Consider the following 72089-nt stretch of genomic DNA (forward strand, 5'->3'; position numbering starts at 1 on the left):
GTAATTGTGTTGTATACCTACAATGTACCAATAAAAGAATTTAATACAAAAAAATAAAAATAAATAAATAAAAAGAATCACAGCAGACTTCTCAATGCAAACCCTCAAGGCAGGAAGAGCTTGGAGTGATGTATTTCAAGCCCTAAAGGAAAACAGCCTCCGACCCAGATTGATGTACCCTGCAAAACTATCTTTCAAAATTGATGGAGAAATAAGATACTTTCATGACAAAGAGCACCTCAGGAGCTTCATGAATACCAAACCGGCACTCCACAAAATTTTAGACAATACCCTAGGAAAAGACAATGAGGATCACAACCCCAGGAAACCCAGCAGAATGAGTCCATTGGGCATGACAAATTAAAAGCAAAAGGGGAGAATCCAACAAAAAGAAAAAGTCATGACAAGGCTTTTAAAACTTTTAACTTCATGTCCCTAATGAGTGTATAATTCAATCTTCTTATTGTACTGATTAGTATTTTTTCTGATTCTAGAGTTGCACACCATTCCTTGTGCTATACTGGCTGTTTATCATCCTCTTACGTCTACATTTTAATTGGGTTGTCTATTAATGAGCTCTAAGAATTCTTTATATATTCTAGTCATAGATTATATGTATTGCAAATATGGTCTGTTTAAGGACTACTTTTCATTTTAATGATGTCATTTAAAGTTCTAAATTTTTGATGGAATCTCATTTATCAATTTTTTTCTTTTATACATCATGTTTTTTGTATCCTAAGTAGCTCTTGCCTACCCTGAATTCATAAATATTTTCCTTTATAATTTCTTCTTAAAGTTTTATACTTTTAGGCTTTCATATTTAGGTTCATAGATCCCTTCAAGTTATTTTCATGTATGGAAAAAAGGGTTGAGGTTAATTTTTTATATACGGATACCAGGTGTTCTAGTGCCGCTTGCTGAAAACACTATCTCTTCCTTGGCTCTTGAATTGAGTTTATATTCTATAAAATGCTAATGTTAAATAATCTTTCAAAACTCAGTGGACCATATATGTGTGGTTCTATTTCTAGATTCTCTGTTTTATGTCTTTCCTTATACAACACTGCCTTGATTACTGTAGCTTTAGAAGAAGTCTTAAAATTAGGTACTAAACGTCTTCCAACACTGTTTTTGTTTTTTTTGTTTTTTTAACTTTTCTAGGTCCTTTGTACTCCTACATAACTTTTAAATTTCAATATCCAATTCTTCATTTATAGCAAGTATACACAGACCTGAATTTTTATATATACCTTGTGTTTCCTAATCCTGCAAAATTCAAGTACAAGTTCTAGGGGCTCCTAGAGATTTCTTAGTGTTTTCTCTGTAGATGATCATTTCATCTACATATAAAGATTTTGCTTCTGCCATGGCAATCCTATCCTAGTTGTGTCATTTTATTGCCAGACTATTTTGGTGGGGACTAGGTTTCAAAGTTTAATGGACAGATAAAGAGTAAGCATATCTGCCCTTGTTCCCCACCTTAAGGAGAAAGCATTTATATATACCATTTATATAAGGCATTCTCGCTGGAAGTATGGAGTACATGTCTTTAACCTGTTGAGAAGTTTCTGTTCTACTTCCAGTCTCCTGATAGCTTTTATCATGAACAGCTGTAGAATTTAGTCCAATATTTTTTCTCCAACTAGTGACAGGATCATATGACTTTTGCCTTTCCTCTGTTAAAATGATGACTTTTGGGGGGTGGATCTTCCAATGCTGAACCAACACTGCCATCCCTATAACAAAACCACTTTCTACATCCTGCCAGATCTGACTTCCAATAGTTTGTTTTGTTAAACAAATTTCTATCTATGTTCATACTTTTTTCTTCTATTATCTTTATCCAGTTTTAGGATTAGCACAATGTTGAGTTCCCAAAATGAGGGGAGAAGTGTTCCTTCTTTTTTCTGCTTTAATTGTTTGATATAATTTATCAGTTAAAATGTTTATGAGCCTGCTGTTGTCATATAGGTAGGTTTTCAAGCTAGGAATATACTTTCTTTAATAGGTGCTATTCAAATTTTATATTTCCTCCAGAGTTAGTTTCATTAATTTGTCTTCCAAGGTACTTCTTAGAAGTTGTCAAATTTATTTCAAAAAAGATTTTTGTAATATGCTTTCTATATCCTTTTAAATTCTGTAAAATCTGTGGTAATGTCTCCTAGATCTTAATATTGTAATTTTAAAAATGTGTAACTGATATTGTGCAACAGGAAGCAAAGGTCTAAAAGAGCAGGGGAATTGGGAGGGGTAGGGGAAGGGAAAAAAGAGAAAGGAAAAAATATGAGAAGAGGGAAAAAATGGAAACAAGGTCTTTGCAAATAGGAAAGGGTGGAGGGGGTAAAGGGAGGGCAAGGGAAGGGGAAAAAAATAAGAACCAAGATACTCATGTAAAGGTACAAGATCCCAGTGATGAATGTAACTGTATCTTATACCTAAAATGTACAAATAAAGTTAATGGGGGGAAAAAAAAAAAGAATTAACCTCAAGAGGCTCCTACTAGACAAATAAGGAACAAGTTGAGCACCAATTGAAAAAAAAGACAGAAACATAGTGAATATGTTTGAGTTTATGAGTTTATAATAATATATTTTGAAAATTCATCGATTATTTCTTTAAAATGTTAAGGACCCAGCTCATTATTTTGATAACCAGGAAATAAAAGGGAAATTTTAAGTTGTATGTATTTATGGTGCGTGACGTGTTCTGAAATACATATACATTGTAAAATGGCTAAAGCAAGCTAATTAGTGTATGAATCACCTCACATACGTATCATTAATTTGTGGTGAGAACATTTAAAATCTACTCTTTCAGCATTTTCAGGTATGCAATATATTATTACTGAGTAGATCTTTTGAATTCACTCTTCCTGTCCAACTAAAATTTTCTGTCTTTTGACTAACATCACCCCAGCCACTTCCACTTGGGATCCTGGTCACCTCCAGTCTCCACTTCTATAATTTTGACATTTTTAGATTCCAAATGTAAGTGAGAGCATGCAATATTTGTCTTTTTATCCTTGGCTTATTTCATTTAGCATAGTATCCTCCAGGTTCATTCATGTTGTTGCAAATCACAGGACTTCCTTACCTTTTCAGCCTGAGTAGTATAGCATTGTGTGTACACAGTATACCACATTTTTTTATCCATTCATTTCTTTTTATGGAACCTGGATTATTCTTTAGTGCCTGTTTTAAATAGTATTCAGTGAATAACTGCATAGTTTTCCATTGCCTGCTGGAACTATAATTTGTATCACAATCCCCATTATTGGAAATTTCAGTGATGAAATGTTTTGTCATCATATTGCTGTTGTGAACAACTTCATAATAGTCTTGGACACTGTTTAGTCCCTAACTGATAATTAACTTACTATGGTACCAATATATCTGATTATATTTGCTTTTTCTTTCTGCAAAAGTCAATAGTATGAATGTAGATAATACAGAGTATAACAATTAATCTTGTCAATAGGATTGGCTAGAAGATAGTATAACACTTTTCTAGGTGTGTCTGAGTGGATTGTGGAGGTGCGAGCTTAGAGCTATATCTAGTTTCTGGCCCCTTCCTCTCTTCCCCTGCCCTCTTCTTCCTCAGTGTCATGAGTTGAGCAGCTTTCTTCTGCCATGATGTTTCTGCTTTGAAGTCAGATGACCATGAACCAAACCTGTGAAACAGTGAGCCAAACACAAACCTTTCCTCCTTTAATTTGCTGGTGTTAAAAGTATGTTGTCCTCGTGACAATAAGCTGATTAATACACAAAAGTTTCATTATTGGATTCTTTCATAACTGAGATTATGCTAAGGAAGGTGTAACAAAAGACTACTGTAGGAAATAAAAGAATATTGATAAGAATGACTGAAATTCTCAATTTTGGTGTCTAAACTGGGTAGAAAAGTATATGAAGACAAGAAGAAAGTAATGGATAGAGAAGTAGAGGGAACCAGAGATCAAAAGTCCTTCGTTATATTTCTCTCAATTGCAAAGAAGAGGAAACATAGCTCAAGCTAACTTTATAAGAAAATATATTGGCTCACAAAGCCCAGCAACCAGGTGGGCTTCAGGATCAGCTTAGCTAGTATCTCCAGCTCCATTTGGCTGGGATTCCCTTCTCTGTACTGTGTGTGTGACTTTGGCTCCAGGAAGGCTTCTCCTAAGGTGATAAAAAGAGAAAATAGATTTATCTAGTGAAGCTCCTCAATCTTACTTCTCATTGGCACAAATTGGACCATCCATTCCTAAATCTACCCATGCCATCATAGGAATGTCATCACTGATTAACTTATTGTGTGCGTGGGTGGAAGGAGTGAAGAGGATAGAATTACCTTTGGATAAAGCCTGGCCACATTGGAACTGGGAGTAGGGGAAGCCCTGAGACATGTGAGCTTCACAAGAGGAGCAAGTTAATTAAAACTGCAGTGCTCTTAGGAAGACCAGCAGTGTCCAGCAAGGACACCAAGAAACAAACATGGAATAACAGATTATGATGAGTGTTATCAGGGAAAGCACTGAGTGGGGAGATGATACAGATCAGAGTAGGAGTTAGGGACTGGATTTGTGTGACTTAAATTGAATCCTAAAAGGTGAGTGGGATTTAGCCAGGTGATGGATGCATGAAAGAGCATTCTAAGTAGCAGAAACCACATGTACAAAGTTTGGGAAGGGCTCAGACTGTTGGACGAACTGAAAGGAGATCAAAGTTGCTAAAGTATGGTAAAGTAGGAGGTACAGTGTGACAGAAGACAAGTGAAAAATCACGCATCTGCAATGGGAAGTCAAGTAACATGACATGCTACTTTGGGAGCTTGGGTTGAAGACAGCCAAGTGGAAACATAGGAAAACTAGTTAGAAAGCTGCAGTCAACCAACCAGGTGGGAGTGATGGCTGCCAGGATGAAGGCAGTACAAGTAGGAATGAAGAGAAATGGATGGAGTCGAGAGATCTTCGGGAGTCATATTCCATATGACTTGGTGATTGGTTGGATGTTGAGGCGAGGGAGAGAGAAGATTCAAGGGTGACTACTAGATATCTGGCTTGAGCGGCTAGATTGCTGATGATACACTTTACTGGTATGAAAAAGAAGTGGGTGGGAGGGCTGGAGAGTGGGTTCACAAGGAAATTGATATGGACATGCTGAGCTCTAGAGGAGATAGAAAGTAATTAGTTGTGTAATTAATACTCAGGAGAGACAGATCAGGGCCTAGATTAGTTGAAGTGATGATATCAGACATAGTGGGTTCAAGAACTAAAATGTGGTTGAGTTAGCGTCCTGGAGGCAGCCAAAAAGTCAAAACAGACTATCCACATGACCTTCCTGTGGCCATCTGAATCATCCATGATGCTGGCAAAAGTTGGGATGCAAAAGACAGCTATCCAGGGGAGGAAGTCTCAATGAATGCAGGAGAATGTCCAGGAAGTGGGAGCTGACATGGACAGGAGAATAATACTGGGTGATACAGAGGAACGGCACTGGCATCAAAGGGCCGGGGCTTCCAAACAACCTCAGGGTAGAGTGCTGGTTCAGAGTGAACCCCTAGGGCCAAACTGCTGCACCTGAATTAGAATCTGGGCTTTCCTACTTAACTAGCTGTGTTACCTAAAGCAAGTTTCTAACCTGAGCCTCTCTGGTCCCTTTGTAAAACAGGGATGGAACAACACTATCTCATTGAGTTGTGGTGAAGCTGAAATACGTCAACCACTGAAGGTCTCTGGGGCTTATTTAGATATTAGCTCTGAATTATTGGTCAAATGAATAGAGAGGAAGAGTAACAACCTGGAGGCGGTAGGGAGGAGTAGAGGACAACAACCCTACTTCCCCACTGAGAGGCACCTGGCTGTGAGCAAACAAGCAGGCTCCAAAGGAAGAAGGAACTTCCAGAGAAAGCCATTTCCATAGACCAGGTGGGCAGGGGAAAGGTTAAGTGAAGCAATGGAAGTACTCTGGAGGTTGGCTAATGGGGAGCAGGGCTTCAAAGAGGCTGATGAACCAAGTTTGTGGAGGAAACAGGAGTCTGAAGAGGTTGGCTTGAGACAGAAGCAACATCCCTGGGCATTAGGAAGAGATGATCAACACAATCAGCAATGTGAGGGAGGCTAGGTAAAGGCAAATCCTAACACTGGAAAGAGGATCTAGTGGAGGACGATGATCTTGTCATCTCATAGAATTCATCTGTAGGTTTCTCTTTTTCGACAGACAGCAAGACAAGGTCCAGGAAAAGGGGTGTAGACCAGCAACCACTGAAGAGGCACACACAGCACTGGGCAAGGAACAATAGTTGGGTAATTCAGCATGATAGGGTGGGCAGTGTTGGGGTAGACTTTGCCCTTTATAAGATACAGGTCTGTTTGGATAGGCAGTTACTTAGGGCAGGCAACAAAATCCATCTTTCACACCCTAGAATCCAACAGAGACCAAGAGTAAAGCTGGAAAGTGCCAAGACTGGGAAAGGTATACTTTAGTAGCCATCACCTTTCTTTCAGTCCTCTCTATTATAGACTAGTAAGTAGAAAGAACACTGAACCAGCACCCCAGAGGTCTAGTTGAAAGGCTTCTGCTATTCCACCTCTATGTTCATTGGATTGTAGGCTTCTGGACAAGTTCTTTGTATGAGCCTTATCTAGAAAATAAGTATAACATCTTTAGCTGTATACTTCACATAAGGTTTCAATGAGAAAAACTCTAGAGATTTTGAAAACTAGTACAACATATAGATGAGGACTGTGATTTTAACTTCTCTTCTTCATCCTCTTCTGGTGTCAGAAACATATTCCCAGTTATCAGAACCTAATTCAGTTCTTTGATCAATTACCTGCTCTCAGGTTTGCTGCTGCTTTCGTCTAGTACACACAGCCATCATTCAATGTCTTTCCCTAGAAGAGCCATAATGGGCCATGTAAGGCTTGGGCTGATGGAAAGAGGTAGATTTGGGGCAGCAAGTACACTGTCCATGCTTCTCAGATGATGATAGGAGGGCAGCCCCATCTCATGCTTGTACAGATCATAAGCTGGGACTGGCCAGCTTATGAAAAAGGGAAAGCCCTGCACTGATGGAACTAAAATACCTGGATCATCATCCAAGTGCTCTATACAATTGCCTGGTGGGTGCGAATGAGCCCCTAGCATCTAATTGCCTTATCAGGAGTCTTTTCTAGTTCCAATGACCTAGATCAGTGCTGTGACTAGACACACAATGCAAGCCACAAATTCATGTGTCATTTAAATTTTTCTGGGAGTTGCTTTAGAAAAGTAAAAGGAAATGGGTGAAGTTAATTTAATAATGTAATTTATTGAACCTATCCAAAATATTATCATTTCAAGATGTAGCCAATATAAAAAAATTGAGATCTTTTGGAGTTTTTTCACAGAAGTCTTCAATATCTGATGTATATTTCAAACTAACTATATATCTCAATTCAGACTAGCCACATTTAGAAGGCTCCACAAACACATGCAGCTAGTGGCTACTGTCTTGAACAATGCACCCCAAGAGTTCCTCATCTGGTTACCATTGAGACCAGGGCATAGAAGAAGGCTGAAGGATATTGCACCAAGCAGTCCAACTGGCCCTTCTCACTCAGGAAACAGGAAGAAGCTACCTCTTGTTTCTCCTGCTTGTGTGTCCCTGCCCTGCTCCAGTTCTGCTTTCCTTTTCAGTTCCACCTGCCCCATGTCCACTGTGTCCACCTCTTCTGGCTGGCTGCTGGCCTCACTCACTGGACACCTAAACAGCTGGCCCCTATGTCTGCCTTTTACCTTTGTCTTTCAGTCCTGTTTGTCTCCTTCCTGCCTGTTCTCTGCTCCTCTTCCTTGTTTCTCTATCCTCATCCGCACACCTCCCTTTCCGGTTTGCTCCCCTCTCTTCTCTAAATGGTTCCTTTGACCCTGACCCGGTTCCTTCCACCAGCCACCTGAGCCTTGTAACACTCAGGTCCTCACTCCTCCTCTCCAGACCTCAAACCCAGAGACATCCCAACTTAACCTGATGCTCCCCACTGCCTCAGGATCAGATGACTCTGCCACTCAGATTCCTGGTTACCCCCAAAACGTCTGGCCACATGAGCCCCAAAAGCTTGTTGATAAGAGGGTTAACATGGCCAGCCCAGTAGATGAAGCACCTCCTGTAGACAGGGTTTCTCCCTAGTGCTTCTCATGCATACTGACCCTGGCTAGCTCTCTGCTGTCCAGATTGAGCCCTTTCTAATAACACAGTTCTTGTTATCGCCTGGATTGGCTGGCCAGCCTCCACGGACCCTGGCATTGATACTTGCCCTTTATGCTTTACTGTGTTCCAGGAAAGAAAGCCCAGCAACTGCTAGAAGGAAGTTATATAAAAACATCTAAACAAGACCCAGGGCTTTCTCCGCAGAGTGACCATGACCATTTCCACCCAAATCTCATTCTGTCCCAATATATACAGAATGTTAAAAATGCCAACCACTACTTCCACCTACACTTGAGATTCTGACTCTGGAAGGAAGAAACAGGTTACCAGTGGATTCTGAACAAAGTTATATCAAAGTCTCCCTCTCCACCAATTCATGTTCTGAATTTAAGAATCTTGAGTTGTCTATATCCCATTGGAAAGGATAAAAGAATGAGTTTATTAGGACACCTCAACCTTGAGCTACAAAGTCTTCTGAATGTCACCAGAAGGAAAATGGTGGAGAAAAAAGGGGAAAGAATTCCCATAAAGACTCTCCAGCTCTCCCCTCCTTCTCAAGTAAAAAGTGGGACAGGTCTATTCCTGAGAAAATCAGAGGAGTCATTAAGAAACAGGCCTCTGAGAACTTCTTGCTTTCTCTTTCATCCATAACCATCCTTGTGCTATTTGGGTCTCAGACACCTCAGGTTCCCTCACACAAAGATCTTGTGCACGCAAGCAAAGTATACATGTGGAGAAGACCAACAGACCAACAAGCCAGCTGTTATTGGCAAGAGGCAATAATGGTCAGGTTATGTACATTTGCCCATGTCTAAAGAACTACAGAAAACAGGAAAAGGAAGCTGCCCTCCAGCACATCCTGGGCTCCAATATCCTGGACAGCCACATTGTGTTTTGATGATTTCTCTTCCTCCTTTCCTCCACCTTTTTAGTATAACAACGAAGATGCCAGAAAAATTCATAACCAGTTTTTTTCTTTACAGTAGTTTGATATAATTTATTAATCAGGACACTCCATCCCAAAATAGAATTTGACTAGCTTTACAAGATGTACATAATACAACAGGAAAAAGAAAACAAAGCCAGATGAGATGAAGTCAGGTGCACCTGTAAGTCCAAAGAGCCTGTTTTCTCTTTTTAGAATTAGACCTTAAGTCTTAGAGCCTCCTGGAGGCCAGATAATAATTCATTTAAATTTTACTTTATTTTAATTTGCCAAAATTAAAGGGAATCAAAATCAATCACAAATGTTTAGTTTCCATAAGAATTAGTTCACCTAGAAATAGCAACTGTTTTTTGTTTGCCCGAGACACACCAGAAGGGGTTAGCATGAACTTAGCCTGGCAATTCTCATGTCTCCCAACTATTTCAGGGAAACTGCAGGAGCAGGCATGATTTGGGGACCTCAGGTGTGGTGCTGAACAGATGCTGTCCACATAGGAGTCCTCTCTTGCCCTGGCCTCTTGGGTTTTCTAAGAAGCTTCTCACCCCCACCTCCAGGGGGTGCCTTTTAGACCTCCTGCTGGTCTCTGCGACCTCCAAACAGGCTGAAGGTATGCTACAGAAGCAGTGTTTGAGGTGGAGCACAGAAGCCTGCTTCCCCTGTGTGTGTGGCCTTTGTCACTTGCCACCAAAGTTGGGCTTCCTGAGCCCCCATGACTCAAGATTTTAGCTATCAGCCCTGCCTGCAGCTCCTCTCCCTTTTGGGCTCAGACAAGCCCATAATGCCACTCCAGGACCATCTTAGAACCTTGTTTTCCTAGTCTCCCTTCCTGTTGCCTGCAACTCTTTAGGTGACACAATGATGAGGTACTTTCCTTCAATGAAAATGTGAACAATGTGACTGTAAAAGTCAAGTATTATTGTATAATGGCAGCCATGATCAGAATCATCATTACATGTAAAGATAATCTAACAGTGTCCTGGGTAGGACATCACTGTCAGTGTGAATCCCTAGTCCACTTATTCAGTGTGTATAGGTAAAATTATTTAATTGGAGTCTGCCCTTCACTATTCCAAGACTCTTGATTTAATCAAGTGGCTCTTAAAGATGCTGTCAGCTTTGAGGGTGGGAGAACTGGTCATACACCAAGAAGAACCAGGGCTTCTTGAGCTCCTGGCTTCCTTCTCAAGATGGGCTCTTGACAGAGACCAGCTGAGAGATATGACTCAGGGAAAGAAGGACCGGAGGTCATCTACCAGCTGGAGGAAGGAACAATGAAGCAAGGAAGGGGCAGGTCTTCTCCCACCTAAAATATATTCCTAGAGGTAATTCCAGTTGACAAAAAATCAGTGAGGCAGAAAATGATGCTAAAGGCATGCTAACAGTACTGCTGATGTTGAGGGTGTAAAGAGACAGCCATGGGCTGAAGGAGGATCTCTACCATCCCCAGCTTCAGGGCTCAGTTCCAATTTCAGCTGTCCTGCAAAGCCTGCCTGCTCCCCTACAGGCAGCGCTGACCCCTTAGCAAACTGGGGAAGGGGTATGAAACGGCTAAGGGCCAAGGGAGGATGAGATCCAAACTGAGATAAGTGGATGTTCCACAGGATTCATTTTGGCTTCAGGTACTGCCTCCAGTGAGAGCTCCTCAGCCATCTGGGGAACCCCAGCTCAACGGCACATGCCCTCCAGGGAGAATGTGTCTGTGGGACCAAGCCAGAGGCAGAACTGAAGTGAGACTGAATGTGTAAGGCTCCCTGGAGATGTGTGAAGGAGGCTTGTGTGTGAGCCACTGTGTACGTAAATGCACATGCTGAATGCATGAGGGAAGAGGCAGAAGATGGCTCCAGAGGGGCCCCGTGAGTCAACCAAGCAAGGCTGGCCCAGCAGGCAGCTGGGCTCCTGAAAGTCCTGGGCGGGAGACAGATCCAGAAGGCATCAACATCTATACGGTGATTAAAAAACAAAAGAGCAAGGCATGCCTTTGATAGCAGTCTGAAGCAAAACGACAAAGGACACCTGTCACACACACTTCCACTCTAGCCATCACTGCATTCATTTCAAATGCACCCCCACCACAAAGGGAGGTAGTCCTCTCCACAAAGTGATGAAACATGAACTCTTCTCGGTGGCCTGCAGGCACAAATATATCCCCACTGGGGCCCAGAACATAATGAGGCAGGAAGAGGGGAAACCTAGGGGTCCTGACTCTTCACGTTTAGCATGGTGGACAGGGGGTGAGAGGTCAGTTGCTTTACTCTGTTTTGGGGAAGGAGGATATGGAGGAACAGTCAGGCTGAGGCAGGCATGATCATAAGCTGAGTGTTGGGGCCCAGGCCTAAGAAAACACTGAGCATCTAAAGCAGCCTTGCTCCACACTTCCCTCCCTCTACCTTTGGGTCTGTTGCTTCCTGATGAGTATGTAGAAAATGGGGTCTCTTGGTCTCTACAGAGGATAGAGGGTACCAAAGGAAATGCAGCTGCTGTGGAGATGATCTCACTGTTAGCAGCTCACATAAAACACCCCCTGCCCAGGGCAACATTTGCTGCTTCCATTGTCCATTACCAGAGTCTGATCCATGGCCACATGGCCTAAGAATCTATCTATTCATCATTCTGCAGACTAAATCTACTTCTCAAGAACAAGATGTGTAAAACCAGATGTCAATTTACTCAAGCAGCAAAGACCTGCTGGAGGATGCCTAGGAGCCCCAGCAAGGTGGCAACAGTGTCACCTGGAAGGATGCTTCTTTCAAAGGAAAAGTCAGGTAGACAGAGAGGGAGGGAACACTTGCATTCAGAGTTTGCTCCTGGTTTGTGCTGCCCTTGCTGTCATGGCTGAATCCACAGCTAAGGCTTTTGAGAAAGAAGTGATAATCAGCATCAAAATTATCCACTGAAAACAGGAGATGCCAGCAGTCACAAGAACGGGGGAAGAGTGACACTTAGTGGGGAGAAGGCTAACATCTCACTTGCATACTTAGCTGAGGTTGGCTTCCATAGTGAAGGCTCCAAAAAACTCACGACTACTCTGAGAACTCAGGGTTCAGCCACAAGGGAGGCAATAGCCAAAAGATGTTAGGAGTGAAAGTGGGTAGTGGTCTAGATTTCCTTTGAGGGGCATATTCCTCCCCATTTTGGTGCTTCTCAAGTTCTGTCCTGTTCTTTGACAATGAATATAATCCCTTTCTTACTAATTACCATGCAGACATAGTTAAATCTCTAGGCCTAACCTCTCCCATAACTTCAGGCCCAGATACATAAATACACAGATGTCTATTAGATGCCTCAGGTTCAAAATTTCTCAAAGTAAACTTACAATCTTCTGCCCTCCTGCACTATCTGTGCTTCCTCCTCCTGTCCCCAATTCTGAATGACACATGCTCTACCCAGTCACCCCAGGCTTTCCCTTTTGTGGAGTCTGACTCTGAAACACTGCAACTGCATCCCCTCCTCTTCAGTGTGGCCACTGCTCTACTTCAGACCCTCGCCTTTTATCTGGAACATCACAATGTCCAGCAGTGGTCCTAAATGCAGCACATCCAAGTGCCAACTGGTAATTAGATTTTCACCTTACACATCTAAATATGTCACCCTGAGCATGATGTCCAAGCTTCACTCATACCTGACCCAGCCCCAGTCCCCCTCCAATATCAAACTCAACCCCAAAAGTGTTAAGAAGCTTATGGTTCCCACCTCCCCTCTGAATTCATGCTATTTCACACACAGTGCTTTTCACTGACTCCCTTCTCTGCTTTGGGACCCTTCCTGTTGGCCCTCACGGTACTCTACATATCATTTTATTGCAGTCACTGACATCTGCTAGTTTCAATCCTGGGCTCATCCCATGGCCCCTACCTCTCAGTGATAAGGTGAGTCAGGAAAGGTCAACTGGGACAAGGTTGAAAGTGACCTTAAGTAGACTGGTTCTTGGGAAGGAGGTTCTGGAGTAGGGGAAGGGATTAAGGAATGGCTTCCTTCTGTGGTAACAGCAAGACCCTACCCATATCCTCGCATGTGAATATAAAGTTCCTATCTTCAAGGTTCCAGCACATCCATTATTTGCTAGATATCACCCAAGGCCATGAAATAACCAGAGTATGAATGTCACCCCAATGTCATAGGTGGGTGTTGGGAAAGGGGTTTTCTTTTAAAATCCCATGAAAAGCAAAGTCCCTGGCCAACATTTGTAAACACTCTCAAGAAGCAATCCTGGAAGCCTCCTGTGTGTGTGCAGCCATCTCAATGGCCAGCACTGGATCAGCCTGGGGACAAGAGGGCTCAGGATAAAAAGGTGTCATGCACCTAGCTAGAGTGTGGAACTGTATTGAAATCTCTCTCCGTAGAGGACCACACAGCAACTCCTTTTACCTCAGTCTGGGTACTGGGATCAGGAATAAGAGGGGCCAAAACACAGAGATGAGTAAGCACAGGAGGGGAACCAAGTATAATGACACACAGGAATGACCCCTGGGAAAAGAAACTCTTAACCCCACTTCCTTAGCCAAAGCACTATCTCATTGGGAGACACATCACTTTGGCTACATATTTTCCCCAGTCTCAACCCACCTACATCTCTCAACCATATTACTACAAAAACGGAAACTCACCTCCAGCACTTTGATAATAGCTCAGCCTCACTCAAGGCACTATAACCAATTCAGAATATCCCAAGTCCTTTCATCTTTAGGGGTTCTTGGCTTCCATATTTGACAAAAGGATAATTTATTGAGTATCACATTTTGAGATCCTGGTACCTGAGTTACTTGTCCTAACATGAAAGGGAACTCAGTGGCACACTGAAAGCATTTCAGACCCTGGAAACACATGGATATGGCTGAATTCTGCCTCTCTCATTTTCAGATGTGTGACCAATGCAAGTAACTTAACTTTCTACAGCTCAGTTTGCTCCTGGGAAATGAGTAGGAATTTGACAGGTATCTCCTGTCATGAGGATTAAATGAGATAACACATATAAACTGCTTACCACATAGCCTGCCAAAAAGCAAATGCTCAATAAATACTGAGTTTTTTTGCTATTATTAATGATGATTTTTATAATGATGTCACTGTTGTTCCTACTCATTGCTAAGCTCATGGTGGACTACTCTCTTGGCCACTGATTTTCAGTTATGCCCCTCTCTCACCAGTCTCAAGGTTCTCCTGTGAGGATGTGCCCTGCCTGCAAAGTGCCATGTGTGAGAATCACTGCCAGGGGGATGGGCAGTGTAAAGGCACAGCAGGGTCTGAAATCACTACTCCAGGCCACTGATTTAACTCTAATCCCCTAAGCCATCAGTCTGGCTCAAATACTAAAAAAGCTCTAATGCAACAGCAGATATACGGATAGCTTGAGGATTGGGGGGGCGGGATTTAACAGGAAAAAAAACAAACTACACTTGAAAAGCAAAGTGCCTTCAAATCTGGATCCTTAGTATTTGTAATTCACTTCCAAATTACCTGGATTTTACCAAAACTTCTCTGGATATACGCCAAGCTTAAAAACGGGAAGATTTCTTTCTAGTTTAGGTCTTAAGATCTTAGGAGATATAAATATACATATATCACTCTTTTCTTGGGGGAGGGGTCTCCTATGATGCTTTGCCAACTGTATGGGTTCTCCGGTGGGCACTGAAGTGAGAGCTGTTGTTGAAGTCTTTGCCACACTCTGTACACTTATAGGGTTTCTCCCCAGTGTGGATTCTCTGGTGAATAATAAGACTGGAGCTCTGGTTAAAACATTTCCCACACTCTCTGCACTTATAGGGCTTCTCTCCCGTGTGAATTCTCTGGTGAGTGATGAGGTTAGAACGGTCCCGGAAGAACTTTCCACACTCTGGGCATTTGTAGGGCTTCTCTCCTGTGTGTACCCTCTGGTGGGTGATGAGCTTGGAACGCTCACTGAAGCATTTCCCACAGTCTACACACTTATACGGCTTTTCCCCAGTGTGGGTTCGCTGGTGGTTGGCCAGGGTGGAACTCTTACTGAAGCTTTTCCCACAATCAGCACACTCATAAGGTTTCTCTCCTGTGTGGATTCTTTGGTGACTAATGAGGGCGGAGCTCTTTGAGAAGCACCTTCTACATTCAGAGCACTGATACAGTTTCTCCCCTGCGTTGGTGCTGTGGGATATAGGAAAGCTCACGTTCATCCCAACACTGTGAGATGGCTCAGCTGTTCCCTCTGTGAAATCCATCCAGTGTGCACTAACCGATGGGCTGTGGCCAATGCTCTCCCCAGTCTCACTACACTGGTCAGGATTTCCTCCCAAATGGACTCTTTGATGTTTCAGAAGGTTTGAGCTCTGATTGAAGCTTTTCCAACATTCCCCACATTTATAGGGCTTTTCTCCCGTGTGAATTCTCTGGTGGGTGATGAGATTGGAGTGATCACTAAACCTTTTTCCACATTCAAGGCATCTGTAGGGCTTCTCTCCAGTGTGGATTCTCTGATGCGTATTGAGGTTAGAGCGGTCACTAAAGCTTTTTCCACATTCAAGGCATGTGTAGGGCTTCTCACCTGTGTGGATCCGCTGATGGGCAATGAAGTGGGAGCTCCTATTGAAGCTTTTCACACATATGTCACACTTGTAGGGTTTCTCTGCAAGGTACAAGCCTTGATGATCAATGAGCTTTTCTAAGTCCTCCTCAGAAGAACACTCTTCCCACTGTTCTTGTGGAGGATTACCCCATATCCCTTCACCTTCATTTTCATTTTCACTGTCTTCCCCCCAGTCATGCAGAGAGTAAACAGCCTCTGAAGTATATTTTGGTAAGGCTCCAGGTAAATCCTCAAAAATGTCCTGTTCTGAAACCTGCTCTTCATCCTTATGCCTCAACTCAAAACCTAAAAGAATGGACAGAAATGCAGTTTTTGTTCATTCATTAGTTACCATTTATTTACGTACCTGTATTATGTATCTGTGTCCTATGACTGTGGCCAAAATGAATCTATATCTTAAATCTCACATCTTATAAATGTGACTAATGTGAAACTGACTAAGTTTTGGGGCATACATGCATTTCTAAACCCAAACAGCTCAGTAACACAGTTTAGGACATGGTAGCCCCAAAGGAGCCATGAGGCCCAGCCCAAGCAGCCAGCCAATCAGTCTCCCCAGCCAATCAGTATTAAATAATGACTACCTCCTTCCTTCTTCTGGTACATTCAGTAGATTCTATGTCATACAAGATTGAATCAATTCCCTAATAGACCAGATGTTCCCAATAAAAGCTAGACTATATCATATGAGTAATAACCTAAAGACAATAATCTCAGCAAAACAAATCCTTTTCCTATTCAATCCCATTCTCTCTTTTAGCCCAGAGTCAAAAGATACTGAGCCTGGCTGCCCACCTTTTCACATGCCTATGGATTTTGTAGACATGTCGAGACTCCAGGCTTACCAGTGTCTGGAGTTTTAGGACATGGGGTTGGAGGTTTAATGGCATCTTCATCTGCCATCTCACTCCAGGGCTCCTGGTCATCTGTCTCAGTACTGTTCTGCCCAGACCTAGGAAGACCTGTTGCCTCCCTGACAGTCTCCATGGCTCTGACTGAAGTCCGAGCCCTCATGAGTGAGTCCAGCTCCTCATAGAAGGGGCATGTCCCTGGTGGGTGGCTGCTCTTGGCCTTCCGGTAGCTTCGAAGGAGGTTTTTGAATCTGTAGCGACATTGCTCCAGTGTTCGCAGGAAACCCAGTGCACACAGCCGCTCTGCAATGGCCCGATATACCTGGCTGTTCTGGTGACAGGTACGAAGCTTTTCAGAGAATGGGGATTCACTGAGAATTGCCAGGAAAGCCTTGGTTTCCTCGTAGCCCCAGTGCACACCTGCTGTCAGGAGTGAAGAGTTGAGGTGTAAGACTTGAGATTTGCCTGGGTCATCAGGGGTCAGGGTCACCTATCCTTCTAAACACCTGGAACACAGGCATCCCAGAAACTGTCCAAGTGGCTGGGCACATACCTTTCCTTCTCAGGGATGGACTAGAAAAGCCAGCCAGAGCATCTGCCCCACCCCTTCTAAGAGATTCTGTTAACATTTTAAGTCTCGCTGAAGGGGAGGATTTACATGGCCATACTTGTCAGTTCTATTAGTGACCCAAATTCCTTGGCTTGAGCTATCTGGTAATTGGAATCCACAAGATTTTCCCTATATCCAAGCAATACATATCCTCTACCTTCTTTATGAACTCTCCTTTAACAAACCATGAAAGCTGAAAATCCCTAAAGACCAACGATATGAGTGGATTTCAAATAATCATGGGCAGAGTCCAACTAAGGATGCCCTTTCCTCTTATGGAGGAATGAAAAGGAGACAACCTAGCCTCAGTTCTTCTTCAGGTAAGTGATGCCACCCAGGGAGGCAACATGGGGCAGGAAAACCACATGAAACTGGTAGGCATGAGACACGGGTTCTGTTCCCACCTATGTACCCTTAAACAAGATGCTTCATTTCTTGGGCTCCACAGTCTACCTTTACAATGACCAGGTATTTCCCACACACTGACTGTTCAAGTCTACACTCCCATGTTTTCTGCTCTATCTGTTCAGTATTTTACTGTCTTTTTTTTTTTTTTGGTACCAGGGATCGAACTCTTGACCTTGTGCTTGCGAGGCAGATGGCAGAACCACTGAGCTAAATCCCCAGCCCACTGTCTTTCTTTATCTAAATTTACTATCTATGAAGTTACAGGCTGATGTGCTCACATATTAAGAGAAACACGTAATCATAAGCATTAGAAGTTCACTCATGTGACACCTACAATCATCCTCAAAGGTCCCTGAAGCATTTAGAAATACTTGCTTTTATACTTGACAAGGAGACCCAGTCACAAAGAAGATGTGAATTCAAAGATGACCCCAGGAACTTAATGCTTTACTCTAGTGGCATCAATCCAGGGACCAGCAGCCTGCCTGGTAGAGGGACTGGATCTGCACCTGGTTAAACCCCCTTGTTCTTACCAATACGACTCTGGAGAAGCGCTGGGCCCCCTGCAATCCTGGCCCCCTGGGCAGACTCATCAGTAGCCAGGCCAGCATTACTATAGTCTTCTGTTGTTTCCTCAGGCTCCCAGCCCCCTTCCTCCTGCTCATCCATCTCAGCATCACTATCCCCCAGCCTGGGGAGTGTCACAGCCTCTCCTGAGCCACTTGTGGCTCTGATGGCCGTCCGAGCCCTCACCAAGGCCTCCAGCTCCTCGTAGAAGGGGCATGTCCCTGGTGGGTGACTGCTCTTGGCTTTCCGGTAATTCCGGAGGAGGTTTTTGACCCTGTAGCGACATTGTTCCAGTGTCCGCAGGAAGCCCCGTGCCCTTAACCGTTCCGAAATAGCCCGGTACACCTGGCGGTTCTGGTGACAAGTCCGAAGCTTTTCAGAGAAAGGAGACTCGCTCAAGATTGCTAGGAAAGTCTTGGTCTCCTCATAGCCCCAGTGAACACCTGACACCTTCATGTCTTCCACATCCCATTGGTATTGTTCTTCCCAGGCCCTGGAGTCCTTTAAGGCCAATGCCTGAGCTGGTTTTGTTGGTTCATTATCCAGGTTATAATCAGCAGTGCTCCTTTTCACAGAATCTATAAGGTTTACATCCCAGAATTCTGATCCTTGCTCTAGCTGGGAAGTGACACTTGGTTTCAAAACTGAAACTCCTATACAAAAGAAAGAAGACAAATGATTGAGTAGAAATGATCTATTGAGTAGCAGGTTTGTCCAAATTGTCCCTGAAATTTACATCCTTTCCTTGCAAAAGGCTGATGACAGATTCTCATGTTACTCCATTAATATGTCTGGACATTTAGGGAAAGGTAACTAGACATAATATGATCCTCACCAGAAACAGTACATGATCTATTTACTTTGCTCATTTGCTTTTTTTATTGTTATTGTTATGAAATATATCATAGGAGACAGTAACTATTACTGGTTCAGACAGACACATGACCTAAATTGACCCAAACAGACTGAGTTCCATTGTTGGGCAGCAGGGGGAGTGGGGGCAGATGACAGTATCAGGAAATTTGTGACCACCATTGCCACTAGAGTCTTTCTTGATGCTAAGTTAGCATTTCCAAGTCTGTTCCTTTAAACACTATACCCCCCAATCCAGTAGCACATGTAAAAATGGGATCTGACTGTCGAGCAAGTAGCCAACAAGCTTTTAGTATCTAACCTGACCATGCATCAAAACTGCCCAGTCTCTTCTATTTCACCCCATCCTTGTGCCTAACTCCTCACACAGTGACCCCATGGTCCCCAGGGAAATGGCTTCTTAGTTTGGCTTCCCATGCAGATATGCCTACAGAAAAAATTAGGCTGTGCTGATTATCTTAGGCTTAAGTATCTTGAGGCCTGTGATATTTATTTCTCTCTGTGGTTTAATATGTTGGTCTGGTGGACTCGGTTCACGTGAATTGCTCCTGAGAGGCAGATCTCATTTGGTATGAAGAGACCAAATTTCTGATGTAGTAAGCTGGGCCCAGCTCCTGGTCCTGGTGACTGTCCTGAGGCAGTGAAGGTGATAAACCCTGAGGAGGCGAGCTCTGGGAAACTATCTTGCTATCCTCAATCTGGACCAACTCTCTCCCTACCCTAACAGTGCTGGCTATAAAAAGAAAGTCTTTTCCCACCTCTGAAATTCCAGAGAATGCAGAGCTATAATTCTTAAGGGAGTGGCATACCACTCCTTGGAAACCACATGTATCAGAAATCAGATGTGTTCTGCTCTAGGGAAGGGCATGCTTTCCTTACCCAGACACATGCTGTTCCCACAATCATCTCCTGCAGGGTCCTTGCAGAACTCCTTCTCATCATGTTTGCCAGGGCCCAGGGCTTCCTGTGACATGCACAAGAAAAGGATCTCAAACATCACTGATCTTTGAAAACAGCCTGGAAAAGCTACAGGCCCCAGAAAAAGCAAGGGAATGTAGGGGTACCACAAGAGGGCTTAGCATCACAAGCAGCACCATGACCAAGGAGAGGCCCGGCAGACTGGGGGTGGGGCAAAGGTAACGCTCTACGCCTTACGCCATGGAGTGAGGAAGAGCTGTGGATGGCAACAGCAGAATAGTATTAATATCAAGAAGGGAAGAACAAATAGCAGCTTACCTGAGACTCAGCTGTCACCTCCCAATCTCCAACACTACCCATCTTTGGAAGAGTAGGGACTCGAGGAGTGAGGACAGCTGAGGAAAACAAAAAGTCTCGGAAACTCAAGCTCTGGTTCCCAAAAGCCACCTTCGAAATTCACCTTCCCAAAAGTCACACTTGGATCAGACTGAGGCTACCCCACAGCCAGTGCAGATCTTCTCTTAATTTCCCTTCTAAGGAAGACTGGGAGCCTACACAAGTGTTTCAACAAGGCTGCCACTGTTCAAAACACACTGGATTCATAAAGAGATAAATTAGGTAAAAGTCTTGTGACAGACATTAAATAATAACTCAAAAGCATAAAATATAGGCTGTTTACCTTTTAAGTAGTTATAATCTGTAGAAGAAATGAACGACTAGACTCAATAATGATGTTTACTCTTAGGAAACAGAGCTTGTAAGCCTGACTTGTGTAGCATATGCGAAATACCTACCCTGAACCCCTGTGATTACCACCCACCTTAGTCCCACCCTGAATCTGCTGCATCTGCTGCTCCAACTGGCAGCACTGGGAACTTCCTCCTCTTTTACAATGCATTTTTTACCCTCCTTCTCAGTAAATGTGTCTGTCAGATACTATCCTGTCCCTTGCCTTGAACTCTCCACATTCTTCTCCCCATGTACTCTTCCTTACCTCTCAATCCTCTCCCTTGGAGGAAAGGCTTCATTCTCTACTGTTTCCAGATTCTTGGTACTCACCACTCTCTTTTAAGAGGTGTGATGCCATCTTGGCATTTAGATGCTTAGGGAGGTCAGAGCATAAATTCTTCACCCATTGTTTCTGAGACTGTCCCTCAGGCCTGTGATCTGCCGGCTGTAGCTGGAAGCGCTGAGATTCTTGTGCTGCCTTTAAGGGTTTGGTCTCTTCTGCACACCACTCTAGTTCCTGCACACAAATGGTCAAAATTCCCAACTGTCAGTTCAATAAGGCCCACTTCAGTAGGGCAGAGGAGGTTACTTTGAGTACAACTGTGGTCCAGGGCTTAATAACCTTATAAAGGGCTTCAAGCATGATGAGGAAATCATCAGACTGACTTCAGTAAGCAGACCAGCATTTATACCCAAATGAGTACTGTCTTACTCAACGCTGGAAGACCATAAAGCATTTCAACAAGGCTCCCACTGATCAAAACATTTTCAATTCATAAAGAGAAAAATTACATAAAATTTCTGTGACCAATAAAACCAAATAATGGCTAAGCATGAGAAATAGGTTGTTTGGTTTTTAAGTACTATAATCTATAGAGGACCTAAGTGACTAGAATCAACAACAATCTTTACTTTCCGCCCCAGCTTCTCCAACTAGTCTATCCCTAAACAAAGATCCTGATTATATGGATGGTAATTGTAGACCAAAAAAACAGTACATTCAAGTAATAATGAGGAGGTAAAAATTCAGTAGAACAGACTTCTTGTTTCCAGTTTAGCAAGCATCCACTCCATCTTAACAAGTAACAACCTGGACAATCTGAAAAGTAAACAGTTCTTGAATCCATCAAGTGAGGTTACAAAGTATATTGCTGCTCTCAAAACTGGAGAAACTAAGACAGGTAGATTCAGAACATTACAACTTACCAGAGCAGAAACCTCTGAGAACTAGTGCCAGAGTTAGAAAAACTAAACTGTAATTGACAAACTGGGAAAGGCTCAGTGTGGACACTCCTGAGAGTTAAAAGGTCCAGGAGATTCAGTCAGTCACTGGGGAGGAGGGAGACATACAGATAAAAAGTAAAGGGGAAAATACATCAAGCTAACACTAATCAAAAGAAAGCAAGGGAATCTATATAAATTCCAGACACTGCAGACTTCAGAGCAAGACCAGTTATCAAGGATTGAAAGTGGCATTACTGGCACACAGAGGGAAGCCGCATAAAAAGATGGGCTCAGAAGGTTACCATCTGCCAGGCCAAAGAGAGAGGCCCGAAGAAACCAAATCTGCTGACACCCTGATCTGGGATTTCCAGCCTCCAGAACTGTGTAAAAATAAATTTCTGTTGTTTAAGTAAAATTAATTAATTAATTAATTAAAGTGGCATTATAAAATGATGGAGGAGTCAATACTCCAAGAAATAACAGTCCTTAATACACATAAAGGTTATACATACACTTAATTTTTCATGTTCCTAACAAAACAGCATCAAAATATTACACGTAGGCAAAAACTGACATAATGTAAGGAGAAAAAAATTAATTCACTATTATAATTGTAAACTTTAAAATCCCTCTATTAGAAATGGAAATACTAGGAGGCAGAAAATTAGTAAAGACACAGTTAAACTAAACATTCTATGAGGGGAATTAGACACATGAATCGAGTAAAAGAGAAGAGATTTAATTGACATATAAGAAGTACTTAATACAACAACAGCAGAATATACATTTTTCTCAACCTCACACAAAACATTATATGCCATACAATATTATGGGCCATAAAACACATCTTAACAAATTTAAAATAACAAGATCATACAATATCTGCTCTCAGACCACAGTGGAATTAAATTAGAAATCGGTAACAGAAAAATATGTAGCTGGAAAATCCCCAAGTACTCAGAGACTAAAAAACATATATCTTGGAGCTGGGGATTTGGCTCAGAGGTTCCGTCGCCTGTCTCGCAAGCACAAGGTCCCGTGTTCGATCCCCAGTACCAAAAAAAAAAAAAAAAAAGCATATCTAAATAATACATGGGTCAAAGAAGAAACCTCAAGAAAAATTTTTATATATTTTGAACTAAATAAAAATGAAAATACAACTTACAGAAAATGTGAGATAGAGCAAAAGCAGTGCCAGTGTCTAATCAGACTAATAAAGACTGAAGACACAAATCACCAATATCAGAAATGAGAGATAGCACCACTCCCAGTGCAGAGGAAGGGGCTTCTGGGCCACTGTACCACTGCCCCCGGTGCAGAGGAGTTGAGCTGCACTGGCACCAACATCACATAAACACCTGCCCCACCTCCCCAACCCCCCAGCCGAAATGGGAAGACACATAAAAAAGTCTCAAAACCAGACTTTCAGATCACCTACAGCAACCCCAAAGGGAAACAAGATGGAACACTCTGATACTCAACTACCTGGACTCCCTGAAATGGCAACAAAAGAGGATCTGGAAAAAATGAAATCAGAAATGATTTCTCAGATAACAGCAGAGATTGTGCTCATAGTGCAAGACATGATTAATAAATCTAGACAGGTGCTCAGGAACATGATGGAATCCCAACGTAGGAAACAAATGGAATCCATAAAACAGATGCAAACAGATTTCCAGATTAAAAACTCCATCAAAAGTCTAAGCAGCAGAATGACCCAATGTGAGGACAGAATTTCAGATATAGAAGATAAGATTGCAGTTAGTGACCAGGAAAAGAAAAATTGCTTTAAAATTGTAACGGACCATGAGAAATCAATTCAGCAGCTACTAGACAATGCAAAGAAGAATAACATAAGACTGATTGGAGTCAATGAAGAAGCAGGAGAGAGTGCAGATGACATAAAAAACTGTTCACAGAAGTGATGGCAGAAAACTTCCCATGCAGGGGAAAAGAACTTGACATACAGACAAGTGAGGCATATAGGACTCCAACTAGCCTTGATCAAAAAAAAATCTACACATAGGCATATAATTGTTACAATTCCAAAAACCCAACAGAAGAACAAAGTTCTATAAGCAGTTAGAGAAAAGAAACAAATCACATACAAAGGAAAGCCCATCAGAATCACAGCAGACTTCTCAACTCAAACTCTCAAAGCAAGAAGAGCTTGGAGAGATGTATTCCAACCCCTAAAGGAAAACAGCCTCCAACCCAAAATGATGTACCCTGCAAAACTAAGTTTCAAAATTGATGGAGAACTAAGATACTTTCATGATAAAGAACACCACTGGAACTTCATGAATACCAAACTAGCATTCCAAAAAATTTTAGACAATATCCTAGGAACAGACATTGAGGATCACAACCCCAGGAAGCACAGCAGAATGAATGCATCGGGCGCGACAAGAAATGAAATGTAAAGGGGGAAAATCCAACAAAAGAAAAAGTCATGAGAATGATAACTCAATATCTGTCAGTTATAACCATCAATGTTAATGGTCTCAATTCACCAATCAAAAGAAACAGACTGGCAGAATGGGCCAAGAAACAAAATCCAACAGTATGCTGCATACAAGAAACACACTTAATTCAAAATGAAACTCATACACTGAAAGTTAAAGGGTGGAAAACAATACTCCATGCGACAGGAACCCAAAAAAAGCAGGAATAGCTATCCTCTTTGCACACCAAGTGGATTTCAAACCAACACTGATTAAGAGAGACAAAGAAGGACACTACATCCTTGTAAAGGGAACAATCCAAAAGGAAGAGATGACAATCATAAATATCTATGCACCAAACACTACTGCATCCAACTATATAAAACAAATACTACGGACATGAAAAATCATATAAGCACTAAAACAATAATAGTAGGGGACCTCAATACCCCACTGTCACAAATAAATAGGTCAACTAAAAAAATAAGTAATGAAATACTAGAACTCAATCAAACACTTGAAAAAATAAACTCAATAGATGTTTAAACAGTGTTCCACTCCACAAAATTAGAATACCCATTCTTTTCAGAAAGCTGCACATGGGTTGTTCTCCAAAGTAGACCACATACTCACTCATAGAACATGTTTAAGCAAGTGCAAAGGAATTGAAGTTATCCCCTGTATATTATCAGACCACAGTGTGATGAAATTGGAGATCAATAGCAAAAGAAACTGCAAGAATTTCATAAACACATGGAAATTGAACAACACACTTCTGAATAGCCAATGGGTCACAGAGGAAATTAAAGAAGAAATCAGACAGTTCCTTCAATTAAATGACAATGACAGTACAACATATCAGAATCTATGGGACACAATGAAAGTAGTCTTACCAGGGAAATGCATAGCAGTGAATACTCATATAAGGAAAACAGAGCACATCCAATTAAACAACCTGATGCTGAACCTCAAGCTTCTAGAAAAAGAAGAGCAGGACAGACCCAAAGCTCTTACAAGGGAGGAAATTATAAAGATCCGAGCAGAAATCAATGCAATGGAGACTAAGAGAACAATACAAAAAAATCAATGAAGCCAAGAGTTGGTTCTTCGAAAGAATAAAAAAACCTGACAAACCCTTAGCCAACCTTATCAGGAAAAGGAAAGAAAAGGCCCAAATCCATGCAACTAGGAATGAAAAGGATGAAATTACAACGGACCCAGCAGAAATCCAGAGGATCATCAATACATACTTTGAGAACCTACATGCCAATAAGATGGAAAACACAGAAGAAATGGACAGATTCCGAGATACGTATGAATTACCAAAGTTGAACAAAGAAGACCTAAAAATTCTAAACGACACAATATCAATCAATAAAATTGAAAACGTAATTAAAAACTTACCAACTAAGAAAAGCTCAGGTTCTGATGGCTTCACAGCTAAATTCTAAAAGACATTTATAGAGGAACTACTGCCACTACTGTTTAAACTCTCTGATGAAATTGAAAGGGAAACAATACTCCCAAATACATTCCTGGAAGCAAGCATCAACTTGATCCCCAAAGCAGAGAAAGACCCAACCAAAAAGGAGAACTATAGGCCAATCTCAGTAATGAACATAGATACAAAAATCCTTAATAAGATACTGGCAAATAGAATGCAGAAGATCATCAAGAAGATCATACACCTTGACCAAGTGGGATTCATCCCAGGGATGCAGGGATGGTTCAACATGAGCAAATCAATCTATGTAATACACTATATCAGTAGAGCCAAGGACAAAATCCATATGATCATCTTAATAGATGTAGAAAACACATTTGACAAAATCCAACATGCATTTATGATAAAAACCCTACAAAAAATTGGAATAGAAGGTCTCTACCTCAATCTGATAAAAGCCATCTATGAAAAACCAACAGCCAATATCATTCTAAATGGTCAAAAACTGAAATCCTTCACACTAAAATCAGGAACAAGACAAGGATGTCCACTATCACCACTCTTGTTCAATATAGTTCTGGAAACATTAGCCACGGCAATTAACACAAGAGAAGAAGTAAAAGGAATAAAGTTAGGAAATGAAGAAGTCAAATTGTCATTATTTGCACATGACATGATGCTCTATATAGAAGACTCCAAGAACTCCACCAAAAGCCTTCTAGACTTAATAACCAAATTCAGTCAAGTAGCTGGTTACAAGGTCAACACACAAAAATCAATAGCTTTCCTCTACACCAATGACAGACTCACTGAGAGAGAAATAGGGCTAACAATTCCTTTCACAATAGCATCCGAAAAACTGAAATACCTAGGAATCAACCTAACAAAAGAAATCAAAGACCTCTTCTCTGAAAACTATAGCACTCTGAAAAAAGAGATTGAAGATGATATCAGAAAATGGAAAGACATCCCCTGCTCCTGGGTAGGAAGAATCAACATAGTGAAAATGGCCATACTTCCAAAACTGCCATACAGATTCAATGCAATCCCAATTGAAATCCCAGCAGCATACTTCACAAATCTGGAGAAAACAATCCAAAAATTCATTTGGAACAAGAAGAGACCCAGAATAGCAAAAGCAATTCTAGGTAACAGAAACATGGCAGGGGGTATTACAACACCAACTTGAAACTATACGACAAAGCTACTGTGATAAAAACAGCATGGTACTGGCAAAGAAACAGACCTGAGAACCAGTAGAACAGATTAGAAGATGCAGAAACAACTCCAGACACACTCAGCCACCCCATCTTTGACAAAGGAGCCAAACACCCTCACTGGAGGAAAGATAGCTTCTTTAATAAATGGTGCTGGAGAAATTGGGTTTCAACTCACCAAAGACTAAAACTGCACCTATATCTCTCACCATGCACTAAACTAAAATTGAAATAGATTAAAGATCTAAATATTAAAATAGAAATGCTGAACTGGCTGGAATAGAGGTTAGGTAGAACTCTTGAAGACATTGGTGTAGGAAAAGATTTTATGAACAAAACCTCAGTTGCCCATGAACTAGCACAAACAATCAACAAGTGGGATCTCATCTTACTAAAAAGCTTCTGCACAGCAAGAGAAATCAACAACAGTGTGAAGAGACAACCCACAATGTGGGAAAAAATCTTCACCAGCGGTCCCACAAAGGTCCATTATCTGGAATCTATAAAGAACTTAAAAAATCAGACCTCCCAAATTTAAAGACCCAATCCAAAAATGGGCATCTGAAATGAACAGACATTTCTCACACAAAGAAGTAGAAATGGCAAATAAACATGAAAAAATGTTCAACATCACTGGTCATTCGAGAGATGCAAATGAAAACAGAATGGCTGCTATCATGAAATCAAGCAATAACAAATGCTGGCAGGACTGTGTGGAAAGAGGAATACTGCTCCATTGCTGGTGGGAGTGTAGACTGATGCAACCACTGTGGAAATCAGTATGGAGATACCTCAAAGAACTAGGACTGGAAGTCCCATTTGATCCCACTATTCCCCTGCTGGGGATCTTCCCCAAAGAATTAAAAGAATCACACCACAGTGATATATGTGCACCCATGTTCACAGCAGCACAGTTTGTAATAGCTAAAACTTGGAAACAGCCTAAATGCCCATCAACTGGAGACTGCATCAAGAAAATGTGGTTTTTTTCTAAAATGGAGTACTACTCAGCCATAAAAAATGAGAAATTAGACATTTATTGCTAAATGGATGCACACTGAGGCGATACTCTTAAGTGAAATAAATAGGACACACATGTGTAAATACTGAATAGTTTCTCTAGTGTGAGAAACTGAAAGGGTAAGGACTAAAAGGTATAATAGATATCATGTGAAATAGGAAGAAAAGGGGCAAAGGGGAAGGGGTAGGGGAAAGGAAAGAAGGGAATGGAATTAATATGAGAAAATGAAAAAAAGGAAACAAAGTCTGTAAATTTGAGGGATGGAGGGGTTGAAGGGAGGGCAGGGGAAGGGGGAAAAAATTAAAACCAAGAGAGTATGTAAAGGTGCAAATTTCCAATGATAAATGTCATTATATTGTATACCTAAAATTTACCAACAAAAGGATATACAGTTAAAAAAAATACTTGGCAAAATTTTACCTGCAGAAAATATAATTAAGTCATATGCCTTGTAATATAAGATCACAAGCTACCACATATGTGCCTGAAGAAAAAAAGTTCCTTTGCTACTCTTACCCATTTGTTTTAAAAATTTGTGGGCACTCAAAAACTGGCAGAAAACTTAAAAAACAAAAATGAGGGTCACAGAAAAAAAAATTATAGTAGAACAAACTCTATTACTTTATATTTTTTTTCTTTCAATTTAGAAGCAGTTCAACATTTGGTCAGCTCAAGTGATATAATTTGAGAATATTTGCTCCAACTCAACTCTGCCATCCTTACAGATGAAGAATCCAAAAGACCTTGATTTAAGTCAATTCTCATCTCTGGTCTCAACTTTTTCATCATTCAGCTCTGAAGTCCTAAGACTTCCATTTGCTTCTTCACTGACATTTAAGACAAATGGCTGGTCTCTTTAAAAGGACTAACATGGGGAGGGGGTGTATATTAAAATAGGGCACATACTTATACTTAGTTTCCTAAATATTACTTTTTGTATCTTCAATGGATTTGTAAAGGAATCCAAAAAGGAAAGCCACAGAACTTAACCCTTCCTTGTCTCAATCTCACATGTGTATAGAGCTTTACAGTTTAAATATGCAGAAAATCTCAATCATTTTGAAGGCTATATTCTCAAACCTAACATTTCTTCCAACAAAATGTGATTAATATAGTATCACAAGAATTTCTGACTATAATCAGTACAAAGCAAATGGTTATGGTAACGTGAAGTTTACAGACAGCTGGCTCAATCCACAGTCAGCTAAGAGGACTTTCCTATATATGCTGGGATTCAAAATCTGACATAGTAAAATTATATATTACATCACTGCTCGTAAATTGTTGAAATTGTACATGCTAAATACACAATATGTTCACCCCCTTTTTCTCAGCTCTAGCATCTATATAAATTTGGACAAATTACTTACCTCTCTTTGTTAACTCACTTGAAAAAGGGCAATGATAATACTATCTAACTGGATTGCTGGGTTGATTAGATGAGGGATACATATAAAAAGCTTAGAACAGTGTCTGAGACATGAGTGCTCAAAAAAACATCAGTTAGTACTTCATTTGGTATTTTCCTTCCCATGGATGGCAGGTGAAACATCTGTCTGTGATGGAAAGAACAATGACTCTGGAACCTAAGGGTTAGCCTCTGGTTTGCTGACCAAGTGGCATGTGTGAGCCCCCTGACTTTTGGAGCCTTAATCTCAAAAATGGGGAAAATATTACTATTTCTATCTACTTACATTACTGCTATGAGCATCTGAAAAGGTCATGTATGTAAAAAGATTGTGTTATACATAAAACATAATACAGATTAACCATACTGTTCAGTATGGTACTGACAGGCACTGTGGAGCAGTGGTTAAGCAAACAAGTGGTTAAGAGTTCAGACTGCTAGAGTTCAAATCCTGGTTCTTCTATCTAGTGTCTGTGTGACCTTGAACAAATTATCTCTCTTTTCTCTGCTGTTTCCTCTTTAGTAAAATGAGGATAACAGTACCTAGCTCACAAAACTGTTTACAGGACAGAGTTAATAAGTGGAAAGTAATTCTAACAGTACCTGCTACACAGTAGTGCTTAGAAAATGTTACTCAATAATTATTGTTGTTTTTATCATGATTTGGGGTAATTATAACCTAATGACAGCTCCCCTGCCTTGCCTGACTGGTTTCTCAGAGAACAGACTATTTGCCTCACCCGCTGCTGGGCAGCTTGGGCCTCTCGATGCCAATCCTCCACCAGGGCCACTGCTTCCTCCCCACTCTCAGGATGGCGTGCCTGCACCCAGCTCTGCACTTCCTGGGGTAAGATGATCAGGAACTGCTCCAGCACCAGCAGCTCTAAGATCTGCTCTTTGAGGCGGATCTCTGGCCTCAGCCAATGACAGCAGAGAGCCCAAAGCTGGCTGAAGGCCTCATGGGGTCCAGCAGCATCCCTGTACTGGAACTGCCTAAAGCGCTGGCGGGAAGCCTCAGGACCAGGGACAGGGTCACAGTCCTTCAGGGTTTTGGGTTCTGATCCCCATGAGTCCTCTTCCAGTTTCACAATCAGGAGGTCGTCAGGCTCTGACGGGGGAGAAGCCTGGGCCTCAGATACCAGGGCCACAGCCATTGTCTGGCTTGGATGTCTCACTTCAGCTGTGCTGTCCTCATTCAATGACTTCTGGCATCTGTGGTGTGTCCTTCAAGGGGCTTCTGAGAGAGAGAGGCTGTTCCCCAAGACTGTGACTATAAAAAGACAAAGGACAGAGTGAGCAATAGGACCTAAGAGCTTCACTTTCCTCACATACACACATACACACATACACACACACACACACACACACACACGCACACACACACACGCGTACGGGTGCTTGCATGCACATACCATCCACTGCCTTTGTAAGGCACCAGGGTGCTTAGCAATGCATCTTTCCTGTAGGCAGGGAGTGAGACTACAGCCTGGCACAAAGCCAGCAACCAGCTCACTCTGGAGAAAGAAAGTACAGTGCTAAATCCTCTGGGACATGCCTAAACACCTCAGTCTAGCATCCCAGGCCTCCATGATCTGGCCTTGGAACCATGATCTGGACCTGGAGCCTTCCTTTTCCACATGTCCAAAGCCTGTCCTTCCCTCAAGTTCAGTTTTGAATATCACCCCCTCCATAAGACCTTAAATTTTGGTGTTACTCAGAATGGTCTAATTGCAAAATCTCTTTCTCATTCTACGCTCCCTGTTGGTCTTCCCACACATTTGGCATTATTCACCATCATTTTTTTAATTAGTACAAGTTCACAATACATGAAGTTTATATTAGTTTTAGGGAGTAGGTACATGTACGTGACATCTCTTGATTCTTTTTTATTCTCCTTCCCATCCCCATCTACCTCCCTCCATCTATAAATCCCCTTTCCCCACTTTCATTATTATGTTTTTATTATTAGTTCATATTTATGACATATAATGTTGACAGTCATTGTGCATATTTGGTACATGTACATGACACAACTTAAATCTCTTTACTTTCCCTTCTCCTCCCCTCTTCCCTTGCCCTTGGTCTCTTAGACCCCTTCCCACTTGTAAAACATCTATCTCCCTGTTTCCTTATATCAAATCTTTATTTTGCTCTTTATTTACTTTGCCTTACTCAAGTGATACCACGTGGTATTTAAGCTGTGTGTCTGATTTATTTCACTTAACATTATATTTTTCAGGTATATCCATTTTCCTCCAAATGTCTCGAATTTATCCTTCTTTATAGCCAAGTAGTATTTTTTGTGTACAGATACCACATTTTCTTTAGTCTGTTGATGGACATGCAGGCTGTTTCCAGGATTTGGCTATTATGAATTGTGCCACTATAAACATTAGTGGGCATGTATCGCTGTAATATGATGTCTAACTGATGACTCAAAACTCCAGCTAGAGCTGTCTCCAGACTCTTACATCCAAATACCTACACTTCCACTGAATATCCCTTCCACATATACAACACTTCCATCCAGTATCCCTTAGGTATCTGAAACTCAATGGGTCAATAACTGAATATCTATTTCTCTTGCCAAACTATTCATCTTCTAGAGATTCCCCATTCAGTGAAGGCACCATCTTCCATCAAATGGCTCACACCAGAAACCTGGCCATCCTTTTTCTCCAAGATGCCCCACAACCACTTCATCACCTTTTAGCATCTGCATCCTCACTGCCACCACCTGGGTCCAGAAAATCATTGTATCCTGCACTTGATTAGCCTGCCTTGACTCCCCTTATCCCAACCTCCAGTCCACTCTTTGCACAACAACCAGACTAGATCAAAATGTGACCACATTACTTCCCTGCTAAATACCCTTCAGTGATCTTTTCCCTCGGGATAAAATGCAAACCTTGCCCGAGTGTTCAACTTCATCTCTTTATCATGCTCCCATTAGTCCAGGAGTTCCAACTACATGCTTGTGATTCCAATATATGACTCACAGAACTCTCCCACCATGCTGTATTTTTCTTTGCAATCTCCTCCCTTCCTCAGCTAGCTAGCTCTCCACTTTTTTTCAAGAACTTCCCTGTTTCCTGAAACAAGATTCCATCCTCAGACACAAACTTCCACACCATCTTATGTTTTCTCTACCATAATCCTGACCATTCTTTATTGTCATTATCTTATCCACTACATCATAAGCTTCCAGAGGGATCTAGTACAGTGCTCAGCACACTGAGGAAGCATTCAACAAATAGTAAAGGCATGAATGATCAACTGAAGATGCTGTGTCATGAAGCAAGAATTATAACTAATCCTTTTCTATGCACAGTAGATTTTTTAAAAGAATAAATGACCTTCCTGCTCATGCCAGAAGGAATTCTTTTCTTCTCTTTATGTCCATCTCTCCATGACATGTACCATTTTCTATGTTGTATTAGAGGGATGCATCTACATGTATCCCCAAGGAGATTACAGCCTCCCTGATGGTGCCCATGATGGATTACCTGAGAAAATAAGCTCTTTGTGACAAATTAACATGACATAAAACATGCCCACTCAAATGAGGCTACTAGTTGCTTCCAAGTGGCAATAACACAGCTGAACTGTGAGTGGAGGGAGGGTAGCATTTGCATTTTAGGCCATCTGGCTGTCCTAAAGACCTTCACATACTTAGGAAGAGCCTGGGAGCACAACTCATGGCTACCAGGCAACTTCCTGATCATCCTTCAGCTACCAGCCCAAAGGTCACTTCCTCTGATAAGTGTCTTGACACACACATGTCATGCCCTGTCCCCTTCCTTGCTCTCCAAAAATTGCTTCCCTAATTCTCTCTTCCTTCATAAAATGGCTGCTACATACCTCTAAGATATATGTTATCCTACACTATTATAGTTACTTATTCTTACATCTGACAGCCTTGTTAGACTAGATTACAAGGGTCAGTACTTATCTTACTCTGTTCTGTATCCAGTCCTCAACTCAATATCTGATAGCAGGGCCATTAAAGTTTTTTGCCTTTTATTAAAGTGGTGAATCCAGACTATCAAGGGCCTAATGGGCTATGGAAAATCCACAATGTGTATTAAACAAAAGAATTCATCTTTCTCTGGGGATTTTGCTCAGTGGCACCATGCCTCCCAAGCGCAAGGTCCTGAGTTCGATCCCCAGCACACACATAAAAAAAAGAATTAATCTTTCATAATTTTCCTTTAAACTACTACTTTACTGATGGACTAGACCAGATACATTTGGTCTGATCTAGTTTACTAGTCATCCACACAGAACCCAGTATGTACTCCACTGTACCGGGAGCTACAGACTCAACAGTAGCTAGGACAGACAATCCCTGTCTTCATGAAAGCTACAGTCTTAAGAGACAATGAGTAAACAAATGAAAAACACCTGTTTTCCTGCATAAAGAGGACACAGTAATAGCATTCCCACCAGGTCCAAAGCCTGGAGTTTCAGACAAAAAGTGTCTTCCTTTGGGAAGACCCAAAAAGTCCAAAGGTTAGTTTCAAATAGAAATCAAAAAGCCCAGGGAACCTATGTCCATCTTTTCCACTCCTTTCTTAAACAACATGGATAGCAGCCTATTGTGAATAGAGAGAGGTCAACACAGTCAGCCACCATAATGGTGACTTGCACTGAGGTGGCCAAGAGAAAATGGATGAGAAAATGGCATTCCTCGGTCCTGAAGCTACCAGGAACACCCAGGCCTCACCAGGATCAGCAACCTCCAAGAGTAGGCACAGTGTTAAGTGTTCTACACTGAAATTCTCACCAAATCCTCGAGGCAAGTAGAGTATCATTAGTGTGGCATTGCATTTCACTGACCTGTAACTTTCACTAAATAAAAAAACCAGAAAGGCAAAAGAGCAAAATTTAAATATCACAGCCTGTTCTATTCACCATGTGTCTGTTCAAGAGTGAATATGTGGTGCTGATACCCATGACTGTGCTATTCCCCAGTCTGGTTTTAGTTCCCTTAAGTGTCTCTTTCCACTGAGTGTGAGTGAACTGTCTTTCATACAGTACAGTCCCTAACAACCCAACTCTTTCATCTAATGTTCACACAAGAAAACATGACTGTGCTGATTAGCTTACTGAAAGGTAAGTGTGTTGACTTCTGAAATGGCTCCTTGCCAAAAGAGCTGCAAGCTGCAATTTTTGGCTAAATGTGATTTTCATCTTCTGTGCTTACTTTAGTTATGTAATTAATAATGTAGACATATGCTCAGTTACATATAGAGAAACTGAGATTCTATGAAGATTCACTTAAGATTATACAACTAGCAAATGGTAGTTAGAATCTTGGTCAAGACCAGTTTTCTCCACTTTGTTTAACTACATCACAGAGCCTCCTCCAGATCTTCTAGTCATCCAAACTTCTGAGAACATGGCACATGAGTGGAAAGGACATTAAGGGGGCTGGGGATGTAGCTCAGTGGCACCACGCCTGCCTGGCAAGTGCAAGGTCCTAAGTTCAATCCCCAGTACTGCAAAAAAAAAAAAAAAGAATACATTAAGGCAGGAGTGAGAATATTGGGGTTCTAGTTCCACTCTTGCCACTTATCAGTTGTGTGATTTTTGGACAGCTCGGGTAGCCTTGCAACTGTCTCTTTAGACTACAGCCTACAGCCTGACCCTACTCAGTAGTCATGCTAGACTTCCTAGTTAGTATGATGTGGTATAGAACAAGAGGAAAGGGAAACTAGAATCAGTGGTTGAGTTTATATGCCTACAGGGGTCTAGAAACGCAAATGAGTATATGCATGAAGTGTAGTGGGTGGGAATTGTGAAGAGCTACAGGTCCCAGGCGGAATATACACCCAGAATATACACTAACCTTCCAATTTTTTCAAACACTAGAACTGTGGATTTTTAAATGTTGGCAACCGACTCAAATTTACTTTGAACATTATGAGATTAAAGTATGATGGCTAAAGTCATTCCCCCACGGGCTGCCACTATGGGACCTTTCAGGTTAAATGATCTCCAATGTCTCTTCCAAAATCCAGGAAGACCTAGAAATGATACAGATCCCACCCCCAAAAGATGAAGGACAGGTGCTGACAACCACCAAAATCCAGATCCCTTTAAAATCACAGAGAAGCTGAAAAGCATCTTGGCTCCTAAGGCTGTGAGTATGGATATGGACAAGAGGAGCCAACCCAGTGTGTACGATGGAAAGAGAAGATTCTCCCCACACCCAGCAGAAAGGCCAAGACTAGTCTGTGACCTCCAAATAAAAAGAAACAGTTCAGTTCCCAATGGCTCTCAGACCCACTTGGCTATGGTCCAAGCTATGGCTTAAAGCAGGCCAATCTCACATAGAAGGATTTAAACTACAGAGAGCACATAAGTTGCTTAAAGCAGGAACTTCAGTCAACTAGAAGCGGCTATCTACAGCACTATGCCGAGGAATCTAAGTTCTAAATGAATATGTACTGTAACAATAAACCATGACTGCCAGGCACATAGGAAAGGGAAGTGGAAGTATATATTCCATGTTATTTGCCATCCTTGGTTTAAATTCCTATTGGCTGTGAATTAGCAAACAACTCTGGAAGCTCATGCCTCTGGAAATCCACTGTTCTTCAATCTTAGTATAGTAAAGCTTACTCTAATGGTCTCTAGTCACACATTCACCAAGTATTTACTGACTTACTTGACTTATATCAAATGTGTAGTTTTGGGCTGGGCAGTGAGGAAATGAAGATGATTCACACACTATACCTGTACAGTGATCCTCAGCCTAGTGGAAGAGATTTTTTTAAGTCACAGATAATTAAGATAGAATGTGGTAAATACAGTAAGAGAAGTTATGGGAGCTGAGGGTTAGAAATGGCTTAATCTGCTTAAGGGAATTGAACAATGTAACAGTTGAGCTGGTGCTTGAAGGAAGAGTGGGTCTCAGTAGAGATGTGGGAAAAAGGTATTCTAAGCAGATAAAACAGTATAATAATGGTGGTAAACCAAATGGCCTACCCAGAAAATCGGGGGAAACTGGAGCATGGGATGGATGAAGATTAGGCTGCAAAGGAAGTTTATGAGGGGTCTAGATAGAAGCTAAGATGTTTGGATTTGACTCAACATGTGATAATAGGTTTTTAAGAGGGAGAAAGCACAATCAGATTTGTAGGTTAAATATTAAGATCACACTGGCTGCGGTGCGTTTGTCCATGTTGTGAAAGTAAAAAAGGAGACTTCGACAAAACCCCTGACATGAAAGGGGCAGAGTCAAGACATATTAAACAAAGATATGAGGATCCGTCGATGTGGAAGAATGGAAGAGGAATCAGCGGATAAAGTAGGTAGGTAAGTAGGTTGAGCGGATGACAGTGTCATTCATTTCCATCAGACATAATGAAAGAAGTGCATGTTTGGGCCAGAACACAATAGCCGGTGCCACCCATTGGGGTCTAGAAGTAACTAACAACCATTAAAGAGACCATCAAATTAGGCATGTTTGTTCTAGGCGGGTAGGTAAGCAATGAAATACTATTTTTAAGATCTGGCTTCCAGTTTAGGCCTTCACATTTTCACTTCTTTCCAGGGCCCCAGAACACACTGTCATTCCCTCTGTGCTCTCCAGACTCTAAGGTGACTCTCCTGCCTCCTAAACCTCTCTCTCTCCGCTCACCTACAGACCTTCTCTAAGACCTGCCTCAGTCCCGGGGCCTTCTTCCCCCTCTCTCTCCTCATCTCCGACCCCTCTATGACCCTTGCCATCTCCGGACGCTGCATCCTCCGCCCGCCCTTCACCCTCCACCCCCACATAGATGCTTCTTTGCACCTCTCACCTTCCCCGGCCCCCTGTGACACCACCACCTCCTAAGCCTCCAGCCCAGAGCCTGCGTCTCGGCTGCCCCCGCCCCACCACCCGGACTCACCCACCAAGACACCCACTTCACAACAGGGCGGAAGTGCTCCAGGGCGCGCGCAGGGAATGCTGGGATGCGGAGTCCAGACGGCGTCACCCCAGGAACGGGGCGCCTGGGACTACAACTCCCAGAAGGAACCGCGCGAGCGCGGGTGGGTGGCTCCCTCCGTTTGCAACCTGTAAAATGTCATCAACCAATAGATGTGTCATCTTCTCACAACTCTGGAACCGAGACGAATCGGAATTGGTTTGATGCCTAGGGCGGGGCCTGTTGCGACCCGGACCCCTTCCGTTGGCTCCGTGATAACGGCACGGCCCAGTGGGCGGGCACCAGAGTAGAAGGGGCGGGGCCTATTGCGGAGGGCAGAGAACTCTGTAGACCTGGAGAGATTAGAGCAGAAACAGTAAGATAAAGGAAACAGGGTGACTAGAGGTGACTAGGCTGGAGGGCAGGAGACAGGAAGACAGTTGGCAGCTTCAGTCTTAAGCCCACAGTTGAATTGCATGGATTTGAATGAATTTTGAACCTCTCCTTCCTCACCTGAAAAATAAGGGCAATAACAGCATCCATGTCACCGGCTTTTCGTGAGGTTGAAATGAGATAATAATGCTAGAACAATTAATTCAGGGCCCAGATCCTAATAATATGCAATGAATGTTAGCCATTATTATGTAAATCAGTTTATATAAAGCTTGGCACTTCGTAGGTGTTAGAAGAATGTTAATCATTATTACAGAAAAATCTTGCTTTGTACCATTGTGAATACTTTGAGATATGAGCAATCTAATATGGGGTTGAGAATGTAGTCACGTGGATCCAAACTCTAACTCACCCACTTCCTGGCTGTGTGGCCTTAAACAAATAATTGCATTGCTTTTGTCTCCAATTTTCTCACCTGTAAAATACAAGTAGTATAACAGAACCTATTTTGCAGGGAATTGTAAAGATCAAATTAGATGATATAGTTAAAGCATAGTCTCAAGTCCAGCTGCTTGTGTCTGAGACTTACTTCAATTAGGATGCATGCTTTGCCCATGCACTGATTGTGAAAACTTGAGCAAATCATTTAACCCCTTTGTGCCTCAGTTTCCTCATCTGGAAAATGGGAATGATAATAATAGTATCTTCCTGGTAAGCTTGGTGAGAGGAATAACTGGGAGGAAGTATGTAAAGAGCTCAGCATATGTATAACCATTGGCTACAATTATTTTTATTAATGGCTATGAGACTGTGAGCAAACTGACAGTGCCTAGCATATGGTAGGGGCTCACTACATGTCGGCTAGTGTTAAAATTGGGAGAAATCTGTATCTTAGTTTTAATAACCCAGTTCAAATTCATTTTCTTCTGTGAACCATGTTCCAGCTTATTTATAGTAACAGCCATGTGATTTTACTCAGTAAACATAATAACCTATTAGTGCTCCTTGTTATTGCAGCCTCACAACAGCCCTATGAGGTTAGTGTTGTCACCCCCAATTTACAAAGAGGGAATGGTGGCTCAGAGAGATGAAGTGACTTCCTTAAGATTATGGAGGGAGTAAGTGGCAGGGTTAAAACCCTTTGGATGTACCTCCAAGGATTCCTCTCCTTCTGACACTTCATGAGTAAGAGACCACAGGCAGAGAGAGGACAGGGCTTGGGAAGGGAGAGACAGTGCAGCTGTATGGGGTACTAGGTGAGTTGGAGACATTTGAGAGAGTGTCAGGATCTAAAGTTGGGAAGGCAGCTTTGCAGGGTCAGGTAAGGACTTCTGCTTCCAGCTGCCTGCAGAGGAGGGATAGAGGTCGACTGAGTAGGGAAAAAGAAAAACACTATTAGGACACAAGAGGGCGCCCCTCACCCTATATCCTGCCTGGAACTGGTCTGCGGTTTCCCTTGGCCTTTATGTTATTAAAGCCTGGCATTTTAAGGAAGAGGAAAACTAAGAAAGTGCCCTGTCCACTGTCATGCAGAAATAAGCAACAGAGCCTGAAGCAGACCTAGGTTCTTGCTGGTGCAGCATCCATCAGATTTCGGTTTGTAAACATTCTGTCCAGTTACTTATCAGAACCCCCTCTCATCTCAGCCTGCACTGTACTCCAAAGATGCAGAGATGAATGAAATAAACCTGGTCCCTGGTCCCGGGGCCTGATATCTAAATTTTCCCAATCACGCACTCCTATGAGTTTTGAAGCATACACTTCTGACATCTGTGTATTTATTTTATGGTACACATATAATATACTTTATTGAACATTTGTATGCATTATTAGGTCCTGCTGTTTGTGCTTTAGACATATTAGCTGATTTAATTCTCACAAAATCCTTTCAGGAAGATGTAATGCTTTCCCATATTACAGAACAAGAAACCATGGGACAAATAGATTAAGTATCATGCCAAAGCCACGTGGCTACAAAGCAGATAGTCTAGTTTTAGAATAAGGTGAGATTTTAAAAAATAAAGAAAAATGAAAGTTGTAACATTTTCTTTCCAAGCCCCAGTGAATCACCCTGTGAACCCCACTTTGGAGACCACTGCACTAGGGGCTCCCAGGTCTGTGGTCAGTGCTATGCAACAGAGAGGTGCAGAAAGTTGAGAGAGCCCAAGAGCAACAGCTTATCTAGGGCTGGAGGGCAGGGAAGGTTTCCAGAGAAAATGATGGCTGAGCTGAATCTTTAGGGATGCTTAGGAGGTTCCCAGGGGAAGGGTAGTCTTTAGAAAAGTGTTCAGAGTGACACTATTGCTGTCATACTCAAAAGCATGATCGATGTGAACACAGCTTAATGTTTCCACTGGGGGTGATCAGTCCGCTGTCTTCTGACCAGCTTTTTGGCCCTCTCCCATCAACCCTTCTCTAATCCCAGATCACAGAAGGGATCCTTTGTCTCTTAAAGATGTGGTTGAATTTGGCCTAGTCCCAAGTTCCACAGTTTAGGAGTCCCCAGAGCCCACCTTCCTTCCTTCCCCAACATGCCTCATGAATCCCTCCTGCCTTATTTACTTCGGGCTACAATTTCTGTGCTTCAGTAGTTCCTTTACCTCCTGCCTCATGTGAGTTGCCATTTAAAAAAAAAAAAATTTCATCAAGCCAAATATTTCGTAGATTTAATAATACACTGAAGATAATAACGTACTAAAGACTTTGAGATCACATAGCGTAACACATGGCCAATTGCCACCTCCCAATTTTCTCGCACAGCTACTAGAGACTCCCAAAGTCTGTGTTCCCAACATTTGGTCCTCCTTGCACCCACAGCACCCCCTCTTCCTGGAAACTGAGTCCAACCTCACAACTAGCTCACACACATTCTCTCCCTGCCAGTGTGGCTGCTTTTCCTACCCCCACCTTCCAATACACGCGCCCCTACCCTACCTAACCCAAGCTTCCCCAGCCTGCTCCTCAGCCAAGCCCGGAAGCCATTCTTCTTCTCATCTTCCTTGGACCACAAGCAGTAGTCTCCTCAGCGGAGCAGCCAGGCCAATCTATGGTAGTGGGGGAGCTGGTGGCGGGAGATGCGCTCCAGGAAGACCACCAGCACCACTGGGGGGTGGGGGGCAGCCAGCAGGAGAGAGGTGGCCAGGCGGAGCTCCAGGCGGCAGCGAGGTGTGTGCAGGGCCTGATGACTCAGTACACAGAGTGTTACCCGGCTGCCTGTTATGCTGTCTGCCACATTATTGACCACATCCTTGCCTGGCTCAAAATCTCGCTCAGGGAGGCAGAGGTGCAGTCCCTGGCCAGCGGGAGGGCAGCCCTCCAGAATGGGCAGCAGTTCCTGCACTACTCAGTCTTGGTCTTGCCTGCAATGGGACACAAACACATCATAGAGGAACCTCTTGCCCTCATCCCTTCGACCCCTCAGACCTTGGAACCAAGCCCTGAACAAGGCCTGGAGATAGAGGACCCAGGAGTTACTGGCTTCCTGGAGGAGGGCCAAGGAGATCAGCAGAAACAGCAAGATAGAGCTGCCCAAAAAGAATTCCAGCTCCAAAGTCTCAGGACAGTGGCTCCAGAGAAAGGGGAAAATGGGATTCTTGGATTGGTTCCCCACTTCCGAGTGGCACAGCTGATTTCTTGAAATATACATGTATGTTCTGGGGGACTGCTTCAGCCAGAATCCCACCCAGGCATTGGCACACTGGCAGGCCAAGGATGAAGACAGAATGTACATGTACTGGGGCATCTGAGGACTGTGTTCCCACAGACTGTCATCCAGGACAAGGCCATTCTCCATGTTTAGCACTAAGACCTGGAGACTGCTGAGGCCCTGGAAAGCAGCAGCTGACAATGTCTCCAATCCTGTATTGACCAGCTGCAGCACCTGAAGCCTGGGCAGCTCACCCACCAGCTCCTCCAACCTCACCAGATGGGGCTGGGATTTGGACTTCAGTGCCTCCAGCTTCAGCTCCTGAAGGCTGGGCAGCCCTGTGATATAGCAGGGCCTGGGGCTGTGCCTATCCCCCTGTACCCTCAGGGACTGGAGCCTAGGGAGCAACCAGAGCGAGAACGTGGAGGTGTTCTGGAAGCAGAAAGCCTCCAAACTACTGCCAATCAGGAAGAGTTGATGAAGGGCAGGGAAAATCTTGAAGATGTTCTGGGTCTCCAGCTGCAGTCCCCAGCCTTTTAAAGTCGGGGTCTGCAAGACCGGAAATACATTAGGCAGCAACTTCCAATGCTTCGTGCCTGAGCCAGCATGAAGCTCCAAGCTGGTCAGCATCGTGGGCAGGGACAATACCATCCCAGCAGGGCCAGAGGGAAGCTGTAGCCTCAGGTTGTTCGGACTCTTTGGACCCCAGAAGCCCCAGGTTGGGTTTAGCAAAATGTGGGTTTCCAGCAGATTGAGGGTGGTCAGTGCAGGCAGAGAAGCCAACCAGCCCTCACTCAGCTCTACCAGTGGATTCTTACTCAAGTCCAAGATTTCTAGCCTCCCTAGGCCCTGGAATACCTGTCTATCCAAGAAAATCAGCTGGTTTCCCTGAAGAAATAGCTCCTGCAGGTTGGGCAGACAGGAGAAGGTGGCTGGGAGCAGGGTATGCAGCTGATTCCTGGACAGATTAAGGGTCCACAGTCCAGACACAGCCTCTGTCTCACTCGTGCACAGTGTGGCACTCTGTAGTTGGTTATTGTTCAAGTTCAGTCTCTGAAGCCTGGGCATGGCTACCAGGAAACCCAGTGGCAGCTTAGTAAGGCCATTAGACTGAAGATTCAAGCTCTTCAGGCTGTGGCAGGAAGCCAGGGCTTCCAGAGCTATGTCCCTTACCTTATTCATTTCCAAGTTCAGCTCTTGGAGCTCAAAGTGGGCAACTGTCTCAGCAGGGAGCTTAGCCATGGCAGTGAATGCCATGAACAGAGCACTGAGCTTCTGCAGCCCCAGTCCCACCACTTCAGCTGCCTCCATCTTTGTGTGGCTCAGGTACAGTGACCCTACCTTGAGGCCCCAGAGGGCCCCAGGTCTGGCCATCTTCAGCTTCTTGTTCATTGACAGATCCAACATGTTCAGGGTCCAGGCATTCCCAGAGTGGGGATGATGTACCAAATCTGGGAAGATGTCAGCCAGCTCTCCCATATCCTGAAGGCAACTGTGCTTGACAGCCAGCTGTTGTAGACTGGGAGGCAATCGAACACTCGAGTTCCTGTCCAGGCAGGGGCCCAAGAATTGGAGTTGCTGGAGGGATCTCAGGTCATTAAAGGCATCAGAGGGTAGATATAGGTAATAGTCCTTTCTGGGAGGAAAAGATATGAAAGAGAGCCTCTGAAGCTGCCCCAACCCCTGGAGAGCTCCTGGCAGAAGTTGGGTGAGTTTCAGGTTCAGTCCCAGGACCTTGAGCCCAAGCAAGGTGGAGAAGGCATTCTGGGGCAGAACAGAAATAGAACCAATGAGGCAGAGCCCCTCCACACTCTGAGGCACAGCTTGCAAGGCCTTTGTTAGGTTGGTCACAGAGCTGCAATGAGCAAGGAGGGCCAGCCTGGAGTCCAAGGGGCAGACCAGGAAGAAGGGGGAGACCAGGGGCAGCCGGAAGCCTTCTGTCACCAGGCAGTTGGAAGCACTCCAGCCAGCAGTCAGAGGAAGGATCAGGAGAGGACCAGACAGCAGCAAATGCCTATCCATCTTGGCACCACCTTGGTCCACAGAGAAGGAGAATTGGAGCCCCACTCACTTCCTTTCCCTTTCTCAGAGAGGAACCCAGGGCCACCTTAGCCCTCCACACATGCACATGCCCAGTACTCACAGCAGCGGCAGGATACACCCCTCTCAGTATGCCCAGAAAGTCTGAGAGCAGAGTCACAGGACCACAATGCTTCCCAGTGGTAGAACTGCTGGGGAACTGAATGAGAGGGAGGGACGATAGAAGGAGATGCTTACAGCTGAGGCTCCAAGGGTTAGGTAGAGGAAGTACACTAGTGGTAGGACCCAAGTCTCGCTTCTCTGCAATAAGAAAGCAAGCAGTGTTTTTAAGCATAAAATTTCAAGCTAGAGAGCCAGGATATCTCTCTGCCATTATCCATTATGCCTTCCACCTCTGAGCCTCAGTTTCCTCACTTGTAAATTAGGCACACTAACCCCAGCTTCATGGGATCACTGCAAATTACAAATGGAATGGGTTTCTCACCACACTTTCTTTACACCTTCCTTCTCTGACTCCTAATGGGAAAAAAAGTTCCTAAGTAAGCAATAAAGCAGATATTTTGTAAACAAAATAGTATATCAAAATTATGCCACTGTAGACATGTTGTAATGTCTCCACACAGAAGATTCCAAAAGGCCCAAGCTTCACCTGAGAGTACTAAAGGGTTCCATTCTTGCCCTTCTATGCTGGGGCAAGAAATGAAGGTCTCCATGACCTTATCCTTGACATGCACTAGCAGGACCCAAGGGAGAAAAGAAAGAGAAAAAGAAAAGAGCTTTATAGTTAAACAGTAAAGCATTCAGTACAAGTCAACATCTGTTCATAATTTTTAAAAATAATAAAGAGAAGAATAATTCCTTGAGTTGCAACAGATGTACAACACATGTAATGCTTAATAGTGAACAACCTATTGCATTCAACTTAAAACCAGGAATGAGACAATCATAATTAAATTTGTTCAACATCATAATGGAGGCTTAAGCCAAGAAAATAAGAAATAAAAACAGCAGAAATTAAGAGTGTTTTAAAGTAAGGAACACAAAAGGTCACCGTTTATAAGATGCTATGATTGTTTACACAAGAAATCCCAGAATTTCTATTAAAATTAAAGAATACTTAGCAAAAATGCCGATTAATAGATATATTTTTTAAACTTTCTAATGTACCAGCACATTAGTTAGAGTCTCAATAGATGACAACATATTCAAATTAGGACTTTCTAAAAATTTTATGTGCAGAGTATGCTAGCTAACTGGAGTTTTTTTTAATATTCTTTTATTGGTACATTTAGGTATATAATACATTTACATTTATCACTGGGTGCTTGTACCTGTAGGTGATGTATCTTAGTTCTTATTTCTTTCCCCATTACCTGTGCAGCCTTCACCCCCTCCACCCTTCCCTATTTCCATAGATTTCATTTCCATTTTTTTTTCTTTTCTCATAATTTTTCCTTTCCCTTCTTTGCTTTCCCCTTCCCCTCCCACCACCCCTACACCTCTGGACCTTTTCCTATTTCATATTATCAATTATTCATTTTAATCACTTTCATCCTTATTTACACTTTCAGTTTCTCACACTAGAGAAACTATTCAGTATTTACACATGTGTGTCCTATTTATTGCACTTAAGAGTATGGCCTCGATATGCAACCATTTAGCTATAAATGTCTCTAGTTTCTCATTCTTCATGGCTGAATAGTATTCCATTTTATTTTTGAAAACCACATTTTCTTTATCCACTTTCCAGTAGATGGGCACTTGGGCTGTTTCCAAGCTTTAGCCATTACAAACTGTGCTGCTATAAACACGGGGGCACATATATCACTGTGGGATGATTCTTTTAATTCTTTGGGGAAGATCCCCAGCAGGGGAATAGCTGGGTCATATGGAACCTCTAGCCCTAGTTCTTTGAGGTATCTCCATACTGATTTCCACACTGGTTGCACCAGACTGCACTCCCATCAACAATGGAGAAGGGTTCCTTTCTCTCCACACCCCCACAAGCATTTGTTATTGGTTGATCTCTTGATAGCAACCATTCTTTCTGGGGTGAGGTGGAATCTCAGGGTTGTTTTCATCTGCATCTCTTGAATGACCAGTGATGTCGAACATTTTTTCATATATTTATTTGCTGCTTTTACTTCTTTGTGTGAGAAATGTCTGTTCATTTCAGATGCCCATTTCTGAATTGGGTCTTTGAATTTGAGGGGTCTGATTTTTTCAATTCTTTATATAGTCTAGATAGTAGACCTTTGTCTGAGGAACAGCTGCTAAAAACTTTTTCCCACATTGTAAGTTGTCTCTCAGCTCTGTTGGTGGTTTCTCTTGCAGTGCAGAAGCTTTTCAATAAGATCAAGTCCCAGCTGTTGATTCTTTGTGCTAGTTCCCATGCTACTGAGGTTTTGTTCATAAAGTCTTTTCCTATCCAAATGTCTTCAAGAGTTCTACCTAACTTATCTCCCAGTAAGTGTAATGTTTCTGTCTTAATATTTAGATCTTTAATCCACATTTGTCTGAGTTTAGTGGATGGTGATAGGTATGGGTCTAGTTTTAATCTTTGGCAGGTTGAAATCCAGTTTTTCCAATGCCATTTATTAAATAGGCTATCTTTCCTCCAATGAGGGTGGTTGGATCCTTTGTCAAAGATGAGGTGGCTAAATATGTCTGGAGTTGTTTCTGCATCTTCTAATGTATTCCATTGATCCTCAGGTCTGTTTATTTGCCAGTATCATGCTGATTTTATCACAGTAGCTTTGTAGTATAGTTTCAAGTTGGGGATTGTGATACCCCCAGCCATGTCTCTGTTGCCCAGAATTGCTTTTGCTATTCTAGGTCTCTTCTGGTTCCAAATGAATTTTTGGATTGGTTTCTCTAGTTCTGTGAAGTACGTTGTAGGAATTTCAATTGGCATTGAATTAAATCTATATAGTAGTTTTAGAAGTATGGCCATTTTCACTATATTGGTTCTTCCTACCCAGGAGCAAGGGATGTCTTTCCATTTTCTTATATCCTCCTCAATCTCCTCTTTCAGAGTGCTACAGTTTTCAGTGTAGAGGTCTTTTGCTTCCTTTGTTAGGTTGATTTCTAGATATTTCATTTTTTTAGATGCTATTGTAAAAGGAATTGTTTCCCTAACTTCTCTCTCAGTGAGTCTGTTATTTGTGTATAAGAAGGCTACTGCTTTTTGAGTGTTGACCTCATATCCAGCTATGTAACTAAATCTGTCAATTAGGTCTAGAAGTCTTTTGACCAAGTTTTTTGGGTCTTCTATGTAAAGTATCATATCATCAGCAAATAATGACAGTTTCACTTCTTCCTCTCCTATCTTTATGCCTTTTATTTCTTTCTCTTGTCTAATTGTTATAGCTAATGTTTCCAGAACAATACTGAACAGGAGTGGTGATAGCGGGCATCCTTGTCTTGTTCCTGATTTTTAGCATGAAAGTTTTCAGTTTTTGACCATTTAGTATGATTTTGGCTGTTGGTTTTTCATAGATAGCCTTAATCAGGTTAAGATAAAGACCTTCTATTCCAATTTTCTGTAGGGTTTTTATCATGAATGGGTGCTGGATTTTCTCAAATGCTTTTTCTGCATCTATTGAGATGATCATATGGTTTTTGTCCTTGACTCTGTTAATATAGTGTATTACATTTATTGATTTATGAATGTTGAACCATCCTTGCATCCCTGGGATAAATCCGACTTGGTCAGGGTATATGATCTTCTTGATGACCCTCTGTACTCTGTTTGCCAGTATCTTGTTGAGGATTTTTGCATCTATGTTCATTAGGGAGATTGGCCTGTAGTTCTCTTTTTGAGTTGGGTCTTTCCCTGGTTTTGGAACCAAAGTAACACTTGCTTTCAGGAATGAATTTGGAAGCCTTGTTTCCTTTCAATTTCCTTGACAAGTTTAAAGACTAATGGCAATAGTTCTTCTTTAAATGTCTTGTAGAATTCAGCAGTGAAGCCATCCAGACCTGGGCTGTTCTTTGTTGGTAAATTTTTTATTACATTTTCAATTTCACTCATTGTAATTGGGGTGTTTAGAATTTCTATATCTTCTTCATTTAACTTTGGCAATTAGTATGTATCTAGGAATCTGTCCATTTCTTCTGTGTTTTCCATTTTATTGGAGTAGAGGTTCTCGAAGTAGGTATTGATGATCCTCTGGATTTCTGTTGGCTCTGTTGTGACTTCACCTTTTTCATTTTTAGTTGCATGGATTTGTGCCGTTTCTTTCCTTTTTTTTGATAAGGTTGGCTAAAGGTTTATCAATTTTACTTATTCTTTCAAAAAACCAACTCTTTGATTCATCAATTTTTTGTATCATTCTCTTAGTCTCCATTGCATTGATTTCTGCTCTGATCTTTATAATTTCCTCTCTTGTATGAGCTTTGGGTTTGTTATGCTCTTCTTTTTCTAGGAGCTTGAGGTTATGCATTAGGTTATTTATTTGAGTTCTCTCTGTTTTCCTAAAATGGGCATTCACTGCTATGAATTTCTCACATAGAACTGCTTTCATTGTGTCCCATAGATTCCTGTATGTTGTACTGGTATTACCATTTACTTGTAGAAACTGTTAAATTTCTTCTTTAATTACTTCTGTGACCCATTGGTTGTTCAAGAGGGTGTTATTCAGTTTCCATGTGTTTGCTGGGGTTTTGCAGTTTCTTATGTTATTGATCTCCAATTTTATTGCACTATGGTCTGATAATATACAAGGGGTAACTTCAATTCTTTTACATTTACTGAGACATGTCCTATGAGCTAGCATGTGGTCTATTTTGGAGAATGACCCATGTGCAGCTGAACAGAATGTGTATTCTGATTTTGTGGGGTGGAACACTCTGTAAACATGTATTAAGTCCATTTGTTCAATAGCTTGGTTCAGTTCTAGAATTTCATCATTAATTTTTTGTCTAGATGATCTGTCTATGTGTGATAGTGGGGTATTGAGGTCCCACACTACAATTGTGTTAGTGCTTATTTGGTTTTTCAAGTCCATTAATATTTGTTTTGTATAGTTGGGGGCATTCGTATTTGGTGCATACATATATATGATTGTCATCTCTTCCTCTTGGACTGTTCCCTTCACAGGGATATAGTGACCATCTTTGTCTCTCTTAATTAGTTTTGGTTTGAAATTTACTTTGGAGCCCACTGCAGACAGGCAGGTCTGCAGAAGCCCTACCGAGGTCACGAGTTACGCGGAACACGCCGAATCAGCCCGCGCCCCAGCAGCAATCCAATGGACAGCCCCGCTCCCCCGCTCCTCTGGCCTCTTCTCTGTACAGCCACCTGGTTCCACACTACAAACACGCAGAAGACACTGGACCACCAGACCAAGGTCCTGGGTAAGTTGGAGTCATCTTCACCTCCCATCAGGACCGGGTCTAACTTCAGGGGAAGGGCAACTGGAAACTGTAATACAACTCTGCAGAGTTCAACATTACAGGAGGACAGGGAGCTCAACTTGGGACTTGCAGCCAGAAATCTACCTGAATCTCACGGGTCTGCGACTAGCTTGCTGAGACTCACTGACTTATATCTGCACACTGCTACCCACATTGTCTATTGTGACAGTAGAGACATACCCTGAAAGAGGCCCTACATCTTCATTGGTTTTTTTTGTTCCCAAAATTAGTATTATTAGTTTGGGGTTTTTTCTCTTTTCTTTTCTTTTGCTCCTCCTATCTTTAATTTTTTTCCTACTCTTTGCAAATATTTGTTTTCCTGTCATTTTTTTCTTTTCTTTTCTTCTTTCTTTTCTCTTTCCTTTCTCTCTCTCTTACACTCTCTCTCTTGCTCTCCCACATTGTTCATCTTCCCTTTTTGTCCCTGTTCTGGTCCTCATTCCGAGTTCTTCTTTATTTTGCTATTATTCTCTTTTTCCTTCTCACCTTTGTCCTCTGACCACACTGCTAACCTTGCCCTATCCTTCTTCCCATCTGTCCCTCCCTCCCTAACCCCTTCTAATTCCCCATCCCAAAGGGTAAAGTTGTTATATTGAAGAGTTTATTCACTATATGTTGGGTTGTTCCTTGATCTTGATTTAATTCACACAGCTAAAGGTGATAGATTAATAACTACCACAAAGTGTCATTTTCAAAGATGTACTTGATGCAATGGTTTTGCTGATTGTATCACTTGGGCTAAGGTGTTGTTATTGATCTAGTCAATGAACCTTCCTAATATAAGGAAAATGAGATAGCCTTAGAGCCATTAGAGACTCTGAACTTAAAGACCAGCTATATCTGGAAGACACCTCTGAGAAGCAATCATTCCATAAGGGTTCTAATTACAAGCAACAAAGATAACTACAATAAGCAATTTCAAACTATCAACCCAGGAGTTGAACCAAGGACAGTACAAAAAACAAAAAATGAGAAGACGTTTAAGCAAGGCACAAACTCAGACTTCCACCCTACCAAGGGTAAATCCTGGGGGAAATGAGATGGAAAAGTCCCATAACCAACCACCTACATACCCTGAACTGATACAACAGGAAGTAACAAAACAGATGAATGAGGCTCTAGAAAAATTCAAAGCAGAAATAATCTCCGAGATATCTACGGAGATGGTGAGCAGAGTGAAAGACATGATTAGAGGATGTAGAACAGAGACAGATAAAAAAATAGTTGTGCTCAGAAACATGCTGGAAGCCATGAATACCCAGCATAAGAAAGAAATGGAAACTATGATCACCCAAAATAGGAAAGAAATGGAAACCATGAAACAGATTCAAACAGATATTCAGGAGATTAAAAACTCCATTGAAAGCATACACAGCTGATTAAGGGAATCTGAAGATAGAATATCAGATATAGAAGATAGGATTGCGGTGAAGGACCATGAAAACAGAGATTTCTTAAAAATAGTAAAGGACCACGAGAAATCAATCCAGCAGCTGCTAGATGATGTAAAGAAGAATAACATAAGAGTGATAGGAGTCCATGAAAAAACAGGAGAAAGCACAATTGACATAAAAAAAACTGTTCACAGAAGTAATAGTGGAAAACTTCCCAGACAGAGGTAGAGAATTGGACATACAGATAAGTGAGGCATATAGAACTCCAACTAACCATGATCAAAAAAAATCTACATCTAGACATATAATAGTCAAGATCCCAGAAACCCAACAGAAAAACAAAATCCTATAAGCAGTTACAGAAAAGAAACAAATCAGCTACAAAGGAAAGTCCATCAGAATCACAGTGAACTTCTCAACACAAACCCTCAAATCAAGGAGAGCCTGGAGTGAAGTATTTCAAGCCCTAAAAGAAAATAACTTCCAACCTAGACTGTTGTATCCTGCAAAATAATCTTTCAAAATTGATGGGGAAATTAGATACTTCCATGACAAAGAACACCTAAGAAATTTCATGAACACCAAACCAGCACTCCAAACAATTTTAAGCAATATCCTAGAAAAAGACAATGAAGGCCACAACTCCATGAGGCCCAACAGAGGGAAGCCACCAGGCAAGGTAAGAAACTAAAGGGAAAGGGGGAAAAATAAGAAATAAAAGAGCCAACAACAGTAAAACATCATGACAAGGATGAGCCAATATCTATCAATTATAACTATCAATGTTAATGGCCTCAATTCACCAATAAGAAGAAATAGACTGACAGAATGGATTAAGAAGCAAAATGCAACAATATGCTGTATACAAGAAACACACCTAACTCAAAAAGAAACTCATAGACTGAAAGTAAAAGGATGGAAAACAGTTCTCTATGCCACAGGAACCCAGAAAAAAGCAGGGGTAGCAATCTTATTTGCAGACAAAGTAGATTTCAAACCAAAACTAATTAAGAGAGACAAAGATGGTCACTACATCCTTGTGAAGGGAATAATCCAAGAGGAAGAGATGACAATCCTAAATATATATGCACCAAATATGAATGCCCCCAACTATACAAAACAAATATTAATGGACATGAAAAACCAAATAAACACTAACACAATTGTAGTGAGGGACCTCAATACCCCACTATCACACATAGACAAATCATCTCAACAAAAAGTTAACAAGGAAATTCTAGAACTGAACCAAGCTGTTGAACAAATGGACTTAATACATGTTTACAGAGTGTTCCACCCCACAAAATCAGAATACACATTCTGTTCAGCTGCACATGGGTCATTCTCCAAAATAGACCACATGCTAGCTCATAGGACATGTCTCAGTAAATGTAAAAGAATTGAAGTTACCCCTTGTATATTATCAGACCATAGTGCAATAAAATTGGAGATCAATAACATAAGAAACTGCAAAACCCCAGCAAACACATGGAAACTGAATAACACCCTCTTGAACAACCAATGGGTCACAGAAGTAATTAAAGAAGAAATTTAACAGTTTCTACAAGTAAATGGTAATACCAGTACAACATACAGGAATCTATGGGACACAATGAAAGCAGTTCTATGTGGGAAATTCATGGCAGTGAATGCCCATATTAGGAAAACAGAGAAAACTCAGCTAAATAACCTAATGCAGAACCTCAAGTTCCTAGAAAAAGAAGAGCATAATGAATCCAAAGCTCATACAAGAGAGGAAATTATAAAGATTAGGGCAGAAATCAATGCAATGGAGACTAAGAGAACAATACAAAAAAATCGATGAATCAAAGAGTTGGTTTTTTGAAAGAATAAGTAAAATTGATAAACCTTTAGCCAACCTTATCAAAAAAAAAGGAAAGAAACGGCACAAATCCATGCAACTAAAAATGAAAAAGGTGAAGTCACAACAGAGCCAACAGAAATCCAGAGGATCATCAATACCTACTTCGAGAACCTCTACTCCAATAAAATGGAAAACACAGAAGAAATGGACAGATTCCTAGATACATACTAATTGCCAAAGTTAAATGAAGAAGATATAGAAATTCTAAACACCCCAATTACAATGAGTGAAATTGAAAATGTAATAAAAAATTTACCAACAAAGAACAGCCCAGGTCTGGATGGCTTCACTGCTGCATTTTACAAGACATTTAAAGAAGAATTAATGCCATTACTCTTTAAACTCATCAAGAAAATTGAAAGGGAAGCAATACTTCCAAATTCATTCCTGGAAGCAAGTGTTACTTTGATTCCAAAACCAGGGAAAGACCCAATCTCAAAAGAGAACTACAGGCCAATCTCCCTAATGAACATAGATGCAAAAATCCTCAACAAGGTACTGGCAAACAGAATACAGAGGGTCATCAAGAAGTTCATACACCCTGACCAAGTCGGATTTATCCCAGGGATGCAAGGATGGTTCAACATTCATAAATCAATAAATGTAATACACTATATTAACAGAGTCAAGGACAAAAACCATATGATCATCTCAATAGATGCAGAAAAAGCACTTGAGAAAATCCAGCACCCATTCATGATAAAAACCCTACAGAAAATTGGAATAGAAGGTCTTTATCTTAACCTGATTAAGGCTATCTATGAAAAACCAACAGCCAAAATCATACTAAATGGTCAAAAACTGAAAACTTTCATGCTAAAATCAGGAACAAGACAAGGATGCCCACTATCACCATTCCTGTTCAATATAGTTCTGGAAACATTAGCCACAGCAATTAGAAAAGAGAAAGAAATAAAAGGAATAAAGATAGGAAAAGAAGAAGTTAAACTGTCATTATTTGCTGATGGTAAGATATTTTACATGGAAGACCCAAAAAACTCTGCCAAAACACTTCTAGACTTAATTGACAGATTCAGTAGAGTAGCTGGATACAAGGTCAACACTCAGAAAACAATAGCTTTCTTATACACAAATAACAGACTCACTGAGAGAGAAATTAGGGAAACAATTCCTTTTACAATAGCATCCAAAAGATGAAATATCTAGGAATCAGTCTAACAAAGGAAGCAAAAGACCTCTACATTGAAAACTACAGCACTCTGAAAAAAGAGATCAAACAGGATACAAGAAAATGGAAAGACATCCCTTGCTCCTGGGTAGGAAGAAACAATATAGTGAAAATGGCCATACTTCCAAAACTGCTATATAGATTCAATGCAATGCCAATTGAAATTCCAACAATATACTTCACAGAGCTAGAGAAACCAATCCAAAAATTCATTTGGAACCAGAAGAGACCTAGAATAGCAAAAGCAATTCTGGGCAACAGAGACATGGCTGGGGGTATCACAATCCCCAACTTGAATTTATACTACAAAGCTACTGTGATAAAATCAGCATGGTACTGGCAAAGGAACAGACCTGAGGATCAGTGGAACAGATTAGAAGATGAAGAAACAACTCCAGACATTTTCAGCCACCTCATCTTTGACAAAGGATCCAACCACCATCATTGGAGGAAAGATAGCCTATTTAATAAATGGTGTTGGAAAAACTGGATCTCAACCTGCTAAAGATTAAAACTAGACCCATACCTATCAGCATGCACTAAACTAAGATTGAAGTGGATTAAAGATCTAAATATTAAGACAGAAACACTAAACTTGCTGGAAGATAAGTTAGGTAGAACTCTTGAAGACATTTGGATAGGAAAAGACTTCATGAACAAAACCTCAGCAGCACGGGAACTAGCAGAAAGAATCAGCAACTGGGATCTCATCTTATTAAAAAGCTTCTGCACTGCAAAAGAAACCACCAACAGAGCTAACAGACAACCTACAATATGGGAAAAAAATTTTAGCAGCTGTACCTCAGGCAAAGGACTACTATCTAAAATATATAAAGAATTGAAAAAAATCAGACCCCCCCCAAATTCAAAGACCCAATTCAAAAATGGGCATCTGAAATGAACAGACATTTCTCACACAAAGAAGTAAAAGCAGCAAATAAATATATGAAAAAATGTTTGACATCACTGGTCATTCAAGAGATGCAGATGAAGACAACCCTGAGTTTCTACCTCACCCCAGAAAGAATGGCTGCTATCAAGAAATCAACAAATAACAAATGCTGGCAGGGCTGTGGAGAGAAAGGAACCCTTCTCCATTGTTGGTGGGAGTGCAGACTGGTGCAACTACTGTGGAAGTCAGTATGGCGATACCTCAAAGAACTATGACTAGAGGTCCCATATGACCCAGCTATTCCCCTGCTGGGTGTCTTCCCAAAAGAATTAAAAGAATCATACCACAGTGATATATGTACACCCATGTTCATAGTGGCACAGTTTGTAATAGCTAAAGCTTGGAAGCAGCCCAAGTGTCCATCAACTGGAAACTGAATAAAGAAAATGTAGTTTTTTTTATATAATGGAGTACTACCCAGCCATAAAGAAGGAAAAACTAAAGTCATTTATAGCTAAATGGTTGCATATCGAGGCCATACTCTTAAGTGAAATAAATAGGACACACATGTGTAAATACCAAATAGTTTCACTAGTGTGAGAAACTGATGCTGTAAACATGGGTTAAAATGATTAAAATGAATAATTGATAATTTGAAATAGGAAAAAAGGTCCAAAGATGAAGGAGTGAAGGGAGGGGAAGGGGAAAGGAAAAACTATGAGAAAAGAAAAAAAAATGGAAATGAAATCTATGTAAATAGGTAAGGGCAAAGGGGGTGAAGGGCGCACAGGTAATGGGGAAAAAAATAAGAACCAAGATATATCATGTACAGGTACAAACACCCAATGATAAATGTAAATGAATTGTATACCTAAAATGTACCAATAAAATGTACCAATAAAAAAAAAGAAATTTACTTTGTCTGCAAATAAGATTGCTACCCCTGCTTTTTTCTGGGTTCCTGTGGCATAGAGAACTGTTTTCCATCCTTTTACTTTCAGTCTATGAGTTTCTTTTTGAGTTAGGTGTGTTTCTTGTGTACAGCATATTGTTGCATTTTGCTTCTTAATCCATTCTGTCAGTCTATTTCTTCTTATTGGTGAATTGAGGCCATTAACATTGATAGTTATAATTGATAGATATTGGCTCATCCTTGTCACGATGTTTTACTGTTGTTGGCTCTTTTATTTCTTATTTTTCCCCCTTTCCCTTTAGTTTCTTACCTTGCCTGGTGGCTTCCCTCTGTTGGGCCTCATGGAGTTGTGGCCTTCATTGTCTTTTTCTAGGATATTGCTTAAAATTGTTTGGAGTGCTGGTTTGGTGTTCATGAAATTTCTTAGGTGTTCTTTGTCGTGGAAGTATCTAATTTCCCCATCAATTTTGAAAGATTATTTTGCAGGATACAACAGTCTAGGTTGGAAGTTATTTTCTTTTAGGGCTTGAAATACTTCACTCCAGGCTCTCCTTGATTTGAGGGTTTGTGTTGAGAAGTTCACTGTGATTCTGATGGACTTTCCTTTGTAGATGATTTGTTTCTTTTCTCTAATTGCCTGTAGTATTTTGTTCTTCTGTTGGGTTTCTGGGATCTTGACTATTATATATCTAGGTGTAGATTTTTATTTTAATCATGGTTAGTTGGAGTTCTATATGCCTCACTTATCTGTATGTCCAATTCTCTACCTCTGTCTGGGAAGTTTTCCACTATTACTTCTGCGAACAGTTTTTTATGTCAATTTTACTTTCTCCTGTTTTTTCATGGACTCCTATCACTCTTATGTTATTCTTCTTTGCATCATCTAGCAGCTGCTGGATTGATTTCTCATCATCCTTTACTATTTCTAAGAAATCTCTGTTTTCGTGGTCCTTCACCGCAATCCTATCTTCTATATCTGATATTCTATCTTCAGATTCCCTTAATCAGCTGTGTATGCTTTCAATGGAGTTTTTAATCTCCTGAATATCTGTTTGAATCTGTTTCATGGATTCCATTTCTTTCTTATGCTGTGCATTCATGGCTTCCAGCATATTTCTGAGTTCATCTATTTTTTTATCTGTTTTTGTTCTGGAGCCTCTAATCATGTCTTTCACTCTGCTCACCATCTCTGTAGTTATCTAGGAGGTTATTTCTGTTTTGAATTTTTCTAGAGCCTCATCCATCTGTTTTGTTACTTCCTGTGCTATGAGTTCAGGGTGTCCAGGTGGTTGATTATCAGACTTTTCCACCTTGTTTCCCCCAGGATTTACCCTTGGTAGGGTGGAAGTCTGAGTTTGTGCCTTGCTTAAATGTCTTCTCATCTTTGTTTTTGCTACTATCCTTGGTTTAGTTCCTGGGTTGATACTTTGAAGTTGCTTATTGGAAGTATCTTTGTTGATATATTTAGAACCCTTATGGAATGATTGCTTCTCAGAGGTGTCTTCCAGATATAGCTGGTCTTCAGGTTTTGAGTCTCTAATGGCTCTGAGGCTATTTCATTTTCATTATACCAGGAAGGACAACTGATTAGATCAATCACAACACCTTAGCCCAAGTGATACAATTAGCAACACAATAGCATCAAGTACATCTTAGAAAATGACATTTTGTGGTAGTTATTAATCTATCACCTTTAACTGTGTGAATTAAATCAAAATGAAGGACCAACCCAACATATGTTTATAATGAATAAACTCTTCAATATAGCAACTTTACCCTTCAGGATAGGGAGTTAGAAGGAGTTGGGGAGGGAGGGATAGGTAGGTAGAAGGATAGGGGAAGGTTAGCAGTTAGCCAGAGGACACAGGTGAGAGAAGGAAAGAGATGAAAAGAAAAATAAAGAAGAAATACGAATTAGGGCCAGAAGAGGAACACAAAGGGAGATGAAGAACAATTTGGGACAGCAAGGGAGTGAGGGAGAGAGAGAGAGAGAGAGAGAGAGAGAGAGAGAGAGAGAGAGAGAGAGGGAGGGAGGGAGGGAGGGAGAGAGAGAGAGAATGAAAAGAGAAAAGAAAGAAAAAAGAAAAAGAAAAATTTTAAGAGTGGAAAAAGAAGGAAAAACATTAAGATTAAGAACAAAAATATTAGTGGTAATTTTGAAAATAACAAATAAAAGATAAAAATGAAGGGCCTCCTTCAGGGTATGTCTTCTCTGTCACAACAGACAATGTGGGCAGCAATGTGCAGTTATAAGTAAATGAATCTCAGTAAGCCAGTCACAGACCCATGAGTTTCAGACAGATTTCTGGCTGCAAGTCCTAAGTTGAGCTCCCTGTCCTCCTGCAGGGTTGAACTCTGCAAGGTTCTATTGCAGGTTCCAGCTGTCTTTCCCCTGATGATAGTCCAGGTTCATATGGGAGGTGATGATCCCTCCAATTTAGCAAGTACAGTGGTCTGGTGAGCCTTTATTCCAGAGATTCTCTTCACTTTTCCAGTGGACTTCAGTTATCATCAGGGAGGCTGAGAGTGGCCCTCTCTCTTGTTCACTTTTGCGGCTCAGGACAATGGCCTTCATGCCCCACTGTGCCTCTGTAGTGTGGAACCAGGTAGCTGCACAGGCAAGAGGCCAGAGGGGCCGGGGTGGGGGGGTGGGGGGTCTCTGTTGTTGCATGCACCCGCGTGGCTCCATGGGCAGCTGGTGGGTGCTCAGGGGGTCCTTCTAACTGAAGTTTTTTTTCTAGACCACTATTTGTTCTATGTTGGTTTTGGGGATCTTTCTGAAACAAATCACATCCTCTGGTGTCTTGTTGGTACTTCAGATTTTTTTTAAGTTATATGGAAAAATGTTTAAGTGCTGGTCAGTTTTGTTTTGGTTGAGTTCTACTGTATTTGAATATTACTGTAGGTTTATTTCCTTGCATTGTTCTTCTTTGAATGGTTTTAATTTCTGTATGTGTGTGTTTGATGATAAAATTATTTTTAAATAAAAAAATGTTCTAGAGAAAAAAAAAATTTATGTGCAAAGGGACTGATCACAAAGGTATTAGCAAGTACACAGGTACTAAAGGATAATTCAGGAACCCAAGCAGGGTTAGCAAGAATAGGACTGTCACCTCTTCTAGAACTGAAGAGACAATGATGGGGAGAAGTTATCAGAACCCAGGAGAGAAAATGTATAGGCTTTGCTGCCTCGAGAGTAGCAGTAACATTTGGTGAAGTCACAAAACCAACCCAAGGATATCTCAGAGGAGGGAGAACAGAGCCTAAATGTCCTGATCCTTATTCACTCCTTCTAACCTCTTCCCAGGATCCTACATTGGCCCCAGAATCAGACACAGGAAAACCTTAATGTAATCCATTCAGGTCAGCTTCCCTGAGCTCAGCACAATGAAGAAGAGCAAGTAGATATGGAGGAATAAACTAAAGCAGGCACCAATATTGGCAGCCGATAGAAAATGAACTTTGAAAAAAAAATTAAAGCAAAATAAGGCAAAAAGATTTATAGATAAATGGAACAGAATAGTCCAGAAACAAATTAATCATATCTAGTTAGCTTATTTGTAAAATGACACCTGTTTAATCCCACACATATTCATCAAAGATAACTCAATGTAAGAAAAGATAATGGGGAGATAAATAGGATAACATATTTTATGAATGTATAAAAATACCACATTGAAACCCAATATTTTGTAAAGTTAATGGGCACTCATAAAATATATTTTGAAATCAAATAAATTTTTTTTAAAAAATAGTTCAGGATACATCATAAGCCTGACTAAAAAATAAAACAGTAGTTTTTAGGTGAAAATGTCAAATATTTTCATGGTCTTGAGATAAGCAAAAATTTCCTAAGTATGCCACAAAAAGTACTAGCCATAAAAATGTTTTCATAATTGGACTTTATTAAAATTAAGAAATTGTGTTCATTAAAAGCTATGACCTAAAGAGTAAAAAGATAAATCACACACAAAAGAAGGTATTTGCAATACATGTGCTCAACAAAGGATTCATAGCTGTGGAATATAATAGTTGTGGAAATAACCTATGGGTCAAAGAAGGATCCATAATGAAAACTAGAGAATATTTTAATTGAACCATAATAAAAATAACTGCATAGCAAAACTTGTAGGATAAAATTAAAGCAATGTTCTGGGGAAATGTACAACCTTAAACATCTGCATTAGAAATCAAACAGCAAAAGATGAAAATTAATGAATCGGGCAACCACCTCAAAAGGTTACAAAAAGAACAGCTGAAAAAATAGATTCCTAGGGCCAGAGATATAGCTCAGTGGTGCCACGCTGCCTGGCAAGTGCAAGGTCCTGAGTTCAATCCCCAGTACCAAAAAATAATAATAATAATACTATTTTTCCCATTATGCAGGAACTCACACCAAACAAGCTCTCCAAATGTGTGATAACCATTGTCATACATTAAGAATTTATCTCAGTCCATTTGTGCTGCTGTAACAGTCTAGGCATTTTTTAATGAACAGAAATTAATTTCATACAGTCTGAAGGCTAAGAAGTTTAAGGCACTGGCAGGTCTTGTTGTTTGGTGAGGGCTGCCCTCTTCTTCCAATATGGTTTCTTTTTGCTGCACCCTCCAGAAAAGAGAGAAGGATCACTGTGTCATCACATGGGAGAAAGCAGAAGGGCAGCTGAACACTGTATGAAGCTTCTTTTATTGGGCCTTAATGTCATTCACGGAAGAGAAGACTTTATGGTCTTATCATCCACTAAAGAGTCTACTTAATTCTATCACATTGGCAACATCTGAATTTTGGAGGAGATATTTTGAAACCAGAGATAATGTAGACTGATAATCCCCAAGAGAAGGGAGAAAAACAAGGCAAGTTCTACTGTTGCCCTGACTTTCTACTTGTAGGTATTTACTGATCCCCACTGTAGAGAAAGAAGAAAGCAGAGGGCAACAGTCTTACTGAGCAGAGAAAACAGAGGGTCAAGACAATTGGAATTTGTGGGTCAGAGTACAGAAGGGGAAAGAGCAAAAGAGAGAAAAAAAAAAACACTCTAGAAATCTGCATGAGGTCCTTTTGGATTTTCGGCTGAACACACATTTAGAATGAAACTCCACAGAACTAAGTAAAGAATAATGTTTGGGGAGCTGTAAGATTAATAATTTTCAGAGTTCAGTTGGGAGATGCTTAAGTCCCACCAGCCAGATATAAGGGACATTTTTAAATACATGGAGCATTCAATAGGGAACAATTAGGTTCCACTCTAGCAATAGGGTGAAACTAGCCTACAGCATAGGCTTAAAAGACTTGAATTATCATGGTAATCCACAAATGACTACCTGCCCCAAAATACTTCAGTACTGTACTCTAAAGTAAAACAACAAAACCTAGCTTGTTTGTAAAGTAACCTTTACAAAGACCACATCAAATAAAAATTATAAGACATGTAAAAAGGCAGAAAAATGAACATATAACCAAGAAAAATATCAATCAATATAAACATGCTCAGAAATGAAAGATGACGGAGTTATCAAAAACAACAAACTAACTAATATATTCAATATCTTCAGTGATTTACAGGAAAGTATAAAGATATTTAGAAGAGAAAGAAAGATCTTTTTAACTAAATGAAACTTGTAGGACTGAAAAATTCAAAACCTAAAATTAAAATTTCACTGAATAAAATTTAAAGCATGAGAAAGTAATTAGTGAATTAAAAGACCTAGAAATAGGAACTATATTAAGTGGGATGCAAAAATATAAAGGCAGAAAGAAATGAACAATACCTCAGTGACCTTTAGAACAATATAATGAAGTCCAATGTGTGTGTAACTGGAATCTTACAGAAACAAAGAGGAAGATAAATGTGAAGAAATAAGAGCCAAAATTTTGCCAGATTTAATGAAAATCATAAACCCACAGCACCAAGAATTTCAAGAAATCCTAAGAAAGATAAACAAAAGAAAACCATGAAAAGAATTAAGACATGTTCATGTACCAACTTCCCATGATAAATGTAATCATTATGTTCTGCAAACATGCACTAAAAATAGATAGGTAGATAGATAGATAGATAGATGAAATAGGGCGTTGGATGGGAACCAGTTTGTAGTATAAAATCTCAGTGTCCAAAGGCAATTTTCCCCATGAAGTTTCCTTGAAGTAATGGATGATTCCAGCCCCAAGAAGCAAAGGCACCTGAAGACTAAGGAAAATCCTAATGGAAACAATAAAGACATTCTTCAAAACTCCTCAGACATTTTGAGAAGATTCCAGGGCCCATGTGCAAGGGATGCTACTGTACAAACTGGGGACAATTTGATTATTCAGTTGTCTCCAGTTGTCTCCAGGGACAGCACCAAGGGCTGATCCAGGTCAGGTCAAAATTATGTCATCAATCTGCTGACAACCTCATCCCCCCTATTCAATAAAATTGTAGCTGGAAAAAAAAAAAGAATGGCGTAATCAAAATGTTGAGAATAACCGATAAAATCTTGAGAGTAGCCAGAGGAAAGTGACTCATTAAACAAATAGGAAAAAAAACAACAAAAGATGGTTGGTTATATTTTGGTTACTAAAGGCTTTAAATTGAAGTTTAAGTACTAAAAGAAAGGTATTTGTCAATGGATAGAAAGGGTTGGACAATAGTGAGCATTTATCTTCTAGAATCTGAACTCCTTTTCTATTCCTATTTGGTAATGTCCAACTTGCATCTGCTAGTTAAGTGCTACTTCTTGGAGTCTGTCATCTTAGGATCCTGTTATCCTTATTGAAATCAAGGATCTCGTTTCAATTATAGCATCTTACTACTGTTCCTAGCCTCACAGAGAACAACCACAACAGTGCTGTTCAACTGTGACAGTGCTCCCATTGCTAATGTATTTGTCAATACCTTCACAAAGGGATTGTCTTTTGATTCCATTCTGGGGATACAGTTTGGGAATAAGAAAACCATTGCACACAGAAATGTACTAAGTATTCCAGTCTCCCTTCTATTTCACACCAGGGAATTCTGATATCTTAATTTTGTTTTGTAAACCATCGTTTAGTCCAAGATTCACCCAACCAATCAAGCGAATGGTTAGAACCCTCTGGATACTCAAATTAGCCTAATGAAATAAGGTTCTCTAGAAAATGCATTCATATCGACAAATTCAATATCTAAAATTATAAATTCAAAATCTAAAATTAGACTGTCCCCTTGTTAGTCTAGCACCCTCAGAGTCTTTTTCCACATCTATCCCTTAGGTTTTGCAAATATAAATCAACGTAACTTTATCCCTATTTGCTTATCCTCTGGGATTTATCTCTGTAATTGCCTTCCATGTGTACTGGGATTTGACTCTACTTCAATATCTCTGGACAACCAAGAAGATGATTTTCCTGCTTTTCAGATCCATTCTCTCTTGCTCCTCTGTCCTCCATCATAGGCAATCTGATGATTGAAAGTTGTATATTCTAACTTTTGTGTAGAGATTGGAGGAGAAAAGAAGAAGCAAGATAGCTCTTCCCCTCCTTCTCTGCTTTGGTGGCACCTCCAACAGAAGCTGTAACTCTTCCATGGCTCCAAATACTGCTGAACAGGCCTGTCATACTTCCAGCCTCCTCTGGTTGACTCTAGGCCCCAGGTTCTGGTGATCTGAACTCTTTGTCCCTACCTCTGTGAGAAATTTGAGATTCTTAAATAATAGTCATAAAAAGTCCTTAGCTTTTAGGTGGACATTTGAGCTGGAGTTAGGATATGAGCTTGTACAACATAGTTAGAAGCAACCACCCACCTTATAGTCCTTGATATCTCTGTGCCACTCACACTGCCATATAGAAATGACCTCTCAGCCTTCGAGTCTCACCTTTAATGAACACTCATTCTAGGTGACAAAAAATTTTAATTTCATCAATTAAAGCATTCACCAGTGTATACTCGATCTGTCAAAGTCCTATTGTTAACAGCTGTAATTTACAGCTCTTGGTCCAAAAAGGCCCAAATATCCAATTCTCAGACCACTCTTTTCCTGAGGATCTGTAATCAATAGTAATTCTGTGTACAAATTTCTGCATCAGTCAAGGTTTGATGATATGCAATAGAACTTGACTCTGGCTGATTAAAACAGAAAAGATACTTATATAAAGGATATTGGTTAGCTCATGGACTCCTCAGGAAGATTGAGAACCAGACCTAATGGAGGTCAGCCAGGAATAACACCCCAAATCATGCTACAGAATTGACTTAGTGGGAACACCACTTCTGCTGCTACTGGGACTAATTTGCCCTGCCAGTCACCCAGAAATTAGACTAGAACTGCTTCTAGACTAAAAGCCAGGTGTCACTACCTTCTTTCCCCTCTGTCTCATTATCAAAGAGAGAATCTCCTTGGTTCTTGCCTTTTGAAGTCATATCATACAATTTAAAGTCACCCTTAGGTGCACCTGATTGGTAAATACTAGTCTATGGATCTGCATTACAGCTCAGGGGAATTTGAAAAGGCAAGACATTGTTATTTTTCATCTTCTCTATAGAAAATCAGGCTCTACTTCCCTATACATGAGTGACCCCTCTACCCCTAAAAGAAATATAGAAAGAGGACTTGAATAGTAGATGGCCAAAAAGATGGTAAATATCCTCTGCTCTGTATGAAGGTCATTGAATTCATAGTTAGAGGAGAATGCTTCTTACTACTGATATTTCTTCTTTGTGAAGTAAACTCCATCAGTATAACTCCTGGCTTACCTTCACCCCAGCACATATCCTCAGGGAGGAAGTAGGACTTACATTAATGACAAGTTTGAGGAAGACAGCCATGGGTACCACTCTGGCTTCCTCTTTCCTTTCCCTTTGGGAGTACATACTTTAATCTGCTCTTTCATGTTCCAGGTTTTGTTAGGACAGACTGTCCACAAGGAGAAACTACATGTTCCCTTCACTGTCTTTAACTGAAAGCATAAAACTAATTCTGGAGTTCACTGTTAGGAAGCCCATATGTCTGCAACTCTAAGACATAGTCTCTAATATCAGCTTTTGTCACATTTCTCAATTGGTCATAAGTCAAGGATGGAAAAGGAACCACCTCAACCATCTAATATTTATTGGTATTACACAGGTATGTGTCATAATCTCTGCTCTTGGGGAGTACTCAATCTATGGGGAGAGGAACACAAAATAGATTATTGTAATATAGTGTGATGCCCAGGGCCATGTCTGACTGTGTCCCTCCCTGTGGCATAACTCTAGATCATCTATGTAAAGAATGGGAAACGGTTAACATTGCCCTCTCAATGATTGCCTATCTGGCTTTTGCTTATTTAAAAGTGAAAAGAGTAATTTTAAGCCAGACAGAAAGGAAGAAAATACTAGAATTGTACTGCCTTAGTTTCCCCTTGTTATGGTAGCCAGAAAATTATTTTGGTTTACTCTAATTCCCCAACTGGGAAGAGAAAAGGAAGGCAATGTTTGATGGGAAATTCTTTAGAATTCCTGTTCCTGTCTCTCTTCTTTCTCCAGCAGTCCTTCAGAGATCTCAGAGACTTACAGACTAGACCTAAAAGACCCTCAGAGTTCAACAAGTCCAACAACCTCCTTTTCAGAAGGGGCAGCTGAGACCTAGGGAGGAGATTTTCTAGGACCTATCAAGTAGGCAGGTGGCAGAGCTGGAATCAGAACCCAAGGCCATTGTCAGGCTGGGTAGAGATGATATGTTGGTGACAACAAGCACCTTCTATCCCCAACCAGGGGAAGTGAAATTCTTAAGAGCCCAAAGCCCCATTTCCCATACTCCAAAGAACGAGGATTTTGCCATCTCCTCCCTGGGCTGTAGTGTGAGGGGTTTGTAGATAAAACTAAAGTCATCAATTCTCATGTCGTCATCTGGCCAAGGCTTCCCTAGATCTGCTCTAGGAAGAAAGAGAACTGAGAAACTAGCCTGTGAATACATAAAATATGAGATGAAATAATAAACGAAACACAATGAAAATAGATGTCTGTGTTGGTTCAGGGGCCACTTTCTAGAGGAGCTTTTCGCTCCCTCCCTCCATTTGCCTATCTCTCCTCCCTCCATGCCCAGTGGATCCTCATTCATCCTATAGTCTCTAGGGCCCCTGTCCCCAGGCTTTTTTTTCTCACACTCATTTCTTCTGGCTTCCTGAAGGACAGACTTCCAACAAACCCAAGTGATCGTCCTTGCTATGAGTTGTCAACTGGTCCAAAAGTGTTATCTCTACTCAGAATAAACTTTCAGCCATTTCATTGCAGAGCCATATTAGAATTCTAAAATAAAAGGAGAAACACTTCATTCTCAACTCCACCACCACCAGTTCAAATGACTGAGCTTGCTTTAGTTCTTATCCCAGTGCTATTTTTTCATAAAAACTACCAGACATCCTGGTAAGTATCTTATATAATAGAACAAGAAATGCTCTACTTCTCAGAAATCCCTCCCATTTTGGCCCTTGGGAAACCCTTTTACTCATAAAAATAACTAATATTTGTTGAAAACATACCATGCATCGTATTATGCTCTCTCTAATCCTAAGGACCCATTTTTTGTGTGCAAGTGTCTCACACTTCTCCTGCTTCTCCACATGATGAACTACAGCCTAAGGAAGTCCTGCCAAGGTGCCCAAGGTAGTTACTTTCCTCCTCTGCAGAAGGTGAGGAAGTCTTGGCTATCACTTCCCCATTTGGTTTTCCAGGGGACCATTGGGATTTGACCGCAAGTTCTTTTGCTGTTATTATTACCTTTGTGGTGTTTTCAGGAGTCATTCCCAGACTGCCTTGAGTAACAGATCCCCTTGTTTCCTGATATTTTATACATTACCAGGATAGCCAGAAGAACCCAAACAAAGGTCATAGAATAAGATGATATTTTTATTGATTTGCAAAACAAATGAGAATGTAGCCAGGGCAGCTGGGCAGAATTTCCAGAGATGAGTGAGGGGCAGCAGCATCAGCCTTCTGGGGAAGTGTAAGTGCCCAATCTAAGAGCAGGCTGAGGTGAGGGTATCAGAGTAAGGTTCTTTTTATGTCTGGAAACAGGAATAAACTCAGAACACCCAGGTGGATTTTGTTGGCAGGGTGTAGGGGTGTCTAAAGCCAGGGAGTAGGCCCATCAGAGGCACACCAGTGCTTTCTCTCTCATGTCTGCTTCTACTTTTCCCTCTCTCCTGAACAACTATCTCTGCTCTGTGTCTCATGGCTGGTGATGGCCACCCCTATCCGGAGAATACCAAGCTGAACTCATGCCTAAGGCCACCTTAAAGGAAGAAGCTCTGCCCTTCCTGATCTGGTCCCACTTGCCCACCCCATCACCACACAGCAAACCTGCCTAAGGTCTTTCCTCCACTGCCTGTAGGTATTGATGCTCTACTCCCATTCCTCTCCAGGACCCACTGTGGGAATTCATAGGGGGAAAACCCATTTTTCTTTCTTGGAGTCTTCTGAGAAATCCCTTTCCACCTGATCCACCGTGGGCTTTATGAGGTGCTCTGCCTGGGAGTTATGGAGCTCCACACTGTTTGAGAGAGAGAAGCAAAACATTCTCTTGCCCAGGAAAGTGGCAAGCCACACCAGTCTTCCCTACCAGAAAAAGGGCTAACAGGTTGGGCTCTCAGGAGTCACCAGGTCCTAGTTTCTCAGGGTCTTCTTTCCTTTTGGCTTGCAGATTTTATTATTCAACATGTCATTTTTTAAACAGTGTACAAGGTCTATAGATATTCACTTTATTCCCTCACTCAGGCTACAGAAATTCTGAGTTGAGCATAGATACAAAGGCAGCAGAGACTGATTCCCTGCCCTTAGAAGACGCAACTAATCCCTGAAGAGAGAAGTGACCCTGATGTTCTCTTGATTCTCCTGCTTGCAAGCCACATTTCCCTTTAATGTTTAAGAAGCAACCATCTGAGACCTCAATTTGCAAGATCTCAGAAAACTAGGTCCCTTACTAGGTTCCCTTTCCCAAAGATCACTGAGAATTATTACAAATTTCATGAATTCTCTGCAGCTATCACTTGTCACCTCTGTCTGTCCCCACTGGACCCCTGGTTTAGACTGGACCTGCCTTCTGTAACTTTTCTCCCTGATCCACCATTTCCCATTTGACTTTTCCCAAACATAACGAATATTCCCAGGAAACCCCAAGCTTTTTCTTTCCTCTGCATTCTCTCCCTAGGTGGTCTCCTCTAGTCTCCTGTTTTTAAATACCCTCAACTTGCCAATGACTTATAAACCTCTATCATCCACACAGACATCCCTCTGAGATCAAGACTCTTTATTAGTACATTTTTGCTGTATATAATGATTACATTCATAGTGGGTAGTTAGTACATGTACATAACACATCTTTTTTATTACTTAAATTCTTTTATTGGTACATTTTAGGTATACAATACATTTACATTTCTCATTGGGAACTTGTACCTTTACATGATGCATCTTGGTTCTTATTTTTTTCCCCATTCCTAGCCCTCCCTTCACCCCCTCCACCCTTCCTTATTTACAAAGACTGTTTCCATTTTTTCCATTTCTCATCATTTTTCCTTTCCCTTCTTTCCTTTCCCCTGCCCCTCCCACTATCTCTACCCCTTTGGACCTTTTCTTCCTATTTTGCATTATCGATTATTCATTCTAATCATTGGTACATTTTAGGTATACAATATAATGACATTCATCATTGGAAATTTGCACCTTTACATAACCTCTCTTGGTTCTTATTTTTCACCCTTGCCCAGCCCTCCCTTCAACCCCTCCATTCCTCCCTATCTACAAAGATTTTGTTTCCATTTTTCCATTTTCTCATATTAATTCTATTCCCTTCTTTCCTTTCCCCTACCCCTCCCACTTCCCCTTCCCCTTTGCACCTTTTATTCCTATTTCACATTATCTATTATACCTTTTAGTCCTAATTTACACTTTCAGTTCCTCACACTAGAGAAACTATTCAGCATTTACACATGTGTGTCCTGTTTATTTCACTTAAGAGTATCGCCTCAATGTGCATCCATTTAGCTATAAATGTCTCTAATTTCTCATTTTTTATGGCTGAGTACTACTCCATTTTATTTTTTTTTAAACCACATTTTGTTTATCCAGTCTCCAGTTGATGGGCATTTGGGCTGTTTCCAAGTTTTACCTATTACAAATTGTGCTGCTGTGAACATGGGTGCACATATATCACTGTGGTGTGATTCTTTTAATTCTTTGAGGAAGATCCGCAGCAGGGGAATAGTGGGGTCAAATGGAACTTCCAGTCCTAGTTCTTTGAGGTATCTCCATACTGATTTCCACAGTGGTTGCACCAGTCTACACTCCCACCAGCAGTGGAGCAGGGTTTCTCTTTCCCCACAGCCCCGCCAGCATTTCTTATTGGTTGATTTCCTGATAGCAGCCATTCTTTCTGGAGTGAAGTGGAATCTCAGCGTTGTTTTCCTTTGCATCTCTCAAATGACCAGTGATGTTGAACATTTTTTCATGTATTTATTTGCTATTTCTACTTCTTTGTCTGAGAAATGTCTGTTCATTTCAGATGCCCATTTTTGGATTGGGTCTTTAAATTTGGGAGGTCTGATCTTTTTAAGTTCTTTATAGATTCAAGATAGTAGACCTTTGTCTGAGAAAGAGCAGGTGAAGATTTTTTCCCATATTGTGGGTTGTCTCTTCACACTGCTGGTGGTTTCTCTTGCTGTGCAGAAGCTTTTTTTTTTTCAGAAGCTTTTTAATAAGAAGAGATCCCACTTGTTGATTGTTTGTGCTAGTTCACAGGCAACTGAGGTTTTGTTCATAAAATCTTTTCCTACACCAATGCCTTCAAGAGTTCTACCTAACCTCTGTTCCAGCCGGTTCAGCGTTTCTATTTTAATATTTAGATCTTTAATCCATTTCGATTTTAGTCTAGTGCATAGCAAGAAATATAGGTCTAGTTTTAATCTTTGGCAAGTTGAAACCCAATTTTTCCAGCACCATTTATTAAAAAGGCTATCTTTCCTTCAGTGAGGGTATTTGGCTCCTTTATCGAAAATGAGATGGCTGAGTGTGTCTGACGTTGTTTCTGCATCTTCTAATCTGTTCCACTGGTCCTCAGGTCTGTTTCTTTTCCAGTACCATGCTGCTTTTATCACAGTAGCTTTGTAGCATAGTTGCAAGTTGAGGATTGTGATACCCCCTTCCATGTCTCTGTTACCTAGAATTGCTTTTCCTATTCTGGGTCTCTTCTTGTCCCAAATGAATTTTTGTATTGTTTTCTCAAGGTCAGTGAAGTATGCTGCTGGGATCTCAATTGGAATTGCATTGATTCTATATAGCAGTTTTGGAAGTATGGTCATTTTCACTATGTTGATCCTTCCTACCCAGGAGCAGGGGATATCTGTCCATTTTCTGATATCATCTTCATTCTCTCTTTTCAGAGTGCTATAGTTTTCAGAGAAGAGGTCTTGGATTTCTTTTGTTAGGTTGATTCATAGGTATTTCAGTATTTTGGATGCTATTGTGAAAGGAATTATTTGCCCTATTTCTCTCTCAGTGAGTCTGTTATTCATGTAGAGGAAAGCTATTGATTTTTGTGTGTTGACCTTGTATCCAGCTACTTAACTGAATTTGGTTATTAAGTCTAGAAGACTTTTGCTGGAGTTCTTGGGGTCTTTCTATATAGAGTATCATGTCATCTGCAAATAATGACAATTTGACTTCTTCATTTCCTATCTTTATTCCTTTTATTTCTTTCTCTTGGCAATGTTTCCAAAACTATATTGAACAGGAGTGGTGATAGTGGATATCATTGTCTTATTCCTGATTTTAGTGTGAAAGCTTTCAGTTTTTGACCATTTAGTATGATACTGACTGTTGGTTTTTCATAGATGGCTTTTATCAGTCTGAGATAGAAACCATCTATTCCAATGTTTTGTAGGGTTTTTATCATAAATGTGTGTGGGATTTTGTCAAATGCTTTTCTGCATCTATGGATATAATCATATGGATTTTGTCCTTGGCTCTATTGATATAGTATATTACATTGATTGATTTGCTTATGTTGAACCATCCCTACATCCCTGGGGTGAATCCCACTTGATCAGGGTGTATGATCTTCTTGATGATCTTCTGCATTCTATTTGCCAGTATCTTATTAAGGATTTTTGCATCTATGTTCATTAGTGAGATTGGCCTATAGTTCTCCTTTTTGGTTGAGTCTTTCTCTGCTTTGGGGATCAAGGTGATGCTTGCTTCCAGGATTGAATTTGGGGGTATTGTTTCCCTTTCAATTTCATTGAAGAGTTTAAACAGTAGTGGCAGTAGTTCCTCTCTAAATGTCTTGTAGAACTCAGTGGTGAAGCCATCAGGGCCCGAGCTTTTCTTAGTTGATAAGTTTTTAATTACATTTTCAATTTCATTGGTTGATATTGGGTTGTTTAGAATTTTTAGGTCTTCTTCATTCAACTTTAGTCATTCATGTGTATCTAGGAATCTGTCCATTTCTTCTGCGTTTTCCATCTTATTGGCATATAGGTTCTTGAAGTAGATATTGATGATCCTCTGGATTTCTGCTGAGTCTGTTGTAATTTCACCCTTTTCATTCGTAATTGCATGGATTTGGGCCTTTTCTTTCCTTTTTCTGAAAAGGTTGGCTAAGGGTTTGTCAATTTTTTTTATTCTTTCGAAGAACGAACTCTTGGCTTCATTGATTTTTTGTATCGTTCTCTTAGTCTCCGTTACATTGATTTCTGCCCTGATCTTTATAATTTCCTCCCTTGTATGAGCTTTGAGTTTGTCCTGCTCTTCTTTTTCTAGAAGCTTGAGGTTCAGCATCAGGTTGTTTAATTGGGTGCACTCTGTTTTCCTAATATGTGTATTCACTGCTATGAATTTCCCTCGTAAGACTGCTTTCATTGTGTCCCATAGATTCTGATATGTTGTATTGTCATTGTCATTTAATTGAAGAAACTGTCTGATTTCTTCTTTAATTTCCTCTGTGACCCATTGGTTATTCATAAGTGTGTTGTTCAATTTCCTTGTGTTTATGAAATTTTTCCAGTTTCTTTTGCTATGGATCTCCAATTTCATCTCACTATGGTCTGATAATATACAGGGGATAACTTCAATTCCTTTGCACTTACTTAAACATGTTCTATGTGTGACTATGTGGTCTATTTTTGAGAATGTCCCATGTGCAGCTGAGAAGAATGTGTATTCTGATTTTGTGGGGTGGAAGACTGTAAACATCTGTTAAGTTCATTTGTTCAAGAGTTCGATTGAGTTCTAGTATTTCGTTACTTATTTTTTGTCTAGTTGATCTATCTATTTGTGACAGTGGGGTGTTGAGGTCCCCCACTACAATTGTATTAGTGCATATATGACTTTTCATGTCAATTAGTATTTATTTTATATAGTTGGGCACACTAGTGTTTGGTGCATAGGTATTTAGGATTGTCATCTCTTCCTCTTGGATTCTTCCCTTTACAAGGATGTAGTGTCCTTCTTCATCTCTCTTAATCAGTATTAGTTTGAAATCTACTTGATCTGCAAAGAGGATGGCTACTCCTGCTTTTTTTGGGGTTTCCTGTCACATGGAGAATTGTTTTCCACCCTTTAACTTTCAGTCTATGAGTTTCATTTTGAATTAAGTGTGTTTCTTGTATGCAGCATATTGTTGGATCTTGCTTCTTGACCCATTCTGCCAGTCTATTTCTTTTGATTGGTGAATTGAGACCATTAACATTGATGGTTATAACTGAAACATATTGACTTGTCATTGCCATGACTTTTTCTTTTTGTTGGGTTCTCCCCCTTTACATTTAATTTCTTGTCATGCCAGATGGGTTCATTCTGCTTTGCTTCCTGGGGTTGTGATTCTCAATGTCTGTTCCTAGGATATTGTGTAAAATTCTTTGGAGTGCTGGTTTGGTATTCAGGAAGTTCCTAAGGTACTCTTTGTCATGAAAGTATCTTATTTCTCCATCAATTTTGAAACTTAGTTTTGCAGGGTACATCAATCTGTGTTGGAGGCTGTTTTCTTTTAGGGCTTGGAATATGTCACTCCAAGCTCTTCTTGCCTTG

General features: G+C 41.0%; 2 protein-coding genes across 6 annotated transcripts; both read right to left on the minus strand.

The window, feature by feature from the left end:
- Window positions 1-14521: 14521 nt before the first annotated feature.
- Window positions 14522-37346, minus strand: Zscan20 (zinc finger and SCAN domain containing 20). 5 transcript variants are annotated; one of them, XM_021263289.2, is made up of 8 exons: window positions 37288-37346; window positions 30126-30655; window positions 20958-21144; window positions 20217-20293; window positions 19860-19944; window positions 18074-18760; window positions 16517-16945; window positions 14522-15956 (listed from the first exon to the last, which is right to left on the minus strand). In XM_021263289.2, exons 2-8 carry the CDS (start codon window positions 30537-30539, stop codon window positions 14701-14703), a joined length of 3135 nt encoding a protein of 1044 aa, XP_021118948.1. In that variant the 5' UTR covers window positions 30540-30655; window positions 37288-37346; the 3' UTR covers window positions 14522-14700. The 5 variants fall into 5 exon arrangements, with proteins under 5 accessions (XP_021118948.1, XP_021118949.1, XP_004850963.1 ...); XM_021263290.2 differs by having other exon boundaries at window positions 16517-16942; window positions 37284-37337; XM_004850906.3 differs by having other exon boundaries at window positions 37284-37337.
- Window positions 37347-39664: 2318 nt separating this feature from the next.
- On the minus strand, window positions 39665-43503 carry LOC101707222 (toll-like receptor 12). Its single transcript, XM_013074255.2, has one exon. It carries the CDS (start codon window positions 43360-43362, stop codon window positions 41038-41040), a length of 2325 nt encoding a protein of 774 aa, XP_012929709.2. The 5' UTR covers window positions 43363-43503; the 3' UTR covers window positions 39665-41037.
- Between the last annotated feature and the right edge of the window lie 28586 nt (window positions 43504-72089).

This window comes from Heterocephalus glaber, unplaced genomic scaffold, assembly GCF_053883595.1.
Source record: "Heterocephalus glaber isolate CG9 unplaced genomic scaffold, H.glaber_assembly_v1.0 deba00001452, whole genome shotgun sequence".
NCBI lineage: Eukaryota > Metazoa > Chordata > Mammalia > Rodentia > Bathyergidae > Heterocephalus > Heterocephalus glaber.

What these genes read in the sequence shown, in the direction of transcription:
- LOC101707222 (XM_013074255.2), bottom strand. Translation starts at nt 43,362, where the DNA reads ATGGATAGGCATTTGCTGCTGTCTGGTCCTCTCCTGATCCTTCCTCTG.
- Zscan20 (XM_021263289.2), bottom strand. Translation starts at nt 30,539, where the DNA reads ATGGCTGTGGCCCTGGTATCTGAGGCCCAGGCTTCTCCCCCGTCAGAG. An exon ending in CCCAAGCTGCCCAGCAGCGG is followed by an intron (nt 21,145 to 30,125) that starts GTGAGGCAAATA and finishes ATTTGTGTGCAG; the next exon opens with GAACTAGAGTGGTGTGCAGA. An exon ending in TGGGAACAGCATGTGTCTGG is followed by an intron (nt 18,761 to 19,859) that starts GTAAGGAAAGCA and finishes TCTTTTGTATAG; the next exon opens with GAGTTTCAGTTTTGAAACCA.